Source organism: Ylistrum balloti, unplaced genomic scaffold (genome assembly GCF_031769215.1).
Source record: "Ylistrum balloti isolate Yb309-2 unplaced genomic scaffold, AGI_CSIRO_Ybal_v1 Utg370566, whole genome shotgun sequence".
Lineage (NCBI taxonomy): Eukaryota > Metazoa > Mollusca > Bivalvia > Pectinida > Pectinidae > Ylistrum > Ylistrum balloti.
Genome location: NW_026782355.1, coordinates 276,178 through 345,420, shown reverse-complemented (window position 1 = coordinate 345,420; position 69,243 = coordinate 276,178). Strand labels below are relative to the sequence as shown.

At 35.6% G+C, this 69,243-nt stretch overlaps 1 protein-coding gene across 1 annotated transcript; it reads right to left on the bottom strand.

Moving 5' to 3' along the window:
* Window positions 1-22,265: 22,265 nt before the first annotated feature.
* On the bottom strand, window positions 22,266-62,750 carry LOC132556358 (unconventional myosin-Ie-like). Its single transcript, XM_060220763.1, has 30 exons — window positions 62,681-62,750; window positions 55,280-55,405; window positions 51,941-52,030; window positions 51,705-51,799; window positions 49,100-49,187; window positions 48,390-48,479; window positions 48,205-48,282; window positions 47,688-47,772; window positions 47,338-47,441; window positions 46,868-47,000; window positions 46,446-46,642; window positions 45,651-45,818; window positions 45,045-45,215; window positions 43,349-43,429; window positions 42,122-42,207; window positions 41,090-41,171; window positions 39,783-39,889; window positions 39,119-39,217; window positions 38,703-38,847; window positions 38,356-38,470; window positions 37,862-38,031; window positions 36,182-36,241; window positions 35,753-35,838; window positions 33,689-33,838; window positions 32,992-33,146; window positions 32,628-32,762; window positions 31,105-31,246; window positions 30,758-30,790; window positions 25,433-25,614; window positions 22,266-24,683 (listed from the first exon to the last, which is right to left on the bottom strand). Exons 1-30 carry the CDS (start codon window positions 62,681-62,683, stop codon window positions 24,607-24,609), a joined length of 3,333 nt encoding a protein of 1,110 aa, XP_060076746.1. The 5' UTR covers window positions 62,684-62,750; the 3' UTR covers window positions 22,266-24,606.
* Window positions 62,751-69,243: the final 6,493 nt, after the last annotated feature.

Sequence of the window (69,243 nt, the reverse complement as noted above, 5' to 3'; positions counted from 1 at the left end):
TTAGGAGTAAATGTGAAATAAGTCTCGGTCCAAATCAGTTCACTCCACATTATAACTTGACAATGTTCTACAGTTATAAGATGTGACACTACAGTAACCATTTTGTGAATAAGTGTCAATGATATCTGTAGTAAAGACTCATTACTCGACAAACAAACAAACAAACAAAAACAAAATGACTGTCAAACATATTCCTTAACATAAAGTACAACAACCAAACCACTTAATGTCACAATAAAGCTGGATGTCTGGGAAAACCAGAACTTTCAGTTACTCAAACATGTTTTCTTTTAGTTTTTTTTCAATAATTTATGAAGGAGACTGTATGTGACTTTGTCAAGTGTTCCCGGTGTGCCGACTTTTATCGGCACTCTTTAACACTCCAGTATATCATATTGTAGATGTTGGTTTATGAAGGAGACTGTCTATCAGTTTGTCGAGCGTTCCTGCTGAGCTTATGTATCAGAATTCTGAAACAATTGTGTGTTGTTGGTTACATACTTTATACTTTTTGCCACTAAGGAATTACAAGATTTCGTCTCCATAATTCACACTGTTCACATACAATTATCTCTCCTCCAACACTGTAAACATGAAATATTGTCCTCAGCTTCCCCTCTCCTCCCACACTGTAAACATGAAATATTGTCCTCAGCTTCCCCTCTCCTCCCACACTGTAAACATGAAATATCGTCCTCAGCTTCCCTTCTGCCATCACACTGTAAACATGAAATATTGTCCTCAGCTTCCCCTCTCCTCCCACACTGTAAACATGAAATATCGTCCTCAGCTTCCCCTCTGCCATCACACTGTAAACATGAAATATCGTCCTCAGCTTCCCTTCTGCCATTACACTGTAAACATGAAATATTGTCCTCAGCTTCCCCTCTCCTCCCACACTGTAAACATGAAATATTGTCCTCAGCTTCCCCTCTCCTCCCACACTGTAAACATGAAATATTGTCCTCAGCTTCCCCTCTCCTCCCACACTGTAAACATGAAATATTGTCCTCAGCTTCCCCTCTCCTCCCACACTGTAAACATGACATATTGTCCTCAGTTTCCCCTCTCCTCCCACACTGTAAACATGAAATATTGTCCTCAGTTTCCCCTCTGCCATCACCATGTGAGCAGGTAACAAGACAAGACAGTCAGAAAATCTCCAAATTAACATTTGCCTACTAGGATTTATTTCAAACATCTGCAATCCCAAGTGATGGATTTCTTTAACGTCAAACTACAGCATTCTTTCTGAAATACAATGACCTTGAACTCTAACATGTTATCAGGAACCATACTATGTTTCACCTTAATTCACAAGTAAACAACACAAAAACATTGCACAAATTGCACAACCTCAAGGACGTTTCCTCTCCTATATTCTATCCATTGATTCATAGCAGCATAAATTAAATTAGAAAAATTCTTTTTGACTGCATTTAAAGGTAATGTCATACGATCTGATTAATTTATGAGGATTTGTATTGTATGAACACATGTGACCTATCTATCAATATAGCTACCATTGAGTGTGTTATAGTTCAGATCTCTCGTCCATATCTCCCTCCTAACCACAGATCTATACATGTCTCGTCCATGTCTCCCCGTACCCTCCTAACCACAGATCTATCCATGTCTCTCCCCTGTCTCCCCATACCCTCCTAACCACAGATCTATACATGTTTCGTCCATGTTTCCCCATACCCTCCTAACCACAGATCTATACATGTCTCATTCCTGTCTCCCTGCACCCTCCTAACCACAGATCTATACATGTCTCATACCTGTCTCCCTGTACCCTCTTAACTACAGATCTATACATGTCTCATACCTGTCTCCCTGTACCCTCCTAACTACAGATCTATACATGTCTCATACCTGTCTTCCCGTACCCTCCTAACCACAGATCTATACATGTCTCATACCTGTCTCCCCGTACCCTCCTAACAACCGATCTATACATGTCTCATACCTGTCTCCCCGTACCCTCCTAACCACAGATCTATACAAGTTTCGTCCATGTTTCCCCGTACCCTCCTAACCACAGATCTATACATGTCTCATACCTGTCTCCCCAGACCCTCCTAACCACAGATCTATACATGTCTCATACCTGTCTCCCCGTACCCTCCTAACCACAGATCTATACATGTCTCTCCCCTGTCTCCCCATACCCTCCTAACCACAGATCTATACATGTTTCGTCCATGTTTCCCCATACCCTCCTAACCACAGATCTATACATGTCTCATTCCTGTCTCCCTGCACCCTCCTAACCACAAATCTATACATGTCTCATACCTGTCTCCCTGTACCCTCTTAACTACAGATCTATACATGTCTCATACCTGTCTCCCTGTACCCTCCTAACTACAGATCTATACATGTCTCATACCTGTCTTCCCGTACCCTCCTAACCACAGATCTATACATGTCTCATACCTGTCTCCCCGTACCCTCCTAACAACCGATCTATACATGTCTCATACCTGTCTCCCCGTACCCTCCTAACCACAGATCTATACATGTTTCGTCCATGTTTCCCCGTGTAACCACAGATCTATACATGTCTCATACCTGTCTCCCCAGACCCTCCTAACCACAGATCTATACATGTCTCATACCTGTCTCCCCGTACCCTCCTAACCACAGATCTATACATGTCTCATACCTGTCTCCCCATACCCTCCTAACCACAGATCTATACATGTCTCGTCCATGTTTCCCCATACCCTCCTAACCATAGCTCCAACCCACATATGTATACTTCATACTCTACCCTTAGTTAAGGACCATCAACTTCAGTATAAAAATTTAATTGACTTTTCCTTTGAGAAATAAACCTTGTCCTACTCCTTGCAGTGTCTCCTTTTGTGCTTGGTGTCATTTACCACCAAGTGATGCACCCAACTTAACGTTAATCTGGAGTAAACTGGCCTACCCCATACTCTAACAATACACATGACTGCTTTGCTGTCTAAAGCATTGTTTGCACTTGTATTTCAGGTAAATCCTGCATATGCTCATACTGTATAGAAAAAATGGCACATCAAAAATTAACAAATCCTGAAAGATGACCAGCTTCTTCAATGGTTCAAAGTGGTATGACATACAGGCAAGTAGCTGCTCGTTTTAACGTCAGTCATTCTGTTATTTCTCAGTTACTGCAGTGTCTGAACCAAACCGGGTATGTTGACGAGTGTCCCAGGTCTGACAGACCTTTAAAGACTACAGAGAGAGAGAAGATAGACTTCTGTACAGACAGGCAAGGTGAGTCCCATTCAAAACTGCCAACAGGCGCGGAGGACAGTGGAATGTCATTGTTTGTAATAGCCAACAGCAATGGATGTTTGAAAAATAGGCATGCTCGCTCTCACTGACCAGTAAAACCTCTATTAACCCGAAAGCATGATCAAACAAGACTTCAATGGACACATGATCACTGGGCATAAAATATTAGGCAAGGATGCCATTGATCTGATGAAAGCTACCTTTGCTTAGTCTGACAGATGGCAGAGTCAGTGTTTTGAACACAAGAAAGATGCCATATTATCAAAATCATCTTTTGAGCACAGCAGTATTCGGTGATGGTGGTGTTACTGTTTGGGGACACTTTTCTCTTGACATTAAGCTTCACTTGTACGTCCTTGATGGAACTTCAGATGGGCCAGAATATCGTAATCAGATCCTTCGACCTTTATCTGTTTTGCATTTGAATGCCAATCCATCAGTAAATCGACCTATCCTAATGGATGACAATGTCAAACCACACACAGTCAGCCTAATGCAAGACACGAGAAGTAATAAAAGTACTTCCAGGTCCTGCAATGTCAACAGACATGAACACAGTCGAGCATGTGTGACTATCTTAAAGGTGATGCACAGGATCCAAAATGCCAAACAACTGGAGAAGTACAGGTTGTATTGATTCCACACCCAATGACACCTGTTTCCTTACAGCTCCACACCCAATAGAACCTGTTGTCAATGGTACACCCAATAGAACCTGTTGATCTCCACACCCAATAGAATCTGTTGGATTAGTAACCCAATTGGTATACCTGTTACCCACACCCAATAGAACCTGTTGATTAGTTAATCTCCACACCCAATAGAACCTGTTGATTAGTTAATCTCCACACCCAATAGAACCCGTTAATTAGTTAATCTCCACACCCAATAGAACCTGTTGATTAGTTAATCTCCACACCCAATAGAACCTGTTAATTAGTTAATCTCCACACCCAATAGAACCTGTTAATTAGTTAATCTCCACACCCAATAGAGCCTATAAATTAGTTAATCTCCACACCCAATAGAACCTGTTGATCAGTTAATCTCCACACCCAATAGAACCTGTTGATCAGTTAATCTCCACACCCAATAGAACCTGTTGATTAGTTAATCTCCACACCCAATAGAACCTGTTGATTAGTTAATCTCCACACCCAATAGAACCTGTTGATTATCTAACATCTCCACACCCAATAGAACCTGTTAATTAGTTAATCTCCACACCCAATAGAACCTGTTGATTAGTTAATCTCCACACCCAATAGAACCTGTTGATTAGTTAATCTCCACACCCAATAGAACCTGTTGATTAGTTAATCTCCACACCCAATAGAACCCGTTAATTAGTTAATCTCCACACCCAATAGAACCTGTTGATTAGTTAACATCTCCACACCCAATAGAACCTGTTGATCAGTTAATCTCCACACCCAATAGAACCTGTTGATTAATTAACATCTCCACACCCAATAGAACCTGTTGATCAGTTAATCTCCACACCCAATAGAACCTGTTGATTAGTTAATCTCCACACCCAATAGAACCTGTTGATCAGTTAATCTCCACACCCAATAGAACCTGTTGATTAGTTAATCTCCACACCCAATAGAACCTGTTGATTAGTTAATCTCCACACCCAATAGAACCTGTTGATTAGTTAATCTCCACACCCAATAGAACCTGTTGATTAGTTAATCTCCACACCCAATAGAACCTGTTGATTAGTTAATCTCCACACCCAATAGAACCTGTTGATTAGTTAATCTCCACACCCAATAGAACCTGTTAATTAGTTAATCTCCACACCCAATAGAACCTGTTGATTATCTAACATCTCCACACCCAATAGAACCTGTTGATCAGTTAATCTCCACACCCAATAGAACCTGTTGATTAGTTAATCTCCACACCCAATAGAACCTGTTGATCAGTTAATCTCCACACCCAATAGAACCTGTTGATCAGTTAATCTCCACACCCAATAGAACCTGTTGATTAGTTAACATCTCCACACCCAATAGAACCTGTTGATTAGTTAATCTCCACACCCAATAGAACCTGTTGATTAGTTAACATCTCCACACCCAATAGAACCTGTTGATCAGTTAATCTCCACACCCAATAGAACCTGTTGATCAGTTAATCTCCACACCCAATAGAACCTGTTGATTAGTTAATCTCCACACCCAATAGAACCTGTTGATCAGTTAATCTCCACACCCAATAGAACCTGTTGATTAGTTAACATCTCCACACCCAATAGAACCTGTTGATTAGTTAACATCTCCACACCCAATAGAACCTGTTGATCAGTTAATCTCCACACCCAATAGAACCTGTTAATTAGTTAACATCTCCACACCCAATAGAACCTGTTGATTAGTTAACATCTCCACACCCAATAGAACCCGTTGATTATCTAACATCTCCACACCCAATAGAACCTGTTGATTAGTTAACATCTCCACACCCACTAGAACCTGTTGATTAGTTAATCTCCACACCCAATAGAACCTGTTGATTAGTTAACATCTCCACACCCAATAGAACCCGTTAATTAGTTAATCTCCACACCCAATAGAACCCATTAATTAGTTAATCTCCACACCCAATAGAACCTGTTGATTAGTTAACATCTCCACACCCAATAGAACCCGTTAATTAGTTAATCTCCACACCCAATAGAACCTGTTGATTAGTTAACATCTCCACACCCAATAGAACCTGTTAATTAGTTAATCTCCACACCCAATAGAACCTGTTGATTAGTTAATCTCCACACCCAATAGAACCTGTTGATTAGTTAATCTCCACACCCAATAGAACCTGTTGATTAGTTAATCTCCACACCCAATAGAACCTGTTGATTAGTTAATCTCCACACCCAATAGAACCTGTTGATTAGTTAATCTCCACACCCAATAGAACCTGTTGATTAGTTAATCTCCACACCCAATAGAACCTGTTGATTAGTTAATCTCCACACCCAATAGAACCTGTTGATTAGTTAATCTCCACACCCAATAGAACCTGTTGATCAGTTAATCTCCACACCCAATAGAACCTGTTGATCAGTTAATCTCCACACCCAATAGAACCTGTTGATCAGTTAATCTCCACACCCAATAGAACCTGTTGATTATCTAACATCTCCACACCCAATAGAACCTGTTGATTAGTTAATCTCCACACCCAATAGAACCTGTTGATTAGTTAATCTCCACACCCAATAGAACCTGTTGATTAGTTAATCTCCACACCCAATAGAACCTGTTGATTAGTTAACATCTCCACACCCAATAGAACCTGTTGATTAGTTAATCTCCACACCCAATAGAACCTGTTGATTAGTTAATCTCCACACCCAATAGAACCTGTTGATTAGTTAATCTCCACACCCAATAGAACCCGTTAATTAGTTAATCTCCACACCCAATAGAACCTGTTGATTAGTTAACATCTCCACACCCAATAGAACCCGTTAATTAGTTAATCTCCACACCCAATAGAACCTGTTGATTAGTTAATCTCCACACCCAATAGAACCTGTTGATTAGTTAATCTCCACACCCAATAGAACCTGTTGATTAGTTAATCTCCACACCCAATAGAACCTGTTGATTATCTAACATCTCCACACCCAATAGAACCTGTTGATTAGTTAATCTCCACACCCAATAGAACCTGTTGATTATCTAACATCTCCACACCCAATAGAACCTGTTAATTAGTTAATCTCCACACCCAATAGAACCTGTTGATTAGTTAACATCTCCACACCCAATAGAACCTGTTGATCAGTTAATCTCCACACCCAATAGAACCTGTTGATTAGTTAATCTCCACACCCAATAGAACCTGTTGATTAGTTAATCTCCACACCCAATAGAACCTGTTGATTATCTAACATCTCCACACCCAATAGAACCTGTTGATTATCTAACATCTCCACACCCAATAGAACCTGTTGATCAGTTAATCTCCACACCCAATAGAACCTGTTGATTAGTTAATCTCCACACCCAATAACCTTTATTCACACAATGAGAACCATTTTTCACTGTGAACCAGTTTTGGTACATTAAACAAGACACCTACCTTACTATAGTGTGTTTCTCTGGTGTAGTCCTGTTTGTCCCAAAAGTGGTAAAACAGGTAAAAAATAATTTGGGACAAACAGGAATTGTGTATATAAGCCAGTAATGGCAAAGAAAACAACAGGTAATTATGATCAGTAGACATTTTATTTGAAATACAGGTACCAGGTGAAATACAGGTAAATCCAGGTGAATAAGTCATTACAAGCATAGCACAAATTAGATAGTCTCCATTACTCAACACTTACACATCCATTGCACTATTTGTTACTTTAAAATGGTCATAATAAGCACTGAAAGATATTTGTTTTAAATCAAATAGCATGTACATTTTTAGCCTATATAAGTTATATAATAGCTTATATAAGTTATATAATAGCCTATATAAGTTATATAATATTGACAATAATTATGTTTTAAACCATATTGATAACAACACATTTACAAGATATATACAAATAGTATTTCTGTTCCATATTGTTTCCAATTAATAAAAAATCTTAGCACTAATGTCACTTTAAGAGGCAGCTTTTATAAACACTAATACACTATTTTTTGTTACTGTAAAATGGTTCCAATAAGCACTGTTCTCTTTGTACACTATAAGGTGATTCCATTTAGCACAAAGACACATTAAACACTGTAAGATGGTCCATTAAACACTTTAAGATAGTTCTAAGAATAACACTGTTGGATATATTCACAGTTTTATCACTCCATATGCAATAGATATGTGGCTCTGTCTCCATAATTGATGACGTTGATCTCGTCGTTCTGTAGGAGAGTCTTAAATTGGATCAGGGGGTCAGCCAGGTTCCGATAGCGTCGTCTCTTTGGCACAGGTAAACCTCCAGCAGCACGTTGAATCCGGTTGATGTCATTGGCAGCTTTAATGTCTTTCAGTACACGGATGAACAGTTAGATGTTTGGGTGCGCATGTGGAATCCTCTTCTTGAGTTTGCTGTGCCATCCTTCAAGATTGTTGGGTATTCATCTCAAACTCAGTTTGGTGTTAACTGTTCACATTCAAATCTATCATAGTTGTTCTCTTAATTACTCATTTAAAAACCTTAATTGTCTTAATTGGTTTTTATGAGATCCATGATATGTATTTTCTTAATTAATCATTAAAATAGATTAATTATGAGTTTGAGTTCAGAATAAGTTTCTATAAAATACCACATACTAATTTACCTTTATGAATTTTAGGACAACTTCCCTTACCTGTTAAAACAACACTGCAGTACCTTACTGTTACAACACACGGGATTTCGGGACAAACAGGATTTATAATTTTTCAGTTTTGGGACAAACAGGATTAAACCGTTTCTCTAGATGTCTTAGCAATGAAGATAATCATGTGATTAGTATATTTAGTCTGACATTAACTCTCCCCTTGTCATCCTGTTCAAAAAACTTGTTTCTGAAGTATCCAACTGAACAGAGATAAAACAGCAATAAGGATTTTATTATCAGCAGATGGTGATTTTTAATCATAGAGCCGGTGATATTCTGGAAGATAGAACTTGACCTTATTTTAAGTAATTATTTTATCCTCCTGTGGTCCTCTTCCAGTACAAATGACATTGTCCTTCTGGAAAAAACATATTTTATACAAAGAATAGAGTGTGATTTTAATTAATATTTGTTATAGGAAATCTCGGCACAATTAAACATATAATCTTAATCTTGATCCAATGTTATTCATAGTCCTATGAAAGTTTTGTCTTGTCATATGATTATTGTTTACTATGATGATAGTAAATGAACGATTTGGAATAAAATATGTTGAATAGGTAGAGTAACAAAAATACCATAGATAAGTATCTCGGATTCAACATGAATTGTGAGTCAGATACAATATGAATTGTGGGTCAAATAAAGTATGGACTTTGGGTCAGATAAAGCATGAATTATGGGTCAGATAAAGCATTAGTTATGGGTCAGATAAAACATGCATTGTGGGTCAAATAAAGCATAAATTGTGGGTCAGATAAAGCATGAATTGTGGGTCAGATAAAGCATTACTTATGAGTCAGATAAAGCATTACTTATAGGTCAGATAAAGCATTAATCATGCGTCAAATAAAGCATTACTTATGGGTCAGATAAAGCATATTTCTTATGGGTCAGATAAAGCATTACTTATTGGTCAGATAAAGCATGAATTATGGGTCAGATAAAGCATGAATTGTGGGTCAGATAAAGCATTAATTGTGGGTCAGATAAAGCATTAATTGTGGGTCAGATAAAGCATTAATTGTGGGTCAGATAAAGCATTATTTATGGGTCAGATAAAGCATTAATTGTGGGTCAGATAAAGCATTAATCATGGGTCAGATAAAGCATTACTTATGAGTCAGATAAAGCATTACTTATAGGTCAGATAAAGCATTAATTGTGGGTCAGATAAAGCATTAATTGTGAGTCAGATAAAGCATGGATTATGTGTCAGATAAAGCATTACTTATAGGTCAGATAAAGCATTACTTATAGGTCAGATAAAGCATTAATTGTGAGTCAGATAAAGCATGGATTATGTGTCAGATAAAGCATTACTTATGGGTCAGATAAAGCATTAATTATGGGTCAGATAAAGCATGAATTGTGTGTCAGATAAAGCATTAATTGTGAGTCAGATAAAGCATTAATTGTGGTTTAGATTAAGCCACCAGAACATATATTTTGACTACATACTAGCATCCTTAGAATCATCAACTCCATATATTTCGTTGTTGTGGCACTCAATATATTCAAAACTTATAAACATTGTGTGTCAATTGTTTTCTTTGGTAACCAACTTATTTCTTAACATCTTAACAAAATGCATTCAGTTGTTTTGTCAAAAACTTGGTCAATGAAACATAAAATGTAGGTTAGGTCTGCTTTAGGGAACAAACACGTATACAGAACAACCTTAAAAACCAATCCCTCTGGTACTAGGAGCAAGAAATCTTAATATCCAAAATGTCTGCCAGTCAGACAACTAATTGCTCATATAGGTCCTAAATATCAATACGCAAATTTACATTCAATGGTAACCTACCTAGATGTGAAATATGTAAAAAGACTGTTAAAAAAATTGTCAAAGTGAAACTGCATACAAAATGGAAAGTTAAAAATCCAAAATGTTCACCTTTCAGTCATCTTATTGTGCTGCTATCAGTCCAAAATTTCAACCATACTGCATATTTACCAATCAAGAGAATAAATATGTAAAACCTGAGAAAAGATTAAATTTTTTCTGGGAAAAACCAAAGAGAGATGCATTCAAACAGCCATGTTGATTCCTGATCAGTCCTGAACACATACATGTAACATAGAATGAAAGATTAAGATCATAACCAACTCCTGTACTTTGTGAGAGAAAGCTCTCACTTGTTGTTCATTCAAAAAACCAAATTACTGCCCACAGACTATCTTAAGTCTTAAAATACAACATGTACAGATAGTTATGAATTTGTATGTGATATTTAAGATAAATGTGTCTGCTATTAAGTGAGAATTTAGTGCTAACAATCTTTGTCTGTCAAAATCTGTTCAAGGGTGGATGACAAGAGGGACAAAGGACCATTGACCAAGTGTGTTTTGAACAGCCGAATTATCTCATGATGGCGCATTACATTTTGTGCTGAGTCGAAGGCCTTGTCAGTGTTTGGGATAACTTGCATATAATAATAAATTTAAAACATCAATTCTTTGAAATATCTTACTGACGTGCATTTCACTATAAAAATCCTCAAAATCCAACATTCCACAATGATTTCAAATTATCTTCTATCTATTTACCAACACAAAAATGTGCCATATCCTTATCTTAATTGATAGGTCTGTTTAGTTTTCGGTAGCTGATGTAAATGGATCAGTGTGAAGCATCCAAACACAGCCAGTGACAGGGAACATTTATAACATTCCTACCTAATCTCAAACATGTAAAGTTATCCATGCAGAATTCAGCCAATTAATGTTATAATTGCATTTCATTTTTGTGTGGTTTTTGTTGTCTGTTTTAGCTAACGTTATGTACAATATCAAATTTTATTTAAAATAAACAGCTCTGATGTAGTAAAAAGGATGAAATGTAATTCCGTGATCAATTTTCCCTTGACACATCAGATTGATAGGGAGATATTGGTGCCATATTCTTGTGTTAACCACACGTTGTAGGTTACTATAAGAAATTGGTTTGGTCTCTCTAATACACTAGAAATTAACAATGTCAATAAATTCTTCATCAATGTCCAGTAATCAGTCCACTTCCCTACTTTCAGACAGAGGTAACATGCCTATGTTTTTTGCAGGATGCTGGGATAGATGACTGTAACTAGATTTTATTGACAGTATTACATAATTATTCATAGACAGTCTACTATCAATTGTTTCAAAGAAAAACGATGTTTATATACCGGTGGGGGTATATATATCTTTACTGTAAATACACATACTTACATGATAGTAATTATTGAAGATCTCCAAATCCTGATCCTTCCAGAAATCCCAGCTTGGTCCCTGAACTGATAGACACTGGATACTGATGTTTTATACATCAAGTTTGTGAAAGATATTTCTTCAGTCAAAGTTTTAGTGTTATTACATGCATCAACACTACAGTCTGATACCTACAGCTATCAATAAACTTATAACATAAATTATCACCTCGTTATACAATTTTATTACAGCAGAGCCAAGATACCATATTTTTTTACATCTGTATTCAATTTGCTTATTAACATTTTTTATTATTTAAAGTTTGTAAAAAGTTCTGATTTTGTATCCATTATCTAGTCTAAAGATAATGAAACTGTTTATCTTAATAACAAGAGGTCCCACAGACCTGCATTATATATCTGTCACTGAATGGTGTTTGCAATTGCGCTAACTAAGTTGGGCAAGGTCAAATTTATTTGACACCTATTTTAGTAAATTAAAGGAGGTCAAGGTTACATTTTTTCAAACATTATTAGACTTCTTTGAAGGGATATGATACAATGTATATTTCTGTCTTGTTGTTTCACCAGTTGACTCCTGTGACCTTGAAAGTCAATGTCATTCATTTCAATTACAAGTGGCCTTCACAGTCACCTCAGGTAAGCAATATTGAATATAAATGTTATAGAGTTAGTAGCTTTTACGTGTCATGAAGAAGAAATTTTGACATTGATGATAGTAAGGCTATTGTGATGTGTTTAGATCCCTTGGGTGGATGAGTGGAAGGGTGAGCCAGTTTCAATGTATGCATGCTATCCAGTTAACCTTTACTGATAATTCTTACCAAGTTAATTCCAATAAAAAATAAACAACTTTATTCTCAAACATCCAATTTTCCTCTGAAAATGTGAAACCTTGGGTCATGAAATTCATAATTGTGATGAAGCACCTGAAGACCCTTACATTCATGAAGAGCATTTGTTTCTACCACATCCGAGTGCTGGAAAGGAAAAATTTGATTCAATTTGACCCGTTTTGGCCCTGCCCAATGGCACAGAGGTTAGCATACCATCAAGCCATCATCCTTTGCTATTAATACTAACCAAGTATGAAATATTTCAAATGGAAATAAACAAATGATGCTCTTTCTTTTCCTATATAAACTAAAGTAAACTTTACCCCCTCCCCAAGAGGAACTGCGAGATCATGAGGTCATGAAATTCACAATTTTGGTAAAGCACCTTTAGACACTTCCATCCAGGAAGAGCATTTGATTCTGCCATATGTGTGAGTTTAGAAAAAGGTTTTTGAAATTTGTGAGTTAATTTGACCCCTTTGGCCCCACCCCTTGGGCCTCAGGGAGTGGGAACCATATAATCCATTTTGTTAGTTGATCTTTAAGCAGGAAAGACTTATGCAAAGTTTCACTGTAATTGGTTCAGGGGTTTTGAGAAGTAAAAAATGTTCAGAGTTTACAGATGCACTACACATGATATCACACGAAAGGTGATCGTGATGGGTCACAATGAGACTTTATTCAAGTGTGCTTAACCTTAAATGCCAAATATCACCACCTTTGAGCCTCTTGATTATGCAGAAGAATATGTTTAGAAACATTTGCAGACATCTGACCACTGTGACCTTGAGAGTACATGTAGTTCTTGTTGAACCAACCTTTCATCTCAGCATGCTCATTGTTAGTGTCCTGTCCATGCATTCTTGGTTACAAAGCCTCTTGGTTACTGAGCTTCTTGTTTACTGAGCAGAAGTGGTAAGAAGATTTTAACACTATTGACCCTTGTGACCTTTAAAGTGGGTTAAGATTATTTATTCAAGCATACCATAATCATATCAGTACCTCCCTCCACCCTCCATCCCCCATCCCAAACCCGAGGTCTTTTAGTTACTAAGCAGAAGTTGTTCCATGGGAAAAGTTGATGCCTCATGATGCCTTGTCACTTGCTATTTGAGCCGGTGAGACCAAAAAAAAAAAAAAAAAAATTTCACACATTGATCTCTTTATGTTTTGTGAAACTTATACACAAAACCATAACATTTGAACAGAGTGTATATGTTAAATTTTACAAAACAGTATACATTGGAATGTATTATCTGTTGCTGTGTTCAGATTGGTATGTAGATATCATCTGTTTGTTACACAGGTCTGAAACAGCATATTTCAAATATTCAGGCAAACAACTGACCAAACTTTGTTAATGTTATTGTATTCATTGTAAACCACAGGAAGTTTAAAGACAATTAGCAGAGCTCATACATACTTTGTATGTTTTGTCAAGTGTTTTCTGCCTCAGAGTTAGAAAGGTTTAAAAAAAAGTTAGAATTGAGACATGACAGTTTCTTACAGTTCAGTTTTAATAACCAGAAGAGCTAGGGGATTAAAATATTTGCTAAAGAAATTTTCATTCAAAGGACACTTATCTCTGGTCAACTTCTTTTATTTTTGTGATGTCTAAAGAATATATCATTATAAACATCAAAAAGTTGACAAGTGGCATTTAATTCCAGAACATTTATCACCTAAGTCTTCAAGTATAAAAACTGACATTTATTCATTGCAAGATGACCAACATGAAAGAATATGTATAAAACATTTGTACTCTCCGCACAAGGTATCTAGTATATATAGGTCTCCTTTTACTTTGATGGGATCAGTGTAATCTGACAAAAGGTCTAATTTCAATAACTACAAATATTGGTTAAGTGCTCTGAAATCTGATCTATGAATGACATTTAAGGAATGTTTAACAGCTAGTAAAGGTAATGTGATGGAACTAAATACAAACTGTTGCTATGATCATTAGAAGAAAATATTGGTCACCATGACCTACATAATTAACTGTTAAAAATCAAATCATGGCAGGGGATTGGTCTGTATAAACTTTGTCTCACCATTATAATAAATAGGAGGGACTGGTCTGTATAAACTTTGTCTCACCATTATAATAAATAGGAGGGGACTGGTCTGTATAAACTTTGTCTCACCATTATAATAAATAGGACAGGAATAGGAGGGACTGGTCAGTATAAACTTTGTCTCACCATTATAATAAATAGGACAGGAATAGGAGGGACTGGTCAGTATAAACTTTGTCTCACCATTATAATAAATAGGACAGGAATAGGAGGGACTGGTCAGTATAAACTTTGTCTCACCATTATAATAAATAGGACAGGAATAGGAGGGACTGGTCAGTATAAACTTTGTCTCACCATTATAATAAATAGGAGGGACTGGTCTGTATAAACTTTGTCTCACCATTATAATAAATAGGACAGGAATAGGAGGGACTGGTCAGTATAAACTTTGTCTCACCATTATAATAAATAGGAGGGACTTTGTCTTTGTCTCACCATTATAATAAATAGGAGGGACTGGTCTGTATAAACTTTGTATTATAACTTTGTCTCACCATTATAATAAATAGGAGGGACTGGTCTGTATAAACTTTGGTTATAATAAATAGGAGGGGACTGGTCAGTGTATAAACTTTGTCTCACCATTATAATAAATAGGAGGGACTGGTCAGTATAAACTTTGTCTCACCATTATAATAAATAGGAGGGGACTGGTCAGTATAAACTTTGTCTCACCATTATAATAAATAGGAGGGACTGGTCTGTATAAACTTTGTCTCACCATTATAATAAATAGGAGGGACTGGTCTGTATAAACTTTGTCTCACCATTATAATAAATAGGAGGGGGGACTGGTCAGTATAAACTTTGTCTCACCATTATAATAAATAGGAGGGACTGGTCTGTATAAACTTTGTCTCACCATTATAATAAATAGGAGGGGACTGGTCTGTATAAACTTTGTCTCACCATTATAATAAATAGGAGGGACTGGTCTGTATAAACTTTGTCTCACCATTATAATAAATAGGAGGGACTGGTCTGTATAAACTTTGTCTCACCATTATAATAAATAGGAGGGACTGGTCTGTATAAACTTTGTCTCACCATTATAATAAATAGGAGGGGACTGGTCAGTATAAACTTTGTCTCACCATTATAATAAATAGTATAAACTTTGTCTCACCATTATAATAAATAGGAGGGACTGGTCTGTATAAACTTTGTCTCACCATTATAATAAATAGGAGGGGACTGGTCAGTATAAACTTTGTCTCACCATTATAATAAATAGGAGGGACTGGTCTGTATAAACTTTGTCTCACCATTATAATAAATAGGAGGGACTGGTCTGGTCTCACCATTATAATAAATAGGAGGGACTGGTCTGTATAAACTTTGTCTCACCATTATAATAAATAGGAGGGACTGGTCTGTATAAACTTTGTCTCACCATTATAATAAATAGGAGGGACTTATAATAAATAGGAGGGACTGGTCTGTATAAACTTTGTCTCACCATTATAATAAATAGGAGGGGACTGGTCTGTATAAACTTTGTCTCACCATTATAATAAATAGGAGGGGACTGGTCAGTATAAACTTTGTCTCACCATTATAATAAATAGGAGGGACTGGTCTGTATAAACTTTGTCTCACCATTATAATAAATAGGAGGGGACTGGTCAGTATAAACTTTGTCTCACCATTATAATAAATAGGAGGGACTGGTCTGTATAAACTTTGTCTCACCATTATAATAAATAGGAGGGACTGGTCTGTATAAACTTTGTCTCGCCATTATAATAAATAGGAGGGGACTGGTCTGTATAAACTTTGTCTCACCATTATAATAAATAGGAGGGACTGGTCTGTATAAACTTTGTCTCACCATTATAATAAATAGGACAGGAATAGGAGGGACTGGTCAGTATAAACTTTGTCTCACCATTATAATAAATAGGACAGGAATAGGAGGGACTGGTCTGTATAAACTTTGTCTCACCATTATAATAAACAGGACAGGAATAGGAGGGACTGGTCAGTATAAACTTTGTCTCACCATTATAATAAATAGGACAGGAATAGGAGGGACTGGTCAGTATAAACTTTGTCTCACCATAAATAATAAATAGGACAGGAATAGGAGGGACTGGTCAGTATAAACTTTGTCTCACCATAAATAATAAATAGGACAGGAATAGGAGGGACTGGTCAGTATAAACTTTGTCTCACCATTATAATAAATAGGAGGGGACTGGTCTGTATAAACTTTGTCTCACCATTATAATAAACAGGACAGGAATAGGAGGGACTGGTCAGTATAAACTTTGTCTCACCATTATAATAAATAGGACAGGAATAGGAGGGACTGGTCAGTATAAACTTTGTCTCACCATTATAATAAATAGGACAGGAATAGGAGGGACTGGTCAGTATAAACTTTGTCTCACCATAAATAATAAATAGGACAGGAATAGGAGGGACTGGTCAGTATAAACTTTGTCTCACCATAAATAATAAATAGGACAGGAATAGGAGGGACTGGTCTGTATAAACTTTGTCTCACCATTATAATAAATAGGACAGGAATAGGAGGGACTGGTCTGTATAAACTTTGTCTCACCATTATAATAAACAGGACAGGAATAGGAGGGACTGGTCAGTATAAACTTTGTCTCACCATTATAATAAATAGGACAGGAATAGGAGGGACTGGTCAGTATAAACTTTGTCTCACCATTATAATAAATAGGACAGGAATAGGAGGGACTGGTCAGTATAAACTTTGTCTCACCATTATAATAAATAGGAGGGACTGGTCTGTATAAACTTTGTCCACTTTTCATCTGAATGTCTCTATCCTTTCTGTAGAGATATGTTACAAAACTCCAGAGGGAGCAAGCCTATGAATGTCTAACAACAACAACAACAACAACAACAACAGAACAAAATGAACTGATACATGTAGGACTTGTGGGTACACTATGTGTAGGACTTGTGGGTACCCTTATGGGTACCCTTTGTGTAGGACTGTAGGTACCTTTTCAGTACACTTCCCTTATTTATAGATGTATCAGCATGACGAACAAGTCTGAGCTCTCTTATGTGAGTCTTGATACAACACCATGAGAGACATTGTGTTAGAAATTCTAAATCAAAAAAGAGATACTAACAAGTATATACAAAGTTTAGCAAGTCTAGATGAGGTAGTAGTTGACCAGATGAGAAAAACCATTTGGTCAATAACTTTTTAAGACAAGATGCCACATGGGCCTGCAGCACTCACCTGTTATATATATATATATCCCAACCAAATATCATACCTCTCTGCCTTTTGGTTCATGAGAAGAAGTCATTGAAATAGTTGAAAATATTCTACCTCTGTGACCTTGAACATAAGTCAAGGTCATTTATTTTTCCATACTTTGTCAGGATTCATCCTCAGAACATACCAGCCAAATAGCATGCCTCTAGGTCTATGAGTTTATGAGAAGAGGTTGTTTGAATATTTTTTAAAATTTGATCTCTGTGACCTTGAATAAAGGTCAAGATCTTTTCTTTTTTTCTAAATTGGTTGGGTTTCATCCTAGGAACATACCCGCCAAATATCAAGCCTCTAGACCTATTATGTCCTGAAAAAAAAGTTTTAACATATTTGACCCCTGTGACCTTGAATATAGATCAAGGTCATTTCCTTTTGCAAAATTTGTCAGGTTTCATCTAAGCTGAAGAATATTTTTTTTTAGTATCCATCCGTGCCAAACCCTAAAATGTACATACCAGGTATGTTCAAAGTATAGCTAGTTTCTGTTCAAGACGAGAAAAGTCTTGGCCAAGAAAAGAGGAACATTAAGAGAGATGACAAGAAAGAAATAAAGGGGACAATGGTCATTTGTTAGTATAACAAACATCCTCAGATATCCACATGTTGTAACTTAAAGTTACATGCTGCTGAAGTTATGTCTGTGAGAGTCCAGATATAGAACAACATCACAAGGTTTTATCAGGACACACAAAATATCATTACTTTCTATGTAGTATCTAAGGATGTTACCGACGAAAGTTAAGCTTAATTAAAATATTACAGAATTACCAAACCTACTATCTTAAAATAAAAATACATTACAAACATACAAAAGAGTCAATCAATTTTATTTGTAACAATTATAATTTGACAGACTTCTATAAAAATATCTTTAATTGCTATAATAATTAGGTCATGATTGCAAAGGAGCCAATATACATCGTGTATATATTTATAATTGAAAGACAAAGGATGAATATATCATGTCAGTAGAGACAACTTCTTATAAGTAATAATATACGTATGTACATAACTTGAACCAATTTCCAAGATAAAAAATATCTTGGTGTACCGTAAAAATTGCCTCCAAATCAATGTAGCCTATAGCTGTTACATGTATTTGTAGATCAAGACTACACCATTTTACTTACATTATGGCATATATATTTTCATGCAATTTACATTTCTGTAATATAGCATAGTTAATGTATACCATACATAATATATTCTATCCGCTGTACACAGAGAAGATGACTATGGATTTTTTTATTTTGCTCTTGCATACCTATGTGAAGCTAAAATGGAAAACTCACGAGAAGTTCCACACATCTTACAGGATACACATGATCAAAATATCCAGACAAATTTTTTCTAAATCTTCCATGAAGTCAATTTAGCTTGTGATATATTTTGTCTCCATTTTGATGTCATTGATAAATCAGTGTGTAATGTAACTTTATTAACATTTAATATCCTGGCAATCTTTGTTTTTTTATGTATATAATGGTAAACTACATAGATGATAATTAAACACATACTTCAATAATATTATAAAATAAATCCTTGCACTACTAAACACATCAGAAGGTTCACCAGCCCAGTTACATCACTATATCACACTCCAATTTTACTGTAAATAACCTTTTTCAGTTCTAGCTTCACAAATTCTTCACAGTTCTAATGAATATGGACCTATCCTGGTCTTTATCACAGGGACTGGGAATGAGTTACCTAACCTGGCCTGTTTCAGAAGATTATCAGATTTTATAGATGATATATCAAAAGGAAAGTTATTTTTACCGGAAGTAAATCTAACGTCCCAGAACATGCTGATTCAAACCAGGTCTTCCATGTATTTCTATAAAAAGTATTTCAAAACTTCACTAAAATTTTCCTTTAATGGAGTGTTATTTCTTTTAATGTAACATAGAGACTGGACCATATATATAGATAGTCCAGGATGAAATATACATTACAGTATATCCAACACAGAAACAATTTGTATTGACATACGTATCTATTTCAAAATTTTTCAAGAATGGAAAAACTTTGACCAACCATCACGGATAACCAGCTGATCGGAGATTCATAGTATTTTCACAATTGTTTTGTGTAACAGTAATCTCTGGACTCCCAAATCTCTCAGTATCACCAGGTAACCATCTTTATCCTGACAAAGCAGAGACTAGGTTAGGGTAATTGTCAAATTTTACTTTACAATATTTTAAGATATTGCTCCACAAAAGGAAGATAATCCACACAGGCTAAAACGTGAGAGAAGATTCAGGATTAAATTATACCATATTACACAAAAGTATTACTTCAATAAAAAGAAAAAAACAGTAAAAAAAATTCAAAACAAATTATATAAAAGTTTAAGGTGACATCCTCATTTTCAGATCAATGACAGGGTAATTAGTTACAAAGGAAGCGAGTACTATACCTATAGTAACTTAATACATTTATCTACTGATAACTGAAACACATGCTTTATTTTATATCTTAATGATAAATTATATGTAATGTCAGTAGTTATGTAGTAGAGTCAGAGACAAGGTTTAGGTATGGAATTCGTATGTGTATAATAGAAGGCAATCTTACAAACAACTTTTAGCCTAAACACACAAAGTTATACCTGACTTACATATATAAAACATCATGTAGAACACTCGAGTTAGTATGTTCATATCTTAACAGAAGATAATGAAGGTTTTATAGGTAAACATACCTGTACCAATAGGTAATGAATGTTTTACAGGTAAACATACCTGTACCAGTCGGTAATGTAGGTTTTTAAGGTAAACATACCTGTACCAGTAGGTAATGAAGGTTTTACAGGTAAAAATACCTGTACCAGCAGTTTATGAAGCTTTTACTAGTCAACAACCTCTCCCAATATTCTCTTTTGACCTTTCATCCTCTCTTTTCATTTTTTTTTATTAATATACATCTAGACATTTCAAAAAGTCAAAAAATTATTATTTACTATAAATGATTTCTAAATCAAAATAAAAAATTGCTTCAATACAAATTCTTCTTTCAATCATCACAAGAAAACCAAACATCTTGGGCATCCAGTCACTTTTTATGAAATATTGAACATTCTGTCTTTTTATAATGGTTGGCATCATAAAGAGGGCAATTGTGTTGGGAGAGTTAATTCCATACTCGGTAACCCTATACAAAACGTACAAAATTACATTGTATATTCATGTACTATTGTTAAGTATACATTAGTTTGGTCAATAAACTACACTACAAATGCAAGGAAAACTGTCAGTATACTGCAGATGATATCTATTGTATCAGTTCTTCCTGACACAAGTCCTAGACCTGAAACAAGAAGACTTTCATCTAGGACCAAGGTGATGTCTTTGATTCAAGGTCATGTCACTGATTCAAGGTCATGTCACTCATTAAATGTCATGGCATTGATCGAAGGTCACATCTTTGATCAACAGTGACATCTTTCACAATATTTCTGCTTTATCTAACCGGTAAGTTGTATTACAGCTAGTGAGGCTGAACAGAATTTTTATATGTAGGTCCTCTATAACTAGATAATTCTGATTATCTCCTGATGCCCCGTATCTTGTCTTTCCTACATCTATTATATAATCTTATTATGTTTTAGAGAATATACTACATTTCTATACCAGTACATTATTCTACCTCGCTACATAAGAATGTATATACACTTGTATAAACACATAAACAAATTTCTGTTATCATTAATATAAAGGGTCCTCCTTTATAAAATGGTGATTTAACATCAACAAAGTAATAAAACATACCCAAGAGTAGAATTCCAAAACAGCTCTTATAAATTTATACAACTTGTATTACATATCTTCTGAGACATTTGTGTAAACAAAATCCTACAATGTTGTACAGTTATATTTGTATTTCCCTACACATCATAGTTCATCTCAGAAGGAACATTAGCTTCCATAGCTATTATACAAATGTACCTGTACTACAAAGTTTACACTGGAATATGTATATGTATAAGCTACTTTGTCATATACAAGTAAGCCTATGGCACAATTTGGTTGTTAACACTGAGTCAGACAGCAGGCCATGTAAATTGTATATATTAAAAATAATTCTTTATGAATAATGTTGTTTCCATTATTTACTTTGTAATTTTTTACTGATAGAGGCTTAACTCCTTATATATCTATCAATATTGTATCTAGATTATAATTTCAATTTAATCAAAATTATAATAAGATAAAAAAATGAAATAATATTTGAAATAATTAGCTGATATGCTGTAACTTGTTAGAATGATGAACATGTTAACCGATATCAGTGGTAGTTTGTTGACTTTTACAGTAATTGTCTATTTTGGGCAGTAATTTTTACCGAGTTTTGATAAAAAATTAAAAATGTTGTACTTGTATATGTTTAAGATATTTTCAATATTACAGCACTATATCATATGATTGCTGACAATTGATAAAATACATTTATTGTGATACAAATTACTTGGTATATATATGTAGTAACACAGGATAATGGTACTATCTTCTATAATAATTGTGTTATCTAGTACAATGTGCTGTAGTGTAGTAAAATTGATGATATTCAATATTCATATGATATGAATTTTACTTCAAACTAAGGCACACTATGTGTTTTATATGTGTGGAATATAACCATAGAAACATACAGAGGACGGCATGTAAATGTAATCAACAGACTTCTTCAGGACTTCTATACATTTCTTCAAATCTGACAGGAAATTGAAAAAATTGTAACATATATTCTTCAAAAACATATGATATCTTAATGTGATGATGGAAATATAAATGATAATCATTTGCTTTGTTCAGAAAATACAAATCTGTATTGTATATTGAAAATAGATATGGGAACTTTTCTGGACATCATACTAATCACTGCATAGACAGAAAAATATCAAATTTTCTCCTCAAATCTACATAAGTGTTTTGCTAACTGTCGCGCTAAATTTCAATTACTTATGACTATTTTGTACAGGACATTTCTGAGGATCTCTCTCAGTTCAGTATTAAAACTTTAAATACACTAGCTGGATCTTACCAGAATCTAACACAAGTATTATATAATTTTAAATTTGATTTCCAATTGTGCAACTACAGCTACACCTTCTATGGTTACAGTGATGCCATGGCAATTATGGTTATATTGAGGCCATGGCAATTATGGTTACAGAAATGTCATGACAATATCCTCACCTTCTATGGTTACAGTGATGCCATGGCAATTATAGTTATAGTGATGCCATGGCAATTATGGTTACAGAAATGCCATGGCAATATCTTCACCTTCTATGGTTACAGTGATGCCATGGCAATTATGGTTATAGTGATACCATGGCAATTATGGTTACAGAAATGCCATGGCAATATCTTCACCTTCTATGGTTACAGTGATGCCATGATAACAGCCACAACTATTACTATGATCACAGCAATGGAATGACAACAGTCACAGCTTCTATGGTTACAGAGATGCTATGACAATGTCCACACCTGCTATGGTTATAGCAATACCATGACAACATCCACGTCTATGGTTACAGAGATGCCATGACAATGTGCACACCTGCTAGGGTTACAGCAATACCATGACAACATCCACATCTATGGTTACAGAGATGCCATGACAACCACACCTTCTGTGAAAACATCCACACTTTCCCTGGAGGCAGTACATACAACATGTGAAGTACATAAGGCATCAAATAACAAGCACAGACAAAGCGAGTGCATAAGGTGAATATGCTGAATTAAAACAAATGTTAAAGTCAAATACATCACAATCACTCTCACATGTAAAATACTATGACTGTACCTAAACTTATAGTGGTTAATTCTAGCTGGCTTCATTTACCTACATGTTACATAAGGTAGGAGCTTTATATAGATTTATCCATTGTACTTAGCAGTCTAACTTTATATGTCCTCTCATTTTGTACCTGGGCATGTACTTTACAAGGCATAACTACCTATTATAGACAATATCTCAAATAGACACTGCAGAAATATTAATTTTGTATTGAAAGTTCAACAAATTTTTCAATTTGATTTCTGGTTTTTTCACTTGTGCACATTTTTGTCTTTTCTTGTCTGACAAATCGCCTAACTCTTGTATTATACCTGATCTGGATAAGATAATGGCAGTATAAGGAATACAAAATCTGATACAATATCTATACATCATATAGGCAAAAGATGGACTTTATAAGCCTTTCCTACCCCACAGTAACAATGGTCAGTATATGTATGATGATAAATGTATATCTCTTCATGATCCATAGAAAATGTATGGAGACAAACACACCAAGTACAGAATACTGTTGACTCAGTATTACAGTGACTGTGACTTCACCGACCCTATGAGGTATAGTGCTATCATTTGATACGACCGGCCATCTGGCGCCCTATTTCCACATTACAGTCCCTTGTTCTATCACAGAACTGTTGGCCCTCATAGTAAGCTATAGTATAACTCTCTCTTTATCATACCAACAAACCCTATCATGGGTCAGCACTTTGTAACAAATGTTGCATAGTTTCTATAGGAATGTCCTGGAGATCAGAGCTCTGCAGCCTATCACAGCTTTTCCACATAGTTGGCTGGAAACAGGCCCTGTTTTCCTCGCAGCTTCCCTGTCCACCAGCCGGTTGCCTCTGAGGATTTCAAAAGTTTGAATTCCACATTCAAGAAGCAAATTAATTTACAAAGTTCTTTTATTAAAAATCAAAATCTGTTTAACAGTTATCGTTATTATAAGTGAATATTGCTTGGTCTACATATCTCTACCATATATTTCACCATTTCCTACATGTGCAATAAAAAACAACAAAAAACATAACATTTTTTTCTTTATGACAATCATGGAAGAATTTTGATCAGCTTATATGAATCACTTTTGCTTGTCAGAATAAAAGGGTGTGAAGGTCTTCACACTTTAAACTATTAAAGAATTGATTGAATCCTAGATGTTCTGGTAAAAAGAGTATGTTATGCACTTGCCACTTGACCAATACAGGGTTCAATCTTTATGCTTTTAATCAGCTAAAGGAGGGAACCAGAATTTGTGATGATCTCCTGACAAGATCAGTAAAGTGTTTGATATCAATACCTTCTTTAACTATTTCTATGACATCTTGCAAGATCAGTAAAGCGTTTGATATCAATACCTTTTTTAACTATTTCTATCATGTCTCCTGACAAGATCAGTGAAGTGTTTGAAATTAATACTTTAACTATTTCTATGATGTCTCCTGACAAGATCAGTCAAGCGTTTGATATCAATACCTTTTTTAACTATTTCTATCATGTCTCCTGACAAGATCAGTGAAGTGTTTGAAATTAATACTTTAACTATTTCTATGATGTCTCCTGACAAGATCAGTAAAGCGTTTGATATCAATACCTTCTTTAACTATTTCTATGACATCTCCTTCATTGAAGCTTAGTTCATCAACATCCTGGGCATCGTAGGCATACAGACATCGACACTGAGGGAAAGCAGGCTTCGGTTTGGGTGCAGCTGGGGGTTTAGGACGTCCCCCGCCAGGACTGGGCTTTTTGGTACTAGATCTGTTCCTTTGTACACTGAAAACAGCAAAAATAGTGAACTTTCGAAGTTAAATTATTTTGTATCATCACAAGTGTTTCCTTGAACAAATTATCTCTTTTAAGAAAAAGTTGGCTCTTACCTTCCGACTTATTTCTAGAAACACGTAATCTCAACCTTTCCAATAACATCAAAGAACATGTTGACCCTAACCTTTCCACTTATCTTTAAGTATAAGTTGATAATAACCTTTAATTTCTAGTAACCATCTGATCCTAAATTTTATACTTATTTCCAGAAACATGTTGACTCTTGCGTTTCCACTTACTTCTACAAACATGTTAACCCTAATGTTCCCATTTATTTTCACAAATTATGTTGACGCTAACTTTCCACTTATCTCCATGAACACAATTAAAAAAATACACAATGCAATGTAAATTATTTATTTCTGCTATCTATTTATAGACCTCATTACATTCTGTTTTATTTGTACTCAACAGTAATGTCCATCTTTTTTCTGTAACAATCTTTTTAATGCCCTCAGTAGTCCTGAAATAGCAATCATTTTAATGCCCTCAGTAGTCCTGAAATAGCAATCATTTTAATGCCCTCAGTAGTCCTGAAATAGCAATCTTTTTAATACCCCCAGTAGTCCTGAAATAGCAATCTTTTATAGAAATCATTTTAATGCCCTCAGTAGTCCTGAAATAGCAATCATTTTAATGCCCTCAGTAGTCCTGAAATAACTCTTTTTAATACCCCCAGTAGTCCTGAAATAGCAATCTTTTTAATACCCTCAGTAGTCCTAAATGCAATCATTTTAATGCCCTCAGTAGTCCTGAAATAACTCTTTTTAATGCCCTCAGTAGTCCTGAAATAACTTTTTTTAATGCCCTCAGTAGTCCTGAAATAGCACTCTTTTTAATGCCCTCAGTAGTCATGAAATAGCAAATTTTTTAATGTCCGCAATAGTTCTGAAATAGTTAAACATTAATGCATTTGGTAGAACTGATAAAATATGCTTTAAATATTTTTTCTTGAAAAAACATTAGTCTACATGATTTAATGCTGAATCAAATCTAATGAGAATTGAAATTTAGCACAGTAATGAATTAAATTCCTATCAAGTATTGAAATAAGCTATATATAATTATATGATATTAAAAATATGTAAACTACTGATTAGAGACTTTACCCGACATAATCACAATTACCTTAAATATGCTGAAAAGGAAAATTTAATTTTCTAAGATTATTGTATATTTTAAAGCAGTTTATAAAGTATAGTATCAATGTATTCGTCACAACACTAACAATACCATTACAGGAGCTCTCTGGCCTAGAGTTACTTCCCTTTTCCAGTATTTGTCATATTGACCAAGTGTAATGACAGCTTTTAATGCTGATATAGTATGTGCCAGCAAGTCTAAATTTCCCATGTTTGATCCATGTAGTTTCTATTTTTTTCGTTTTAATCTTTATTTTTGCTTTGAAATTCTCAAAATTTAAATGGTTACAACTTGGCAAAATATCCCACCAGGTCTTACATGTGAAAACACCATTTTTCTTCTTCACAACAATATTTATGGGGAGTACAACATCTAGACAGGTTTGCAATGTTTTCTAAAAGTTTCACAATAATTATCACAGAATTAATTTCAATGATATCAGTAAAACTATCTCAAACTAATTGCTCAATCAGTGTACATCTTACCTAAAAATAAAGGTATCATTTATTCAGCTTGAGTCACCATTAAGTGCTGTGATCACAGCCTCAGTTTGGTAGGTACTTTGTTCGACTTAAGTCACCACTAAGTGCTGTGATCACAGCCTCAGTTTGGTAGGTACTTTATTCAGCTTAAGTCACCACTAAGTGCTGTGATCACAGCCTCAGATTGGTAGGTACTTTGTTCGGCTTAAGTCACCACTAAGTGCTGTGATCACAGCCTCAGTTTGGTAGGTACATGAGGTATTTATTTAATATCAACAAAACACAAAATATCAACCCCATATTTATCCAGCAATAAGTCTGGGCCTGATAATCAAAGTAAACATATATATCAGGTATTTTTTAGCAAAATAATAACCGACAATCACTGCAATTTTATTGCTATACAATCAGTTCACCTCCTGAGAACTGATCAGTATGTCTGTTTCCTGAACTTATTGTAGGTTAAATACAGTAATGGCCTGAGTATCAGGCAGTGTCATGCTGTATCCCTACTCCATGGTACAAGTCTACATCACTACATCAGAGACTACAAACATCAAATTAAACCCATATAGAACATCATTAACAGAAAATCACTCCTGGTTTTGACAGTTACCCCAAAGTGTATTGATCTACCATTCTGACAAACAAACCGCTTAATCCAGACATAACATATTTCTAAAAATATCAAACTTATTTCATGACTCTAAAAAGATCCTTTTCCTAAAGGCAGTATATCATATAAAACCATATTGCCAATCAAAGTTTTCAAGTTTCATCATTTTGGTCATTTGGAGATGAGAGCTATTTATGTTAAACACCAGGTATCCAATTTTACAATTTTGTTCTTTTTACAACTTCTGGACTTTTCATACTGAGCTCTCACAGATTATTCTTTTGAGAGAAATCTGAAAGTTTAAACGATTCATCGAAATTACTAACAGATATTTTTCATATGGTCTGATGTTTTATATGACATTATTACTGACCTTTAACCTAATGACAAACCTTACTATCAATAATACCACCACCAACAACACTTACATACCAATCATCCATTTCTCTGGATTGCCTCCCTTTAATTCATATTTAATTCCTTGTAAGGAATTGTTACTGGGTAAGTTTTCACCATATCAATTAATTCTCAAAATATTCCACACAATGAGATTTTATGCAGACATAAGTGTATTTTAGGAAATAAAAAGAATCTGTTTAGAAGATAGGAACAGTCTAAGCATGGTCTCATGATCCCTCTGACTGTTATTGCACTAAGTGAGCAGTTTGTCAAAATAAAACATCTTTACAGTTTAATTACAATTTATATTTAGATAACTGACTGCCATTTTATATTTTACACTGTGTTCTTTCCTCAATTTCATGGCATTTTTAATTTAAGACTGAATTCTGTAACCTGTCTTCTGTTCTCATGGTCTTATATAACCATGCATTATCTGAGTGCTCATGCCAATATACCTTTACTTAATGACATCCTTAAATAAAGGCATACATTTCATGCAAGACTAAGTAAACAGACTTAATCAACTGAGTCTGAACCACTCTATGTCAACAGCAGTAACTTGTTCGCTTGTCAATAAAATTAACGTACAGAAAATATTCTATTCTTAAGCCAGGATTACAGTCTTCTTGTCAAAAACACATTTCTTCATAGATATCATGGATTGATATTTAAAATCACATTACATTTACTGTCTTTTTTTTAACAAAGCTACTGCAATCTTCTGAAACCTCCATTTGTATATTTGCCTCCTGATGTTTCATAATATCTCACATCACTCTAAAAGTTTCAAATGAATGCATCTGATTAAAAGACTTTCAAACGAAAAAATTTGGAACCATTAAATTAATTTGGATAGTTTGAAAAAGTCACTTCATAGTTACATTGTAGTGAGTTATCTAATAAAACGAAAATGTACACACACAACAAAATTACATGCCCTCGGCCTTCCAGTTGGTGAATCACACGACAGTAAAAGCACAAAAGCATATACAGTTTAGCCTCTCAATTCCAGCCATGTTGATTTTACTTGGCACTGATATTATTGTCCCACTCTCTAATGCCCACTTCTCTGTCCCACCTCCAGTGCCCACTTCTGTGTCCCACCTCCAGTGCCCAATAATCTGGCTGTCCCATCTTCCAGTACCCACTTATCTGATCGTCCCTTTCTCCAGTGCCCACTAATCTGATCGTCCCTCTATCCAGTGCCCACTAATATGATTGCCACACCCTTCAGTGCCCACTTATCTGCTTGTCCCACTCTCCAGTGCCCACTTATCTGATTGTCCCACTCTCCAGTGCCCACTAATCTGATCGTCCCTCTCTCCAGTGCCCACTAATCTGATTGTCCCACTCTCCAGTGCCCACTAATCTGATTGTCCCACCCTCCAGTGCCCACTTATCTGATTGTCCCACTCTCCAATGCCCAATAATATGATCGTCCCACTCTCCAGTGCCAACTAATCTGATTGTCCCACCCTCCAGTGCCCACTAATCTGATTGTTCCACCCTCCAGTGCCCATTAATATGATTGCCACACCCTCCAGTGCCCACTTATCTGATTGTTCCACCCTCCAGTGCCCACTAATATGATTGCCACAAGCTCCAGCGCCCACTTATCTGATTGTCCCACTCTCCAGTGCCCACTAATATGATCGTCCCACTCTCCAGTGCCCACCAATCTTATTGTCCCTGTCTCCAGTGCCCATTAATCTGATCGTCCCACTCTTCAGCTGCCACTAATCTAAATGTCCCATTTCTAGTCAGCACTAATCTGAATGTCCCATTATTCAGCCAACACCAATAAACCATCAAGCCACTACTTGTCTAAATGTCCCATGATCTAGTTGGACTAACTTGTAAGTCCCGCTCTCCAGCTGCCACAAACCTGAATGTTCTGTTATGCAACCACCACTTAACATCATGTTATCATCCAGCTGCACTATTTCTAATGTTCCACTTTCAACCTGCAACTTATCTGATTTGCCCATTAACCAGCCGTCACTTATCTGAATAAAATCCCAGGTACCAGCCACCACTATTTTTAGTGTCCTACTATTCAGCTGCTTTCATGAATGCCCACTCTATAGCCAGTATCACAACAAGACAATTGACAATTTCTTGCTTTTATAAAATTGTACTACTGAACTGATCTAGCAGTTTTTTGAAACTATTTTGTTGGACTTTTGAGGCTCGCCTGTATTCTGGTATTTATCTGGAAATAAGCCCGAGAGAGAGAACTATATGGGAAGGGGGAGGGGGGTGGAGAGTGCACAAAAACAGTGAACGAAAGCTGTGAGATGAGGTCTTTTCAGGATGATGAAATCTTATTTGTTATTGCTATAAATGAACTTCAATCTCCACTGGTGGGCTTATTATCAGGTATGGGCTTATTGCCAGATGTTAACAGGTGTTATCAGACAGACAAAATTTGTGTTAATGTTAAACTTACTCTCTCATTCGTTCTTCGTCAATACGCTGTAGACTAATAGACAGGACAGTATACATATTACAACATCTCAATGACAACCTATAGTCAGTGTATTATAATCATGGCAGTTTATGATAACAAAGTATACAGTAAACAGAGTAATTGGTTAGTCAATAGAATTATGTTTCTGTTTTCAAAGTGAAAGATACAGCATTATCACAGAAAAGTCAACAAGATACGAAGTTTGTTTTGATTCAGCCTGAGTGGTAACAGTGAAAATTTGAAACAATGTAAATTCTTCATGTATCACATATTAAAGTTATCTAAAAATATAATAACTGAAGGAACATAACTCTGACAGTGCTTACCCTGAGTAACCAGCATCTGGTGTTGCCATGAAATTATTGTTATTGTTCATCAGAGCCTCATTTATCTTCTTAGCCTTCTTCTGAGCACCATCTCGAGGTAATGACGGTGTTTTGTCACTGAGGCGACGAGATCGACGGTTACCTGAAAGTCAAATACAAGTTTTTTTAGAATAAATCTTCAATCTAGAGATGTCTATTATTATGTTTAACACACTTGATGACCCGTATGTAGCTGGAATGGATCACATTCAGGTGCCAAACAGCACAGATACATAACATTCATACTACAATAAACCAACACCATCAAAGTATAAATCTGAAGTCCACCTGGATTTTTGGTCAGAAGAAAGAAATGTTTCACTCTGGCTATCAAACCTGTGTTAAATGAAAGAGTTTTAATGACTCAGCCAAACAGGATAGAACCAAACACTTTATTGTTCATCAATGGAAATCATTAGCAATTTTATAACAGCGACACACAGTCCAAGCACTAATCTAAATTGTGCATCAAAAACTAGTTGATTTAGGCATGGTTAGATTTGAAAAGGTACATTTTTTTAACAGTGGTGAAACCAGAAGGAGTTTCTAGGTGGCAGGTATTATGTAAAGAAGCATAATGGTAATGATAGCTTATCCTTTGTGTTGTGTGGTATTTCATTTCATTCCCTGTTCAGTGTGCATAATGCATTTGTAATATTTGTGAGTGGTAGGATTGGTAGATTTCATCAAAACTGCTTGAGAGGAGGAGAGATTAGGAGCATTGAATGTGAGTGAGATGGAGCCCTTAGTGTAGAAGGGATGCAAGATAATAATTAAGGCAAGATGGAATAGATGAGGTTAAATCCCTAATGATGGTGGGGGTCCATGGTACTAACTGAGGTTAGGAGGGTCAGATGCCTATAGGTATGCAGCCCCTTGTTATAGAGGGTGTGTCTGAGTTCCTCATGATGGCAGGGAGGAGGTAGAAGTCTACAAATACTAGAAAGGTTGAATGTGGGTTTGGGTAGAGCACCTGGTGATCGAGGGGTTGCTGATTACTTACTCAAAATAGGAAGGGTGGTTGTGGTGCCTTTTGAATGGATAAGTTGATGGGTATTTACGGTACTTACTGAGACGAGAAGGGTTGGATGTGGGTGGTGGTGGAGCCCCTCGTGATGGAGGGGGTGCTAGGAACTTACTTAGACTAGGAGGGTCGGATGTGGGTGGTGGTGGAGCCCCTCGTGATGGAGGGGGTGCTAGGAACTTACTTAGACTAGGAGGGTCAGATGTGGGTGGTGGTGGAGCCCCTCGTGATGGAGGGGGTGCTAGGTACTTACTTAGACTAGGTGGGTCGGATGTGGGAGGTGGTGGAGCCCCTCGTGATGGAGGGGGTGCTGTGTACTTACTGAGACGAGAAGGGTTGGATGTGGGTGGTGGTGGAGCCCCTTGTGACGGAGGGGGTGCTAGGTACTTACTGAGACTAGGAGGGTTGGATGTGGGAGGTGGTGGAGCCCCTTGTGACGGAGGGGGTGCTAGGTACTTACTGAGACTAGGAGGGTTGGATGTGGGAGGTGGTGGAGCCCCTCGTGATGGAGGGGGTGCTGAGGGAGCAGATCTGCTGGGTGGATTTTTCCTCCTCAGGGTACCATTACTAACATGCATCTTCTTTTTCCCTGGCCCTGCAAAAACAAAACCAAAATAAAAATTTTAAAATCTTATTTACAAGTAAAGAGAAAACTTTTCAATTTCTGTGTTTCATTTATTTCTTTTAAGTTAACCCCAATTTCAAACATTAGAGGCAGTTTTTAAGATTTTTTTATGACCCTGCTCTGAAATGGTGAAGAAATATTCTACATGGAGAATTTTTATAAAATGAATAGATAATAATGTAAAACACTGCTGACTTACGAGAATCCTTAGGAAGTCCTGGTCCTATACTGACATTTAACACTTTGCTTGATGGCTTCATCACAGCTACGTCCTGAGGCTGTCCTAGCTTACTAAACTTGAGGCATCTTGTACCACCTCCTCCCCAGCCTTCCTTCTTTATTGGAAATTCTAACCTGTAATTCAGTCATACAATGGTTGGTGCTGTAACCAGGATTCCTAGTATTTCTCATCGTGTCTTAATAGAGTTTGTATCTTAGCACAGGTGGTGTCTTAACAAAAATTATGTTAACAGATTGGGTATCTGAACAGAGGTGATGTCTTATCAGATTTTATGTCTTAACAGAACAGGTGTCTTAACAAAAGTGATGTCTTAACATAGCCAGTGTCTTAACACAGATGGTCTCCCACCAAAGGCAAATCACTTAATAAAGGCAATTTCTTAACAAAGGTTATATCCTATCAGAGCTGGTGTCTTAACAGAGGTTATTATTCAACAAAGGTGGTCTCTTAACAGAGGTGATTTTCTTAAAAGAGGAAGTACTTTAAAAGGTGTGGTTTGTTGGGATGAGTAAATGACACTTTATTAAGAAACATGATTAACACAGATTGTCTCTCCAGCATCTTTCAGAGTACTTTACCCTGTTATAGCCTTAAATTAGACCAACATCATTTTATCCTATCAGTAATATACACGACTCCTTAAAAAGAATCTCACGTGTCACTGAACTGTGTGCGCAGCTCCCTGCCAGTTTTGTCTTTGAAGCGTTTAGACAATGTAGAGAGGAATTCTGTCTTGAAAACTGATTCCAGTAAACTAGCATAGTCGTCCTGTATATGTAGGACGAACAAGTCATCTTGTAGGGTACTGAAATATAAATCTCTCTTTAAAATTTATATTGTGAAATGATTCTTATCTTCAGCTGTAAAATGTAAAATATCAAATTCCTCTGTCTTTTAAAATACTTTGGGCACTTTACAAACCAAAGCAGCATTTACAATGATGAAAAACACTGATTTTAAATAGATTTCTTTTTTGAAAAGTTCTAATTAGGCATTACAGAAAATTTCTTATTTTCTCGTGTACATTTCTCAAACAAACAACAGTTAGACACTGTTGTAAAACCCTGTTTCCCTTGAGTGCCTACCTCATACAAACTTGATCCTGTCATCCTTTAGTACCTACCTCATACAAACTTGATCCAGTTATCCTGGAGTACCTACCTCATACAAACTTGATCCTGTCATCCTTGAGTACATACCTCATACAAACTTGATCCTGTCATCCTTGAGTGCCTACCTCATACAAACTTGATCCTGTCATCTTTGAGTACATACCTCATACAAACTTGATCCTGTCATCCTTTAGTACCTACCTCATACAAACTTGATCCTGTTATCCTTTAGTACCTACCTCATACAAACTTGATCCTGTTATCCTTTAGTACCTACCTCATACAAACTTGATCCTGTCATCCTTTAGTACCTACCTCATACAAACTTGATCCTGTCATCCTTGAGTGCCTACCTCATACAAACTTGATCCTGTCATCCTTTAGTACCTACCTCATACAAACTTGATCGTGTCATCCTTTAGTACCTACCTCATACAAACTTGATCCTGTTATCCTTTAGTACCTACCTCATACAAACTTGATCCTGTCATCTTTGAGTACATACCTCATACAAACTTGATCCTGTCATCTTTGAGTACATACCTCATACAAACTTGATCCTGTTATCCTTTAGTACCTACCTCATACAAACTTGATCCTGTCATCTTTGAGCACCTACCTCATACAAACTCGATCCTGTTATCCTTTAGTACCTACCTCATACAAACTTGATCCTGTCATCTTTGAGTACATACCTCATACAAACTTGATCCTGTTATCCTTTAGTACCTATCTCATACAAACTTGATCCTGTCATCCTTCAGTACCTACCTCATACAAACTTGATCCTGTCATCTTTGAGTACATACCTCAAACAAACTTGATCCTGTCATCCTTTAGTACCTACCTCATACAAACTTGATCCTGTTATCCTTTAGTACCTACCTCATACAAACTTGATCCTGTCATCCTTCAGTACCTACCTCATACAAACTTGATCCTGCCATCTTTGAGTGCCTACCTCATACAAACTTGATCCTGTCATCCTTTAGTACCTACCTCATACAAACATGATCCTGTCATCCTTTAGTACCTACCTCATACAAACTTGATCCTGTCATCCTTTAGTACCTACCTCATACAAACTTGATCCTGTCATCCTTTAGTACCTACCTCATACAAACTTGATCCTGTCATCCTTTAGTACCTACCTCATACAAACTTGATCCTGTCATCCTGGAGTACCTACCTCATACAAACATGATCCTGCCATCTTTGAGTGCCTACCTCATACAAACATGATCCTGTCATCCTTTAGTACCTACCTCATACAAACATGATCCTGTCATCCTTTAGTACCTACCTCATACAAACTTGATCCTGTCATCCTTTAGTACCTACCTCATACAAACATGATCCTGTCATCCTTTAGTACCTACCTCATACAAACTTGATCCTGTCATCCTTCAGTACCTACCTCATACAAACTTGATCCTGTCATCTTTGAGTGCCTACCTCATACAAACATGATCCTGCCATCTTTGAGTGCCTACCTCATACAAACATGATCCTGTCATCCTTTAGTACCTACCTCATACAAACTTGATCCTGTCATCCTTTAGTACCTACCTCATACAAACTTGATCCTGTTATCCTTTAGTACCTACCTCATACAAACTTGAGTTACATTTTCTATTGGTATACTTCTTTTTATTACTTCCACCATTGTTCCCTTCTCAGGACCCTTCTTTATCTGTAAACAAAGACATATTGATGACTTTGCTGACAAGATAAATTTTCACTTCATTAAAATTCCTAGATCTTCACAAAATGATCCTGTGTTAAGTATATAATCCATGTATACATACATAAATATGGAAGCATTATTTTTATAATTTGTGTAATTCTGTAGATAATCTTAACTTGTCATAATTCATCAACTTTCTAATATGAAAAGACATTTTGTCTTCTATAATTTTCTAAACACTTCCCTTCTGAATACCGGTAGGTAGACACTTTGTCTTTTACAATTTTCAAATTAACCACTTCCCTTCCGACTAGGTAGACAGTCTCTCTTCTTCAGTTTTCAAACTTACCACTTCCCTTCCGACTAGGTACACATTTTTAGCTGTGAGGATAAGGTCTCGCTTTGCAATCTGTGGATAATTAACATGGTTGATAAGGATTTGAAATGGAAGTTACAGTTTTTCTACAATAAGCAGTATGACCAGTAATATTTCACAGCTCATTAAAATCTGTTGATAATTAACATGGTTGATAAGGATTTGAAATGGAAGTTACAGTTTTTCTACAATAAGCAGTATGACCAGTAATATTTCATTAAAATCTGTTGATAATTAACATGGTTGATAAGGATTTGAAATGGAAGTTACAGCTTTTCTACAATAAGCAGTATGACCAGTAATATTTCATTAAAATCTGTTGATAATCTGTATCTCTCATAATTCATCAACTATCTAATTTGACAAGCATCCTCAACATTGTTTCTCAAGCATCCTCAACATTGTTTCTCAAGCATCCTCAACATTGTTTGTCAAGCATCCTCAACATTGTTTCTCAAGCATCCTCAACATTGTTTCTCAAGCATCCTCAACATTGTTTCTCAGATAATGAAGATTGTGTAATGCCATAAATTTCATTAAATAAGTATTCTGTCCGAGCAAAACAATTGTAACTTTCTGAGTCTCTTGATCAAGCTTTGCTATCTCTAAGTCAATGGGATTGTAAAATTCTCCTGGTAAAGCCAAGCTTTGCTATCTCTAAGACAATGGGATTGTAAAATTCTCCGTGTAAAGTCAAGCTTTGCTATCTCTAAGTCAATGGGATTGTAAAATTCTCCTGGTAAAGTCAAGTTTTGCTATCTCTAAGTCAATGGGATTGTAAAATTCTCCTGAGTTATCCAAGTCTTCAAGTTACAAGATAATCACAATTAAATAAAACAGAGATTTGGTCAGAACCAGGTAAATCCTTCAATTTAAAAAGGATCTTTGTGTTATCAGATGTCATCATGCATATTTTTCCTAATGTGTGTTGTATGTAATTTAACCATCAGAGGAAATTTTATAATGAATGGATTGAATCACATGGTCATTACAATCAGGTTTGAAGACTGATTTCAGCAGTTGCAGATCATATTTTCCTTGATGCTTGCTGGTAATATTTTTCAGAGTAATGCATCTGCTTATTATTTCACGAAAGTTTTCAAGGCAGCTTCTTAAAGTATTTGAAATGTTTTGTATAAATGTGTTGATTGTTCTATAATAATACTTTATAGACAGTTCTTTCCAAAGGCATGATATTTTAATCATTTCCGGCTAAATTAATGTGATCGTAAAAATTTTGTCTGTGTCAAAATGAGATGTTTTGTAGATGTCCTTTTTTCATCCACAGCACGAAATTCCTATTCATTAACATAATTAGATTGTTTAAGAAACAAATCATAAAAATTTTGACCCATGAAAATTATCAGCTGTACCATATATGTAGAACCTCTGAAGAACAGGGGGACTAAAAGGGACACAGTTGGAATTTATACCTTCATGTAAAATCCTATAATATATTATAGATACATCTACGTATATTAAAAAAACAAGTTATTTCTGCTGGTACTGAGAAATATATGAGGTATTTAAATTTCTTTTTTATTTCAATGTCTTGTTTTATTTATCTAGTTAAGACTTGAGAGTTGATCAACTGATCAGAAATCGAATGCAAGTGTGTATGTGACAGGCATATTTCAATGCATCAAGACTAACCTTGAAACGCCTGTCAAATTTAAGCACTGTATCTGCAAATTCCACCCGTTCTCGCTTCCCTAATAACGCCCTGATTCCAGGATGATCATCGAGACCTAGATAGTCCCCAACAAAGTTTCTGTTCAAACTGAAGCGACGTCTCTCCTTCTTCTGGAACAAGATGTCTGAAGCTGCAACACAAAAACCAAGAAAACAGATTACTACATACTCATTTTCATTGACAAGATTTAAATTGAAGATATTATTTTTTAGACAATAAATTAACAAAGTCAACTTATCCTAGTATTGTAATATATCATATCAATCCTCCCTAAATCTGTAAGATTTGACTGAAATACAAATATCCAAAATATAATCAACAAAATTGAAAGTCCTCATTTCAAATCATTGTCAAATTCTTTCATTCTGGGTGTATAAATATCAAAAACACTTCATATACAAAATATAACCTATAAATTAAAACTAAAAGTGACTACATTATACAGAATACCCACCCTCCTCTCGCAGCTTGAAGTAGGTTTTGCGGGCATGATAGCGACGATATGCTTTCTGTATCTTCCTGGCATAGTGATCAAACTTCCGCTCTCTCATTTCTTCCAATAAAAATAGCTGCAACATAATTGTATTGAATATATATCACACATATACGTTAATGATAACGATGCTACTTCTGCACCAACAACTTCAGTTACGCACAAAAAAAAAATGAAGGTTGTGAAGACTTATCTTTAAAATTCCACTAAAAATCACTTCCCTTAAGATTTATGTGAGATTGACGTCCTTCAGATAATGATGTTGCTTCACTGACAGGTCCATGAGATCAGCACTACATCACACTTACAGATTCTGGATTTTTGACGAAGACTTTGGATTTGCCAAGCTGCCATTGGTCCTTGTCCATGTTGACTGTGTCCATGAGATGCTTGATTCCTTGTCTGGGGTCACCTCGCCACGTTGGCCAGGTTTCTGATGTCAAAATGGCATACCTGAAATTTTGGTGATAGAAATAATTCTATTTTACAAGATCATTCATTTAAAACACAAGATCATTCATTTAAAGTTTACATAGAGGTAGCGTAAGACTGGGGAAGTTTGGACATCCTTTAATCAGACAGGTTACAAAAGACTTTTAAAGTCACTGATTTAATGATAAAATTCAGAAGCAACAGAACACATAACAAACACACTATATAGCTGATACCTTTAAGTGATAATTATTCAGTAAACACTAGTTGTCACTCAAGAACAAAGCCTTACCTTCGTAAAAACTTTGAAAATTCCCTCCTGTATGCAAATCCAGCCCGTCGTACTCGTATATTCTCCTTTAGTCCCAGGTACTCGACTTGATGCTTTACTCTATCACACAAACAAGGATGGTTTTAATTGAAGTACTTTTAATTAGAACATTTTTCTTGTGGTATGTTGATATGACAAATTTGATATCCTATAATGACCAAATTTGATGGCTAAATGGACTGTGACTGTGATTAAATGTGTTTCTTAAACGTCAATACTAATGGCCTGGTAATAGTTACACCTTGTATATTAATGATGATAGTAACACTGGAAAGTATGTGCCCAGTTATTTTAGTTTATCGTGAATCTTTTGAAAATTTTAATCTGAATGCTGAACTTGCAATACATAATATAATGTTATTATTACGTAACTTAGGCAGCATGTCTCATAGACCATATATGGTCAGATGTGTTAACATTTCAATGCATTATCTGTGACACAAAAATGAAATATCTTCGCATTATCTATTCTATATTACATTTTAAATGTGAAAGTTTACAAAACCACTTTTGATAAAAATTCACAATGTTGCTCTTGGACATTTGTTTTTGTTCTATCATATTTTCTAATGGATTTCCAGTAAATTTCACGACTGTTTTATCTTTATATCCCCATTGTTCTCACCTGCTGTCCTCAAAGTCTCTGGGTTTTTTTGTTTCATTTGGTTTGATGCACCGGATATAATGAGGAGTGCATTTCATTAAGGTATCTACCAGCTTGTTGGCTTGAGACTGTAACACAGACCAAAATAACACCACATGACTTTAAATGCCAGTCAAAAAAAGTTTTCCCTACTTACAAAAATTATTTGAAATTGTTAGGTTTTCACTACAAATGTGATTTATTCTGTAAAAAATTCTGAACATTATGATTTATAATCAAAACCAGATTACACGAATGATCTGCCATGGCAACCACAGAGAAATTTATAATTGGTTTGTAAAGGGATGTGCTCCTATGACATAGATGTCCTATCAGTACAACTATTGGTACAGCACCTGAAACAGAATTCAACATCTGCCTGTACAATCAACCGTATAAGATCTGATATTTTAATAAAAATTTTGTAGTTAGATGGCCATAACTCTGGACAACAAGAAAACCTTTTTGGAGAGCATGAAAATAATTGACAATAAGTAAATCAGAACTGACCTGCATATTATCATTACACAGATAACAAACTACATTTATATCATCTGTCAGTAAATGAGCAGGAACAATGCTTTGATGTAAGGGCGCAATGACAGACAGTCCTTCACCATGAAACAGTAGGGGCTTATAGATAGTAACATTGTTTTAAAACTGATCTAGAAAGCAGTCATATCAGTCTCTGTAGCCTTTATGTTAGAGCTGGCTGTACATAACTTTATCTTAGAGCTGGCTGTACATAACTTTATCTTAGAGCTGGCTGTACATAACTTTATCTTAGAGCTGGCTGTACATAACTTTATCTTAGAGCTGGCTGTACATAACTTTATCTTAGAGCTGGCTGTACATAACTTTATCTTAGAGCTGGCTGTACATAACTTTATCTTAGAGCTGGCTGTACATAACTTTATCTTAGAGCTGGCTGTACATAACTTTATCTTAGAGCTGGCTGTACATAACTTTATCTTAGAGCTGGCTGTACATAACTTTATCTTAGAGCTGGCTGTACATAACTTTATCTTAGAGCTGGCTGTACATAACTTTATCTTAGAGCTGGCTGTACATAACTTTATCTTAGAGCTGGCTGTACATAACTTTATCTTAGAGCTGGCTGTACATAACTTTATCTTAGAGCTGGCTGTACATAATTATATCTTAGAGCTGGCTGTACATAACTTTATCTTAAAAGCTGACTACACCTGTATTATCATAGATCTGCTTGTACTTACCTTTATCGTTAAAGGTGATTACACCTGTATTATAATAGATCTGCTTGTACTTACCTTTATCTTAGAGCTGGCTGTACTTGGGCGACCTTTGGTTTGTTTACTAACATCCTCCGGGAATAGACTTCTGATATAGTCACTGAAAAAAAAATCTCATCATCAAATCCTCAACTTCTATACATTATCAGGGTAAAATCTAGGAATCATGGAAACAGGCTAAACATTAACTGCAGCTTGCTGTACTATAAACACCACTTTTTCTCCTACTTTCTTCAGGCCATATTTCCTGTGAGGTTGAGGTTTTGTGATTACAGGAAAAAAATATGCTTTCAAAACTTGATTTGTTCTATCTCATATTGAAGTGTGTGTAATATGTTTCGTCATACACAACAGATCGATCATGTCCTTGTATAATATTCTACTTCGACAACAAACACACATACCAAAACAGGTGTAATGAAAACAAAACTATGAAAGGAGATCATTCTTTTCAAGTTATCAATTTTATGGGTTTTTGTTAACCTATGCATGTTTGGACATATTTACACACTTTTTTACAATTTTGCATTGTTTGATAAATGTTGTTTTTATAGAACATAACATACAGTTATTTCAAAGATCATTGCCTACAGTTTATTTATAGAACATTACATATAGTTATTTCACAGATCATTGCCTACAGTTAATTTATAGAGCATAACATACAGTTATTTCACAGATCATTGCCTACAGTTAATTTATAGAGCATAACATACAGTTATTTCACAGATCATTGCCTACAGTTAATTTATAAAACATAACATTCAATTATTGAAGAGATCATAGCCTACAGTTAATTTATAGAGCATAACATACAGTTATTTCACAGATCATTGCCTACAGTTAATTTATAAAACATAACATTCAATTATTTCACAGATCATTGCCTACAGTTAATTTATAGAGCATAACATACAGTTATTTCACAGATCATTGCCTACAGTTAATTTATAAAACATAACATTCAATTATTGAACAGATCAGTTGCCTACAGTTAATTCATAGAATATTACCAACTGTTAATGAAAACTATTTATACACATTACTTACTTGCTACTTGACTGCATCAGTTGCACGAGATCTTTGAATAAAACATCCCTGTTCCTTTCACAGAAACCATCCACGTCGTATGTCACCTTTATATAAAAAGACAGTAAATATTTATACACAATGAGGAATGACAATCATTTAATTAATATTCTATAACTTTGTTTGCTTGCAGGGTTCATCCTCCATGAACAGCTGTAGTCATTTTGAGGCGAGTCTCTTTATGGTAGCTGGTGACTATCTCACTGAACAACATATGGGAGGTCCATTGCATGCAATTTCACAGCAATTAGGATAAAGTGCTTTGCTAAAGGACACAACCACAGACTGGTTCATTTATCAGCTTCCTGTCAAACATCAATTGCCATGGGTATGAAGTGTTGAACTACACACATTCAATCTTCATCTCAGATCATGTAGGCCAAAACTCTTCTAACTCATTGAGCCATGGTGACCCCTATTCTTTTAGATCAACTGATATTTTGATGTAAATATATAAAATTTGCTATCATGATTTTTTTTGTCTTATAACAAATAATGTACAAAGAACAAATTTACAAACCTTTCAAAGTTGAGGGCTGATTTATATGTTGTGAGCCTCATATTTAAGTTTGACTTTTGGGAGACATATTGAATTATTTTTCAACATTACTCCCATCAGTATTTATACACTTTCCCTAGTGTTGCTACCATATCAGGATGGATATCATTAGGTGCTAGACCTTTCTTATAAAAATACTGAATCACTGCTCTTTCAGTGATTTTGTCTATTTTACAGACATCACTTGCCATGTTTACTTTACAGTGCTACCTCTTTGACATAACCTGACCAAATGTCACAAGTCTTGGGATGCACAGCCTTAGATAGTCAGGGATTACCGGTAGTAGAAAAAGGGAAAAAGGAAATCCCTGCTTAACAATACAAGGCCCACAACTTATCAATTAGTCCTCGTACATGTTGCCATTCTCTGATTGCAGGAAACATTATCAGACTTAAACATTACCATGGACTTTTCGGAAATCAATGCTGATTTGGACAATTCAATGGATTACAATTCAAAACAATAAAACTAAAATAAAAACCATTTCAGGCAGACTGCTCAACACTAGTTTGCCTCCATATTCCGGATCACCCATCAATATGATACTAAAAGTATCACAGTATTCCTTAAGAATGTTTCACCTACCTTTCCATCAGAAACAAACCAGTAAACAAATAGCAATGGTTACCTTGCCAGCATAGTGATGAATGATGAAGCCCATTCCGCTACCCTGATAGTGGTCGTGTGACCCAATGCCAGATCCCAGTTTCTACAGAAAGAGAACACATAGCAATTCTTAATTCTTTTGGCAATTTTTTTTTGTTACATTGAATATTGATTTAAATAGTCAAAACAATTCTAATTTAAAGGAAACAGCCTAATGTCTCCTTTGTAGCATACCAGTCACAGTGAACTGTCTCCTTTGTAATTTACCTATCACAGTGAACTGTCTCCTTTGTAATTTACCTATCACAGTGAGCTGTCTCCTTTGTAGCATACCAGTCACAGTGAGCTGTCTCCTTTGAAGCATACCTGTCACAGTGAACTGTCTCCTTTGTAATTTACCTATCACAGTGAGCTCTCTCCTTTGTAATTTACCTATCACAGTGAACTGTCTCCTTTGTAGCATACCAGTCACAGTGAGCTGTCTCCTTTGTAGCATACCTGTCACAGTGAACTGTCTCCTTTGTAATTTACCTATCACAGTGAACTGTCTCCTTTGTAATTTACCTATCACAGTGAACTGTCTCCTTTGTAGTTTACCTGTCACAGTGAGCTGTCTCATTTGTAGCATACCAGTCACAGTGAACTGTCTCCTTTGTAATTTACCTGTCACAGTGAGCTGTCTCCTTTGTAGCATACCTGTTACAGTGAGCTGTCTCCTTTGTAATTTACCTATCACAGTGAGCTGTCTCCTTTGTAATTTACCTATCACAGTGAGCTGTCTCCTTTGTAATTTACCTGTCACAGTGAGCTGTCTCCTTTGTAGCATACCTGTCACAGTGAGCTGTCTCCTTTGTAGCATACCAGTCACAGTGAGCTGTCTCCTTTGTAATTTACCTGTCACAGTGAGCTGTCTCCTTTGCAGCAAACCAGTCACAGTGAACTGTCTCCTTTGTAATTTACCTATCACAGTGAGCTGTCTCCTTTGTAGCATACCTGTCACAGTGAGCTGTCTCCTTTGTAGCATACCAGTCACAGTGAGCTGTCTCCTTTGTAATTTACCTGTCACAGTGAGCTGTCTCCTTTGTAGCATACCAGTCACAGTGAACTGTCTCCTTTGTAATTTACCTGTCACAGTGAGCTGTCTCCTTTGTAGCATACCAGTCACAGTGAGCTGTCTCCTTTGTAATTAACCTGTCACAGTGAACTGTCTCCTTTGTAGCATACCAGTCACAGTGAACTGTCTCCTTTGTAATTTACCTGTCACAGTGAACCGTCTCCTTTGTAATTAACCTGTCACAGTGAGCTGTCTCCTTTGTAGCATACCAGTCACAGTGAACTGTCTCCTTTGTAATTTACCTGTCACAGTGAACCATCTCCTTTGAAATTAACCTGTCTCTGTGAACTGTCTCCTTTGTAATTAACCTGTCACTGTGAACTGTCTCCTTTGTAATTTACCTGTCACAGTGAACTGTCTCCTTTGTAACATACCTGTCACAGTGAACTGTCTCCTTTGTAATTAACCTATCACAGTGAACTGTCTCCTTTGTAAATAACCTGTCACTGTGAACTGTCTCCTTTGTAATTTACCTGTTATAGTAAACTGTCACCCTTGTGATTTACCTATCCAGTGAACTGTCACCTTTGTAAGTTACCTGTCACAATGAACTGTCACCCATGTGATTTACCTGTCATAGTGAACTGTCACCTTTGTAATTTACCTGTAAAAGTGTATTGTCCGCTCCCTCTGACACTGCATGCATTGTGGCACACACATCATCGAGGATACACATGATGCCGGGAGGCTGTTTAGTCTCTATGACGTCACAGACGACCTTGTTGTTGAAATATTCAATAGGTGTCCATTTGATTCCTTCTTGTACATATTCCTCCTGAAAACATTAAGTTATTTAACACTTCCTGTACATACTTCCTGAAAACATTAAGTTATTTAACACTTTCTGTACATATTCCTCCTGAAAACATTAAGTTATTTAACACTTCCTGTACATATTCCTCCTCAAAAAATTAAGTTATTTAACATTTCATTATATCCAAAACAAACAAATGGAATATTCAGACTTTTGTGCACTATCTGTTTTGCTATTTTTTAATTACTTTAGCAATAAAATCAGGTGTGGATCAAAATAGCATGCAGCACTGCCTGAAAAACTAACCATAAGCTTAATTTGGCCTGAGAAAAAACTTATTTTTTGAAATAATGAGTTTATGTAAGATATACAGAATTGCTGAGTATAGAGTTATTGTAAAAGTGATCTGTTCATTGATTCACACCAATGTAAAGATTAAAAATGCAGTTCTCTCACCTGTTCAGCCTTTAAGGTGAGCTCTATAAAAATCTGCTGGAGTTTTTCATTGACATAATTAATACAGAACTGCTCAAATCCATTCTTCTCGAAAATTTCAAACCCGTATATGTCAAGGATTCCAATGTTGATTTCTTCTTTATCTTTCCTCATAGCACGATTCACTGCCTGAAATATATATAAAACCATGTAATTCTTATCCAAATCCTGTTAGTCATTTGGTTACTAATAGGGACAAGAGGAAGATACATTTGAAATTTGATCCATCCAGTTCTTTTCACTAAACTTTCATTAAAAATCTTTCATAATCAAAATCCAAGATGGCAGGTTGTCAGTCCCAAAATCAAACAAAGTACACAAATAGGGACCTAAGGGAACCTTTATAAGAAATTGAAGAAATATTCATAAAGTACTTCTCGATAAATAACAGCTGTAACAAAATTCATTGTCAAAATCCAAGATGGCCACTAGTCGGTCATTTTGTTTTTCTGGTGAGTCCCCAAAATCAAAGAAGCATAACTTAAGATCAAAGGGGACCTAAATATGAAACTTGATACAGATCCATCAAGAGTTATACAATAAATAGTGGTAGAAATAGTAGTAGAAATGATAATACTGATATAAAGAAGGGGGACAGTCAAATGATGGATGACAGATACAATGTGAGTTGAAAAGCCCACTAGCTAATAAACAACCCCCTCCATGACCGAAAAAAAGTGAGAATACTTCCTGAACAAGAAAGCAAATCGTAATGAAATCTGAATTCAAAATATTCTCCAGTATTGCAACCCTTACCTCCACTAAGTAGTCAAACATACGACTGTACAGAGCCTTGGCTAGGGCATCACGTGAGAACTCTGCCTGCTCCACATTCAATGTTACATGAATGACCTCTGATTTCCCTCCCCATTTACTGTCCATGTCTCGACTGGTTAGTTTTGTCCTCAGGTACTCCTTGTTCACGCCAAGAAGGTAAGATGGGTATTCAAGAACTGTAATCGGAAAGGACATAGTGAGGTCTTGGATGACATAAGATTTATTTGCCTACGAACAAGCAAGTGCCCTTGGTTTTTTACCAACTCTTGAGAAAAAATGAGGAGAAAAACAAAAATATTCTAATATAGGATCCATATAATTTAATTTCAAATTAAAATACCTACAGAAGTAAAGGTGAGAGTGAATGAAACAAAATGGGATGTATAAATGTATTAACTTACAATCCTCATTGGCCACTTTAGCATAGTTTCCATCCTCCTGGAAGGAAATGTTTCCTAAGTGAAGAATCCCTGCCACTACACAAATCACATCCTCAATAGTCTCATCTGACACCCCTACTGTGTGCATGGCATGCTGAAAACAAATCAAAATCTCAGAAAGATTGTTACGCTGATCAACAGATTAACATCAATTAACAACATGACAACATGTGCCTGTGTTAAGACAATGACTATAATTTACAGGCGATATTTATGTGTCTAGTAGTGATTAGTGTCAAAACTGGACAGACTTATCCATAACTGTCTTTCTGATGACAGAGAAGTTCAAAATTCCATGTACAATGAGAACATATTAACATCGAGACGGCGGGTATAATCAGTCATCAATAGACTCAGCCAACTTAGAATTTACCGAAGTCATTAAGATGACAATTTTGGTGTAACCTTGATGACCTAGATCTTGACCTTACCATAGTATCCTTATACTCGGCGACATCATCAGTACCATCCACTGTGTAGGTACCACTTTGATTAAGGTACATGTAATAATCTGGTGTGGTGATACCAAGACTCTCTGGAATAAGATTTCAATAGCATGATTTTATATCATAAATACAAACATAGATCATAATAGTTATTTTCCCTACTATAAGATTTCATACACTGAATTATGCCTGGGAAAGTTAAGTGGTTTGAGTTTATATATATAAATAAATCCTATTAATCAGAAAAGTCTGACAGAAGTTCCACTGAGCATCTTTTTGTCTATTCCATCAATGAAACTGGACCCTGAAATATTGGGTTTGCATTGATGACATACCTTTCTGAGCTGCATCAGTTCCAGCACATAACTGGTAAAATATATGGAAGTTTCTCTCACTGTTGTTTTGATTTACGACACGGGACTGTAATTAACAAGAGGACATTGTTACTGCATACCCCTGGAGTAATATCTCCTTCATTTGTGATTCTACAGGAATTTATGGAAAATTAGTGATATTCTTGAAGTAATAGCTCAAAGGATATAAATCATCTGATTTGTACCTTAAAAAGAAGACTTTATCAATCATTTAAATTTGTGTTGACTCAATAGACAATGGGTCTCTTGATCACTGAGAAAATGTTGTGTATATTGAAAAATTGATGCCAGACAACATGACAGAGATGACAGAGGATGCATAACAGCTAAAGCTAACAAGCCTTCTGGCAGAGGAGCTAAAAATAGTTGCACAAAACAAAATTATTAATGTGAATTATTCTATCTTAATTTTTTAAGAATTACTTCAGCAAATCAGTAATTATCATATGGTGAACACCCCAGATTATAGTATACATACCTTCTCAAGTAGGAAGTTAGATATTTTACCACCATCTGGCTCTCCTCCTCTACTGAACTGGATTTCTACATATTTTCCCTAAAAATAAAACAGGATAGTGATAGAATAGAACTTCTATTATATTGACTTTATAAACTGGAGAAAATGTGCCATAATATCATGATAGTGATATAGAGTGTACTTACAAATCGACTGGAGTTATTGTTGCGAACTGTCTTGGCATTCCCAAAAGCTTCTAACAATGGGTTTGATTCAAGGATAACATCTTTGACTCTCTGTAAATATTAAAATGTGGCTTTAGGAACAACAAAATATATCTAAAATATTACATATGCCTTCATCTTCTCTTTCATAAAATAGAACTAGACTCAAAGTCAAACTTGGTCTCCTGATTTTTACCTGATTCAGTTTTAATTGACCGCCATGTGACTATCATGATTTCATACCAATAAATTCCATAACATCAACGTATTACCTGGAAATATTGGACCTAAAAACCTATTCAAAGTTAGAGAGACACTAAATGTTTCCATCAATTTATAATTGATAATAATAATGAATAAACTCACGATTTCAGCATTTAACTGTCTGTAAGTGAAATTATCTTCAGTTCATTTCTAAGTCAGGATATGTGGCTGTAACAACATTTTTCCATTTAAGAGATCAGTCATTGTAAGCAGACCTGTAATATCTAAACTCTCCTGATATCACTATGAGGTTTACAATGTAATAACAGACCTGTAATATCTAACCCCTCCTGACATCACTATGAGGAGGTTTACAATGTAATAACAGACCTGTAATATCTAACCCCTCCTGACATCACTATGACGAGTTTTACTATGACAGATCTGTAATATCTAACCCGTTCTGACATCACTATGAGGTTATTTACCTTTACTTTATCTCCCCCTCCAGATACTTTTGCTATGAAGCCCATGATAAATTTAGCAGCTACTGTCTTTCCAGCACCACTCTCTCCACTGCAATGAAATATCAAATATATCAAGTGTTAAAATTTTATTAATAGTGCTATGTAGTACAGAAAGCAAAGATTAAAAAAGAACCAATGCCTGTCGCGTTTGCATATATGTAGTATGTTCACTTGAGAATGGACACAATAGATATGTAGAAAAAGTAAAACATTATATAAAGGAGTATTCTCAACACTAACTAGCTTCACAATTACACCAAATATATTCAGGAATCCATGTGGGTCTGTAGGTTGTCACAGAGAAACTAAATTTAGAGTGAAATCGGCATGACCTATCACCAGTGTCACACAATAGACTGATTGTTTATGTAATAATGGGAAAGATTTTGAGCTAAGAGACAACAATTCAGATGATACAGCATCCCCAGCTTTATAGTCAGAAGGAGAATTAATCTATGACAAACTGCTGGGATATCAGAGGAAACAGACAAAAGATGAAACAGGACTTTTAACAGATAATTGTTACATGGTATCAGGTTTAATTTGTTGATTCTTACCAAATAACATTATTCAAATCATTATCACCATTCTACATCAATAAATTAAGAATCTGAGTTATCATACTTAATAACTATTGTACCACATTGAGGGTACCTTAGGGACTACAAATCTGAGTTATCATACTTAATAACAATTGTACCACATTGAGGGTACCTTAGGGACTACAAATCTGAGTTATCATACTCAATAACAATTGTACCACATTGAGGGTACCTTGGGGACTACAAATCTGAGTTATCATACTCAATAACAATTGTACCACATTGAGGGTACCTTAGGGACTACAAATCTGAGTTATCATACTTAATAATAATTGTACCACATTGAGGGTACCTTGGGGACTACAAATCTGAGTTATCATACTCAATAACAATTGTACCACATTGAGGGTACCTTAGGGACTACAAATCTGAGTTATCATACTTAATAACAATTGTACCACATTGAGGGTACCTTAGGGACTACAAATCTGAGTTATCATACTCAATAATAATTGTACCACATTGAGGGTACCTTAGGGACTACAAATCTGAGTTATCATACTTAATAATAATTGTACCACATTGAGGGTACCTTAGGGACTACAAATCTGAGTTATCATACTTAATAATAATTGTACCACATTGAGGGTACCTTAGGGACTACAAATCTGAGTTATCATACTTAATAATAATTGTACCACATTGAGGGTACCTTAGGGACTACAAATCTGAGTTATCATACTTAATAATAATTGTACCACATTGAGGGTACCTTAGGGACTACAAATCTGAGTTATCATACTTAATAATAATTGTACCACATTGAGGGTACCTTGGGGACTACAAATTAATAACAATTGTACCACATTGAGGGTACCTTGGGGACTACAAATCTGAGTTATCATACTTAATAACAATTGTACCACATTGAGGGTACCTTGGGGACTACAAATCTGAGTTATCATACTACTAACAATAACATTGAGGGTACCTTGGGGACTACAAATCTGAGTTATCATACTCAATAACAATTGTACCACATTGAGGGTACCTTGGGGACTACAAATCTGAGTTATCATACTTAATAACAATTGTACCACATTGAGGGTACCTTGGGGACTACAAATTGAATCTCTGACCTAATGAGTCAAAACTTACAAAATCAGTTACAATTAATATATAGAAAGTATTCCACCTACTTAATGTCTGAAACTGTTGAGATCACTCTTTCCTAGGATGTTTTAGTTCTTAGAAATATCTAAGAGGATTATCACTTTCTTTCCTTATTTGTTTTGACTGTGTCACAGTCTCTATCAAGAATTCCATCTTTTATGAAAAATCACACAAGATGTTAGCAGTCTGCCATAAGTCAACATTCAGTCTGAGTTGTTTTTAGCAAACATTGACATACACAACATTTCCATATCTGTACTTACATATACAGAGTGTATAAAACCTGTGATAGGAGTGACCTATGCATCAATTTTATCTAATAACAACAGCTGTCACATGCTCTATCAAGAGTTTCCCATTTTATAAGTGTAAGATAAAATACAGCTTGTTATTTATGTTTATCACCTGACTTGACTGCATCCAACAGTGCTTCCTGCATCTCTTCTCATGATGGTGGCCGTTATCAAGGAAGACAGGCAATGTACAATATAAGTGTTGCATTACTTTCAAGCACGCGAGGAAGTAGCCTGTCTGTACCTATACTGTCTAACTTTAAAGATATTCTGCACCTGAATGTAATCATGCAAGAGTTGTTTACATGACCTTAAGTTGTCCTGTGCAACTCTGACCTGTGCTGTGACTACATACAAAATGTAACCATGACCTATACTCTTTGTCCTTGACTATCATATCTGACCTTGACCTGTTTTTTTCCTGTATGTACTAAGGAGCTACGACTTGTACAAAATGTGACCATGTTCTGTACTTAATCTGACCTTTACCTGTACTATACCTGTAAGTCAAATGGAACCATGACTTGTATGATATATGACCTTGACCTATATACCAACCTGATGATGACACACTGGTTCTCCATGTCAATCAACATGTTTCTGTACATATTGTCAGCCAGTGCATACACATGGGGTGGATTTTCATACTGGGCCTGTAAAACCATCAAAATTCATTATAGTAAACAGATTTCATATCATACATGATATATATTTTTTAAACAAATCACCACAATGATCAGCAACCATGAGAAGCAGTTGTCAGTATATATTAAATACAGACACTAAACACTTACCGCTCCTTGATACTGCTCCACTTCCCGATCAGTAAAGATCTTGAGCTGTTTGAAGGGATTAACAGACACTAACACTGGACCAATGTAGGTCTGGCTATGGTCAAGGAAACTATCAGAAATCTATCACAACAACATAGCAGGTCAATGGATCACAATTTACTCAAGAAAAAATGTTCTGATTTTAAAACAAATGATTGTAACTAAAAGACCATGAATTTGTAGTACCCACAACATGAGACCAAATCCTTGTTTTGTTTCCTGTAATGATAGCTTTAATTTTAAATTGATAAAATAGCTCAAGAATTAAAAAGAAAGTCATTAGTATTTCTATGTTAAAACCATAATACGTACTAGGAAAATAAGACGGTGTCAAAATCATATATCTGAGAGCTTTAGTCACAAATCAGTCACTAATTATGATAACTGTAGTCATTGATCAGTCACTTAATTAAAATCATCCTCTTAACCACTTATGTTAATGATACATGTTCACCAAAGTAAAGTCAGAACTCAGTAACAATACCATATATGGTCATTGATTAATTTGTCTCCAATTATCTTGGTCCAATTCTCCTCCTTTTACTGTAGAAATAGGCATGTCATGACATTTTATTGTCTTTATATACCAAGATAACATTTATTGTTGTAAAAGCCACATTTATTAGATTCAAAATCTTACAAGTGAAGTAGAAGTTGATTTAAGTTTGTAATACAAACTACTGGCTTTTTGATTCAGAACATGTGTCAACATTCAAATCTGTGATCAGTGTATTTACCGGTGAACTACAATCTCAGACACTGAAACAACAAGTGTAAAATGTTAGTACAAGGCCATACATGTAATAGGTGACAAACAGATATTTTATAACACCAGATTTACATGTATATAATGTATACTACTACATCTACAAGCAGCTATTGCCATAGCTACTGGCATTATGCACAAATGTTAATGCATGTGCAGTGATCATATTTACATGTATCACACTTCTATAAAGTTCACAGTCAAGTTAAAATTGTACACAATATATATAGCTGTCAGACACAATTACTGTTGTCAACTATCTATATCCCAGGACTACAGATGCGCGATGAGTAATAAGCTCTGTATCCGTCCGGTGATGACTAATTTCCCATGTATCTAACAGACCTAGAACAAGCCATACATTCAGAATGATTTTTTTTTAATCAAACAGTGTCAATTCACAACTATTACAAAAGGCATGTAATAAATATAGAATTTAGATTTTATACATGAACAACTTATATTTTATCTTTACTACAGCAAATTAGTTCTTTCTATTTTCTAAATGATCATACAGTTGAAAACAATATAAATACAATCAAGCTTCACTGGTTAATTTAACAGAAATAATAATAGACCACTTACAGCAAATATGATAGGTGTTATCTTGAAACCTACTTATCTAAATATGACCAGGACCTTTTGTGTTACTTTCAAAACTATTCAAAACTTATAAGTTCAAAATGATTTTATGTCAAAATGATCAGGTTCATTCGGGAGTTGATAGAGGTAGTTTTATAGTCTGTATCTTACACAGGTAGTCAAGGTGTTGATAGAGGTCGTTTTATAGTCTGTATCTTACACAGGTAGTCAAGGTGTTGATAGAGGTAGTTTTATAGTCTGTATCTTACACAGGTAGTGAAGGTGTTGATAGAGGTAGCTTTATTGTCTGTATCTTACACAGGTAGTCAAGGTGTTGATAGAGGTAGTTTTATAGACTATCTTACACAGGATGTCAAGGTGTTGATAGAGATAGTTTTATAGTCTGTATCTTATAACTGGTAGTCAAGGTGTTGATAGAGGTAGTTTTATTGTCTGTATCTTACACAGGTAGTCAAGGTGTTGATAGAGGTCGTTTTATAGTCTGTATCTTACACAGGATGTCAAGGTGTTGATAGAGGTCGTTTTATAGTCTGTATCTTACACAGGTAGTCAAGGTGTTGATAGAGGTAGTTTTATAGTCTGTATCTTACACAGGATGTCAAGGTGTTGATAGAGGTAGTTTTATAGTCTGTATCTTATAACTGGTAGTCAAGGTGTTGATAGAGGTAGTTTTATAGTCTGTATCTTATAACTGGTAGTCAAGGTGTTGATAGAGGTAGTTTTATAGTCTGTATCTTATAACTGTATCTTATAACTGGTAGTCAAGGTGTTGATAGAGGTAGTTTTATAGTCTGTATCTTATAACTGGTAGTCAAGGTGTTGATAGAGGTAGTTTTATAGTCTGTATCTTACACAGGTAGTCAAGGTGTTGATAGAGGTCGTTTTATAGTCTGTATCTTACACAGGAAGTCAAGGTGTTGATAGAGGTAGTTTTATAGTCTGTATCTTACACAGGTAGTCAAGGTGTTGATAGAGGTCGTTTTATAGTCTGTATCTTACACAGGTAGTCAAGGTGTTGATAGAGGTCATTTTATAGTCTGTATCTTACACAGGTAGTCAAGGTGTTGATAGAGGTCGTTTTATAGTCTGTATCTTATAACTGGTAGTCAAGGTGTTGATAGAGGTAGTTTTATAGTCTGTATCTTACACAGGAAGTCAAGGTGTTGATAGAGGTAGTTTTATAGTCTGTATCTTAAAACTGGTAGTCAAGGTGTTGATAGAGGTAGTTTTATAGTCTGTATCTTACACAGGTAGTCAAGGTGTTGATAGAGGTAGTTTTATAGTCTGTATCTTACACAGGTAGTCAAGGTGTTGATAGAGGTAGTTTTATAGTCTGTATCTTACACAGGTAGTCAAGGTGTTGATAGAGGTAGTTTTATAGTCTGTATCTTACACAGGTAGTCAAGGTGTTGATAGAGGTCGTTTTATAGTCTGTATCTTACACAGGTAGTCAAGGTGTTGATAGAGGTCGTTTTATAGTCTGTATCTTACACAGGTAGTCAAGGTGTTGATAGAGGTCGTTTTATAGTCTGTATCTTACACAGGTAGTCAAGGTGTTGATAGAGGTCGTTTTATAGTCTGTATCTTACACAGGTAGTCAAGGTGTTGATAGAGGTCGTTTTATAGTCTGTATCTTACACAGGTAGTCAAGGTGTTGATAGAGGTAGTTTTATTGTCAACAAATCAAACAAAAAATTAGTGTACAAAATGGCATTGATGTCATCTTTGCAGGACAATAGCGACATCTATAGTGGCCAGGGGTACCTATATACATATGAGCATTCTTTGTTTGTTTGATTTCTATACACATAATCAATAAAGAAAATAAGAACACAATCTACATTTGAAAGCATTTTGAAAGGAAATGGAGCTGTATTTGTTCATATACATGAAAATAACTTAATTTTGATGTATATGCTATATAAGGATACATATATGCAATCTTCCATGAAGCGCTTCTTGAGGTTGTCCAGAATGGCTGACTCCGAAATTTTCTGGAGGAGCACCATGTCGTCGACACCACTGGTCTTGACATTGTGGCTCTGCCAATGGTACGGCTGAAGGAGAGAATGCCAACAAAATGTGAAAAAAGAAAAAAAAAAGACAACTATTTCAACATGGGGAGCAACTCCAGTTATCAAAAGTTAATAAGCAATCAGTGGTTGCCATACAATTAATGTTTTTATAAAAGTCATGATAAATCAATATTTTATGTATTCAAATTCAAAAATATTATTTACTTTATTAATTACTTCTCATTTATCGAACAATTTTTCAAAATTAAAAGATGATTGTCTGGTTAGACTGCTTGACGCGATAGATTACAATTAAGTTTTACATAGATGTATATAACTGTTTATGTAATGGTCTTAATTAGCACCATTCCTGATTTTCCATTTTCATTAGGTGACTTTTTTACATGTCAAGTTTTCTCTTCAGCATCTTTTAACCACAAGGGCCTGTAACAATGTTCATCTTCTAGTATACCATATACAAGCCCCCAGAAACATTGTTACAGGCCCCTGTAGTCTTAACAGTCACTGTTACTTAATGCTAATTATGAAAATCAATACATATTTATATATAACAAAGACATCTCATTAAAGTAATTTATATCAAGTTGTCATGCTAGCTGTATAAACCATTATACTGAAACAGTTATAGTTAGTAACATCACATCACACTAATATGACATCACCTATAGTGGTCGTGCTAGCTAAGGACATAAAGACACATATTAAATTATTTCTAGGATTAGTACAACTAAATCATATCACACTTACACATGTTGTCTACAAAATGCTTACCATAAACATTTACTTAGTGCAGATTTTGACATTTCATTTACATGAAGGACAGAATTAATATAATGAAGACTTCAATCACCGAACTAGATAAGTAATTGTTTGACAGCACAAATCAACACCAATTGCTCAGTCAAAGCCACAGTGAATATACTATTAATATATCATCACCCTGACTGTAACAAATCTAAATATAATCTGCCTATTAGTACAAAGTGAGAGGCTTAAATGTCACGGCCAATCAAAAGCTATGGCAGCCATGTTGGATTATCAAACTAACAAATGAATTTGTTGTCCTATACTCATCAAAAAGAACACCTTTTTCTTTTTTATCCTACAACTACCACAACAATCAGGTGATGTTTGAAACAGTGTACACTTAATTTCTCACCCAGGGGACTTTACAACATAAAAGTTGACCTGAATTTTCAACTTTGCTGGTCATTTTAATGTCAACATTCTAGGTCAACGAAGATTTTCTTTCAGAGTCTGTCCTGTATGAATATTTTTACAGTGTTGACCAACAGAAGACCAAATTGGTAAAATGTTTGATCAGGACAATTCTACTGAAACAAGGAATGCAAACTATCAAAGTATAAAATCTCATTGTTTTCTTGATGAGCTTCAGTAAAATCTTTTAAAAATAGTCACAATATGATAAACTTCCTGAACAGAACAGCATGCACAGTATACAACAATGCATAAGCTTACTGCTTCATATCCGAGAGGTTCAAGGAGCAACTACCCAAGTAGTCGAGTTGAATTAGATGATTGTATAAGTAGCTGATCCTTAGAGGTAGTCCATCAGAATTGTTTGTTTTACAGCTCTATTTATTGGGTCAATGGCATAGGTTAAGAGTACATACATGACATTGTTAAGAGAGCAAATCAAACTCTCAGAACCCTTGAATTGAAAATATACTTGATCTATATTTACACGGATTTGTTTCAGGATGTCAAATCAGGGAAGAAAAAAAGCAATATAAAAAAAAGAGATTCAACAGGCAGTAAAATGCAGGATTTCAACCTAAACGGTTTGAAAAATACCCCATGCATCCAATTTTATATCATGATGGCTGACAGTGAGACTGCTATGTAAACCAGTTACATAGACTAGCATCTTCACCACTTTTACAGACAGCCATGTTAACCAGTTACTCAGACTGCTGTGCTTACAACTATACTGACAGACATGTTCATAACTTATATAGACTGTTGTGTTAACCAGTGTCACGGAGTGCTGTGATAACCAGTATCACAGACTGTTGTGTTGACTTGTGATACAGAATGTTGTGTTAACCAGTGATACAGACCGTTGTGTTTGCAAGTAACTAAGATTGCTGTTAACCAGTGTCACAGACTGCTATGTTAAGCAGTGACACAGACTGCTGTGTTAACCAGTGTCACAGACTGCTATGTTAAGCAGTGACACAGACTGCTGTGTAAACCAGTGACACAGAAAGTTGTGTTAACCAGTTAAACAGACTGCTGTGTTAACGAGTGTCACAGACTGTTGTGTTAACCAGTGATACAGACTGTTGTGTTAACCAGTGTCACAGACAGTTGTGTTAATCAGTGTCACAGACTGTTGTGTTAACCAGTGGTACAGACAGTTGTGTTAACCAGTGTCACAGACTGTTGTGTTGACTTGTGATACAGACTGTTGTGTTTACAAGTGACTCAGATTGTTGTGTTAACCAGTGTCACAGACTGCTATTTAAGCAGTGTCACAGACTGTGGTGTTAACCAGTGTCACAGACTGCTGTGTTAACCAGCATCACAAACTGTTGCGTTGACTTGTGATACAGACTGTTGTGTTAACCAGTGATGCAGACAGTCATGTTTACAAGTGATACCGATTGCTGTGTTAACCAGTGTCACAGACAGTTGTGTTAACCAGTTTCACAGACAGTTGTGTTAACCAGTGTCACAGACAGTTGTGTTAACCAGTATCACAGACTGTTGCGTTAATCAGTGTCACAGACTACTGTGTTTTTTATGGACTACCATGTTAACCAGTTGAACAGAAAGACATGTTTACCAGTTAAACAGAAAGACATGTTTATCAGTTAAACAGAAAGACATGTTTACCAGTTTCAAAGGACTCTGTCATCTGATACTCTATAACAAGCCAAAAATTACATTTTCTACATGGACATCTGTTGATGTTGATGTCATGTGCATATAGACACTTTTGGTACAATTTTTACCAATGATCAAAAAAACTAATTAGCAACTGAGATGTTATAACATGCTGATTGATCTAACTGACATCATGGTGTAATCACATGTTTATTATCACTATAGTGAAAAACACATTTTGCCCAATATGCTATCCTCATTTGATTTTGATAGCATATAAACATCACTAACATGCTGAAAAGGATATCAAAGATATAGCCAGGAAATCAAAGTTGCATTGGTTTGGTTTTTTTTTTTTCTTTTCATTATTATAATTTTTCTTTTTCAATACAAATTTTAATGTGATTTTGTTCTGGAATAATTGCTCCATGTTAAGAGTTTACTTTTCCTAAAAAAATATTTATTTTTGATTTGTTATTGAAGATGTATCAGTAAATAACAATTATAAATGCAAATATTTGTGGACTCTCATCTTCCTCTGACATTTCCTATTGTGTATATACTGCAGGTGTAATTAACTAGTGTAAACTTGACAAACTTAGTCAGGTGTCTACCTTACCAACAGTAATAAATCACTTTGAACTAAAACTGTAACATCAGGAAATTATACATTCTGATCAAATACAAATAATACTGGTATGTACAGCTAATACAGAACATCTGCTTTAATATTTAGCCAATGAAAGTAAATAGATCTCTTATCACTACCGGTAGACATACTGAATAACTGATCTGTCTACTTCCTTGAACAGTGTTATCACTCAGAAGCTTGGTTTACTTATATCATGATTCCACACCTATTAAACATTCACCAGGTTACCATTTAAGTACCACTATCCAAATCCATTAGATCAATAACTGTAAATGTCAGAACAATGTCTGTATTCTAGGCATTTAATACAATACCATTAGAAAATGCTGCTTTAATATTAATATACTTGATTATACACAACTAATATACAATGTATTAGGTCCCACACCAGGAAATATTTCAGATATACTAAAAATACTATATTCAATTTTTCTTAACAAGCCATCTTGATCTCAAGGGATCTTAATATTCATCTTTTATTAGATCTATGTGAGTGTTTTTTAACATTCACCTTTCATTAGATTTATGAAACTTATCGCTCCATTTTTCTTGGGTTGCTTTCTTCCGTTCTTTCTCATAAATATCAACAGTAACCAAATTAAAGCCTTGATGTCCTAATTATAACATGAACAACCAATCTTAATTAAGTTTGTTTTAAAGTGCCCTTTCAAAACAAGAGACAGTTTACCTTTACCTTATTTTCACTGATGACAAGAGAAATTGACAATCAAAAACCAAGAGATGGAGTATGACTTACCAAATAAAAGTGAACAAATTTCAACCAACATGAAAGCAATATGAAGCAACAGCATGACAGCAATTTGCAGAAGACCTTATACGTCTTCGCATATAAAAATTTGACCGAGATTCCACCGAAAGTATCCAGTATTTACATACCATCAATGAAGTATGTCACTTACACATTAACATTGCATCTATCCTACAGTAAGCCCAGGGGACAATATGTGATATGTGACTTAATGGAAGGAGGTACGTTTATTGAAGGTCAACAGTTCAACATTTGTTGGCATTACGAAAAGTTCTATTGAAACTACTAAACTGTCGTTTGTGTGTTAACATGAACTGTTTATATCTGTAAATTGTACTTACATATAAAGCCACTGTTTCTACAGAGTAAACAGATTATACCTATGTGTCCTGGTTCACTGATCACTGATCAGAGGCTAGCTGTAATTACGATATGTGTTTATCAATTTCATTAATGAGTCACAGGATCAGATATCCTTACCATTGCTGTACACTGAATTTTGTGTTCATGCCATTATAGTGTATGGAGTGACCGTTCCTCCATTATGCTGTAACAGATTTTTTCTTCTGGTTTTTCATATATTAAGCCTCAAGCCAAACAGACACACTCATATCTATTATATCTCTGAGGAATGAGAATCATATCACACAACTTAAGCATAAGTTAGAATTGAGACTAGTCCATCTTGCTAAGGGTAAAATTCTCTATAAAATTCAACCCTAGAAGCACTGGGACTTTTGACATTTATATTTAAATGATTTCACTACATACATATGTGTTCCTGTCTCTATCTTTGTGAAAAAAAAAAGATCTGCAACACTACACAATTCTTGCACTGAATCATTGTCTTGAGAACCAAATTACAAACCTTCCATATTAAAACTTAGGACAAACTGTAAATCAGCACTTAAGTGAACAAAATTGCAAGTTCAAAACTTTATTGAACAGTATTAGGCCTAGATCTAAGAGTGCTTCTAAGCTCCAACCTCAAGCATCTAAGGTAATTATAATCTGAAATACAACATCAAACATCTATGACATCAAACAAAATTATGTAGTGTACAAAATTGTCTGTAACACAATTTTGATAACCTTTTTATTATATTACTGTAATATTAGTGTAAGATACAATCCTTCAATTTCTGCTTCAAACTTCACACCATAATTATTTGTATAAGAATTATCTTCCAACATTATTTCATTAACTGTAAATGTAAGTTCACCAGACAAGTTAAAATTCAAACATGGGATCATTTCATAATGTTTCTAGGGGAGGAAGCTTGTGTAGAATACATGTACTATAATGATACAGACCCCTGTGAATTCATCCCAAGCCACAGAAAAGATTTCAAAATATAATATTATATGTATTTAACAATAATTGGGAAACAAGTTATACTTTTTTTCTTTTGTCGGCCAGCTATAAGCATACAAGGTTTGGGAATCATATTGTGGAAGGAAACTGAAGTATTTGAGGAAATTCATGTAGTCAGGCAGGCAACCCCCTATTTTTCAACCTCTGTTAGGGGAATAAAATCCCAGACTGCTAGATAAAATGTGAGTGTGTTACCACTGTGCCACCTGACCACTCTAGAACCAATTTCAAAAGAGGTTTATAAAGGCAGTACTGTATTTCCCTAACTAACATAATTATTCTGATCTCACATTCAGCTTTATCATGTTGTATATGACATGTACATGATGACTGTACCATACTTCACCATTAATATGATCTTCCCATTTACAAGTTATCCAGGAAGCATAACCTCATCATCTGGACCATGATGTAAACTTAGTCACACATTTCTACAATTTATTTATCAGAACCAATGCAAATCTCGGTCAAATTGTTTAATGTATGATGAAATCAATGACTCACAATTTTCTTAAAAATGATGTATCATGACTTTGATATATATTATAATGGAATTTTTGCTCCATTTCACAATAAAAAACAAGCTTCAGCAGTTGTTGAATTTTAAAGTACATGTTTTTAAAAGTTCAGTAGTTGTGTCCTTGGTTAAAAAGTGTTATTTTCACAAAGTACAGTAAGCAAAAACAAGAATTTCTTCCCAAATCCAAGTTTACCACAAAAAAGCACAGGCTGTGGTAAAATTCAGTAGGAAAACCTTATTTCATAATCTATATATACATCTTTCTTTCCATTGAATTCCTCTCGGATATTTCTTCCCTTAACAGCCTTAAACAGTAAAACTGGCTAAATAGCAAAAGGGTGAAATCTATCATTTTTTCTTTTGTCCTTGTCTATGGGTTATTGAAGAATTTTTTTCCCTAAAAACGTTTTTGAAATTCAGAGCATTTGTAAATCTACAAAATTTCCTTAAAATTACAAGGACAGGAAAAAGAATAAGTTTAATAATAAATTGATAATTGTTACTGGTAGATTATGAAACATTTTCACCTATCAGCTTGTAAATAGACTGGTAACTTTTGTATGACAATTCAATGTACAAACAAAGTTACCATGTTAAACACTTTTCTAGGAAAATTCTGTTTATTATCTTTCTTTGTTATTCCATAATTTGAATTTGAATCATTTATCTAGCACCAAACCAGTGTGGGACCAAGTATTTCTCAAAATACTTGGATATCATAATCATTTTTATGGTAAAGGTTGATCATATTTCTATCACTTTATAATCACAAAAAAGATGCTCCATTTACGATAGTAAATAAACAAATTGACATTTAAATATATATTTTACAACTACATACATGAATATGTCAGCAACCTATAAAATCGAACACACCTGTTGGTCATGGTCCTACATGGAGAAATCTATGCACACATAACTACAACAAAAATGTACAGCACAATACAACACCAGTTTAATGTAGTGCACGTGCTTCTCTACTGCTAGGGAACACAGACTACTATTATTAAGCCTACAATGATGTTACATGCTAACTACATTACCACACACGTGAGCTACAGGAGTACACACAGCTACAGCGTGCAGCACAAACAGCCACCCGGAAATCAACAGGTTTCCAATGTACTTACCATTCTCCTTCTCTTTGAGACACTTAACTAATAATTATCGACGAGTCAATCATAAGTATGACATACTTTACTCATATTGATATTTCCAGCTGGATCTCAGACATCGGAGAATATTTGATCAGTGTTTAGACTCCATGTTAACACTTGTCAACATTATTACTTATTGAAGAAGTTTGTAGTTTGACGGCTAGCCGGAAGTTTGACCTCACTTCCGCGCATGCCAAACGGAATATACACAGCGACGACAATTACCTGTATGACGTCACACACTATATAGTGAACCATTCAGCAGGTGCGCGATCCGAAACAACACACGGTAATAACTGCTAATGATTTGGCTAGTACCGTATCAAGGCAGTACCCTAATATGGCAGTAATTTTTTACTTTACAGGCCATTGAAAGGGCAAATAAGATGAAGTAATGTGAGCGGTATACATGTAAAATCTTCTATAGTTACAATTGTCAGCTACAATTAATACGATGAACTACATATTTAGTCCGTGGATATATGGAGTAGCAACAGTTAAAGCCTCTCGACCATACCCGTACTTAGACAATATCTAAGAACGTGACCATAGATGCCCCTATAAAATGAATGAAAGTCAAGATTTTTTTCAGAATGTCCACCAAGTAAAATAGCTTTTGATCAATTCAATCACTTATCACATTTTAACTTGATTTTGACCGAAAGTAATGGAACTTACAAAACTAGTGTGAGTTTCTAAACCTAAGGAGTATCGATATCTTAAAACTCATTACCTGGCCTCAAATTGACCACAACACTTTTGTACTTCCGACTGAAAAAAAACAATAACAAAAAACGATATGGGCAGCCATTGATATTTAATATTTCAGCAGAATTGTGGGTAGCTCTTTATTCAGACAAGCAAGTGCAATAAATGATGCTTATTTAATAAGACGGATGAGGGATATATACACAAGGCATTAAAAAAACAAAAACAAAACAAAAACAAAAAATCTTCTATATACATGCGCACTTAATTTCAAAATATGTTAAAATTCAAATATTAATATACACACTTAAATAAGGGTGTGCGATGTATCCTGAAGGATTTGCCCCTAAAACTTTAAAGAGAGTTTTTAAAATGAAACAAAAAACAAAAACAAACACATTCATAAAATTGCTGTAATATCAATCTTTAATCTCTTAATGATTATATGTACCAATTAGGAGTATGAGACTCCTTAATGGCTTAATAAGTCTTTCAAAAACTCACCCCAGTTAGTTTGGGGGACGGAATAACGTCGACGAGAACATCGTTAACTCATGGCTAGCGTAACCGACGTGATCATTACAGTGAGTTAGTAAAGAAAATGGAATCTCATTATTCATTTATCTTTTCGAGGAAACTAGCTAGAGCATTGGGCACATCCTCGAAAGTTGCTTTGATTGCCAACATCTTCATTTCTTCTGTTCAATTTCCAGTATCTTTTTTCCATTTACTGGACCTTCCGTTGGAGTAAAGTCCAGAGAAAAGAAATTGTGACAAATTTCGTGAAGACGGCTTGAACTAAATGGGAAAATTCCAATCAGTCCCTCCCAGGGAGGGAGTCCCTGGGAGAGTTATGGTGTTGACGGCTGGATGTCTTTGTCTATGGGTTTTTGAAAGGCATAACTATTAGTCAAGGTTGATTGTAATATATCATGCCTAGAGTGAGGGAACAAAATTTAGCGCGGGTATGAAGAGGGGGGTCATCATTATTGGAGACGGCGTTCCGGGGTAAGCAGCATTCAGCAGAAAGTGAGAGGGTTAGGAAAGTAAGAAAGTAAGATACCCATTAAGAATCAGAACACGGTTAAAAAAGTCTTTGATAGGACACATTCAGTCCTGCAAGGGCGTAAGGAGAAAAGAACAGTATTAAAGCTAGATAGTTAGCACGCTAATTAGCGAAAGATCGATTATGAAATATTTTGCATGTCACAATCGATCTTTCACTAAACCAGCTGTTAAACACTTGGATCAGCTGGCTCACATTAAATCACTCATCCATCACTGTTCATGGTTAATGACGTTTCTGCTGGTTATTTCATTATCTACTCTACACACTTATTTTCTGTCTCGAAAAGAATTCAGTAATTTTACAAGATATGTCAAAATTAATTCCCGGATTTCTTTTTTCGTACTTTTCTTCCATACCTTTTCTGATTTTTCCACTAGACGTGGTGCCCAGGGTGTTCTTCTGCCTACATCTGGTTTTCTACGCACGGTCATTCTAGACATTTAATTTTTCATCTATACCAATTTCTAATGACAATGGCTGATCCTGCAATATACTGTACGAACAGCAAAATGCCACTGTTACAGTTCAAATCACAAATTACAAGAGGGCAACCAAAATCATTCTAGCAGAACAGAAGAGCTCTTCATGGCTTTCTGCGACTTACTCATATGTTCGCGTGACTTTCACGAAAAAATGAAAATGACATCTGTTCCTTAGATTTCTAGGACTTAGATTTCACAAAATCGTGTTATTTATCAACTTTACCGTACTGTCCCAGCATGCCATCCTGCGATTTCCACTGGTCCGCCTGCTGACGGCCAGCTCTCTACTGAGGGAGTACTAAATGGTACCATGATTCCAGTAAGGAGATGGTATTGTCCAGAGCACAGTCCACAGGTCCGCTGATCTTGTCTCATATGTTTAGAAAACTATAGTAATGAGGAACAAATTGCGTCAGTGCGTCAAGTGCCAGTTCCTAAAAGAAGTACAGGGATCACGAGACCTCCGCAATTGCGGTCTTGAACCCTCTCAACATCCTTCCGACAGAGTGTACAAACACGTGTGGGTTCGTGGAAAGCTGGAGTGCTTGAAATTGAATTTCCCCAGATATCTGTGCTGTTGTCAGAATCATTGGTGAAGGACAGTTTACTGTAGAAAACAGTATAAATGTTCACCTTGTAATGTGTAAATGAGTTGTCCGTTATATAAATCTTTTTATGTCGAGGACGTAATTGTATTAGCTTGGAGAGGATGTGTAGGATGGATTTAAATCAATTCTGTTCTGTCGCGTGACGTCATTGGTGTTCCTGCGTATATATATTTATGTACATAAGTGTTCAGTTTACCTGTGTGACGTAATAATATGTGTGTCCATGTTATGTCTCATGCGGTCTTTCCTCGTGTTTTGCACGATTAAGAAGGTAAGTAGCCATTCCAACGGACGGACGCATAAAAATCTTAAGAATGCAGTAGGGACGTTTAATTGATTAATAAATCTTATTAGATACTGGACGAAATGTGTTTGACCACCTCAACTGTATGTTTTCCCAAATACATTTGCGCTGTTTACCAAGTGGTGATCATATTTATACTAAAGGGATAAAGAAACGCAAGGTAAACTTTGAAGATGATTCTAGGCAAGACGTGGAGTATAATTATTTGAAAGTAAGAATGAAGATTAATCCATACAGAACAAACTTTAAAATCAACGAATTGTATCTGGTAAGTGATTTTGGAGTAATTGAAGGGAATTGAAAGAGAACGCTGTAATCTGAAATCGTAATGGACTGATTGCGGGAGCTGGCTAGTCAATACCGGGTATGTTCCCATTTGCTCTCTCAACATCACTGGTTCTCCTAGGCATGGAGCTCGTGAGTGAGTCTGTCCTCCTCATTGGGCTGCTGTAAGTTGGGCCAGAGTAACAGGGAGGCTAGCGTCGTCGAACCTGTCTATCCAGCTGGTCCCACAAGTGCTCAAGAGAGGATAGGTCGGGACTGTATGGCGGCCAGTCCAGTGGATGATTATTGCTGTAAGTGAGAAAGTCGCGATAAATCCTCGTGATATGGGGCCGAGCATTATCCTTCTTGAATGTGAGATTGTTTTGCTCCAATATGGGACAACATGGGGACGTAGGATCTCATCTCTATACCTAGCGGCATCTAAATTACCCGTTACAACGACCAGTGGTGATTTAACTCCATGCGAGATTCCTCCCCACACCATAACCGATCCATACCTATCAACGTAGAAGTCGGCAAAACGTTCTCCACGGCGTTGGTATACATGACGTCGAACGTGTGCTCGAAACAGGGTGAACCGGGACTCATCAGTAAAGAAGACCCTTACCCACTGCCTCAATGGGAATATGCTGGGGGCATGTGTCACCACCCAAGCCATACGACGCTGGCGACAAGTAGCGGTAACGCCCAGACCTACGTGTGTCAGCAACCCGCCCAGTTTCCAGACGTTTAACAAGACGTTCTATAGTGCAAATATGGACACCGAAATGTCTGACAACCTGTATTTGCCTTTGACTTTGCATAATCATCGCTATGGCCTGACCCCTCAGAACTCCCGTCAGCCGAACCATTGTTTAATGCTATCTGAAATTAATCAAAATATCGGAAAATGATGTGTCTCTATGAAGCCTACCTAATGGTATGACGAGCAGTGTAATTTAATGTTACAGCACTGCTGTGCACGAAATTTTTCCGTTTCGTGCTTTCGCCGGAAGACATCGTCACGCAATACAATGATGCAACATTCGATACAGGACCACGTGCACTGTAACCTAGAGAGTTTCTTGACCGATTTTCATTGTTCTTGAACAACGCGTTCGCAAGATATTGCAAATAATGTCACTCTGCGTTTCTTTATCCCTTGAGTATATATTGTGAGAACACTTTTATCAGAATAGATTAGTTATCTAATCGTATATAATTATAAAGGGATTGCTTTATCGTCACACATTGTACTACCTGCCTTACATTTCTTTCCTTTTATGGTCAATATTAACGACAACGATGGAATCTTGACGAATTTGATAGCCGAAAGCATGACCAGGACGCTTCATAAGTTTTGAAGTTGTACACCTCGAATAGGACTTTGCTCAACCTTCTCGAGACAGTTTCTTTGTGACGGTGTCATCAAGCAGAAATCCATAAAGTTTTGTCATATTCGTTGCCATGTTTTTAAGTGAATAAATGCACCCGTGTCATGTCTGTTACAGGGTCTTTGAAATCACTTCGATATGAAACAAGAAACCCACGGACCTTAGTCATTTGACTTAAAGACGAGAGAGACATAATGGGTTTGAATCGCGCATCTGCTCTGCTGCATACAAAGAATACCTTGTCGGTTCATTAAGTCAGTTTTGCAAACTTGAAATCATATTCCTTGTGCATGCTACTACAAAAATCCTAATACCCAGGACCTATCACTTGACCCTAAAAGTGAGCCAAGGTCAATCATATGAATAAGTTTGGTAATTCTTCAAATATTTGATTACAGAACCAGTATATATCGCCTAGGCCTGTTGGCTATTAAGAATAAGCTCCTTGAAGATGTTAAAATCTTTGATTCCTCTGACCTTGAAAGTGGGTCAATGTCATTAATTTAAATACACTTGGCAGCCCTTCATCCAAGCATGCAACAAACCCAAACAGCACCATGGGAGTTTGGTTATTGAGAAGAAGTCGTTTAAAGATTTCGAAACATTTCACCTCTGTGACCTTGAAAGTGGCTGAAGGTCATTTACTTGAACAAACTCTATTGCTCTTGAACCAAGCATGCTACATGATAAATATTAGAACCATAGCCCTTTTCAGTTATTTAGAAGAAGTCGTTTAATTAATTTTAATACATTTCACCCCCTGTGACCTTGAAAGTGGGTTAAGGTCATTCATTTAAGCACCCAATTTATAGCCCTTCATTCCAGCATGCTACAGGCCAAATATCAGCATCCTAGACCTTTCCGTTATTGAGAAGAAGTCATTTAGATACTGTAACAGATTTGACCCTTGTGCTCTTGAAAGTAGGTCAAGGTTGTTTGGATGAAATATGATGGATGAAAAATCGATTGCAAGGGAGATTTACAATTGGCCTAGTTAGAATTTAATAATCATTATCAGGGCTCACAACAGTAAACAGTTATCAATGTAATCCCATTCAATTCTTTTACTACTGTTGGGCTTTCAGCTCATCAGCAAATCAAGAAACAAGTAATTTACAGCATGGCATATGCAAAGCATATTGACAATGAGATTTACAGCATATGATATAATTGATTCAGTCATTATTTCTTAATTGATTTATATAAGTTTCCCCACCAAACATATTTTCTTTAACATTGATCACTATGCTTTTGATATAAATCAATACAGTAATTCATTGGTGTTAATAAGCAAGGTTTTTTTATCCTAATTCTCACAAATAGTAGTCTATTTTAAATGGTTTCCTTAAGGCTGCTATATGCTTTTCAGTGTGTATTATCAATGACATGATAATAATGGAATAGAAATCCTACAGACCTTGTCGCCCAAACAATCAATTAAAATGATTGAGATATCTAAACAGGACTGATAAAGGAAGATTTTCTCAATTCCAATTCCAAAATCAGACAGATATAAGATTCTTTATACTTCAGACATCCCAACAATATTCTTGTTAGCTCTTAAATGTTTAAAATGACACCAAAATTTCTCTCTTTATTCAGACATGAATTATCATCAAATCTTCTTAATTATTCATATTTTCATAAAATAGCGTAGTCCACAAAAGAAAAAACTTGAAATACCTAGGATTTTCTTTTTCTTTTCTC

Coding starts and splice junctions, on each gene's coding strand:
- LOC132556358 (XM_060220763.1), bottom strand. Junction 47,773..48,204: donor CTAACTTCCTACTTGAGAAG/GTATGTATACTA, acceptor TGTTAATTACAG/TCCCGTGTCGTAAATCAAAA. Junction 25,615..30,757: donor GACGAAGAACGAATGAGAGA/GTAAGTTTAACA, acceptor TGCTGTTTTCAG/TGTACAAAGGAACAGATCTA.